This window comes from Triticum dicoccoides, chromosome 7A (assembly GCF_002162155.2).
Source record: "Triticum dicoccoides isolate Atlit2015 ecotype Zavitan chromosome 7A, WEW_v2.0, whole genome shotgun sequence".
NCBI lineage: Eukaryota > Viridiplantae > Streptophyta > Magnoliopsida > Poales > Poaceae > Triticum > Triticum dicoccoides.
The window spans coordinates 468,142,363-468,214,451 of NC_041392.1; the positions used below are offsets into that span (position 1 = coordinate 468,142,363).

Below are 72,089 nucleotides of genomic sequence, written 5' to 3' on the forward strand. Positions count from 1 at the left end.
ATATGACATGCATGATGATCTAATGTATAACATTCCAAATTGAAAATTTGGGATGTTACACAACTCAAGAATTACAACTCGATACTTAGAACAAAATATGACTCTATATGAATGGCTCCGGCGGTATACCGGGATGTGCAATGAATCAAGAGTGCCATGTATGAAAGAATTATGAAGGTGGCTTCGCCACAAATACGATGTCAACTACATGATCATGCAAAGCAATATGACAATGATGAAGCATGTCATAATAAATGGAACGGTGGAAAGTTGCATGGCAATATATCTTGGAATGACTATGGAAATGCCATAATAGGTAGGTATGGTGGCTTTGAGGAAGGTAAATGGTGGGTTTATGGTACCGGCGAAAGTTACGCGGTACTAGAGAGGCTAGCAATGGTGGAAGGATGAGAGTGTGTATAATCCATGAACTCAATATTAGTCATAAATAACTCACATACTTATTGCAAAAATCTATTAGTTATCGAAACGAAGTACTACGCGCATGCTCCTAGGGGGATAGATTGGTAGAAAAAGACCATCGCTCGTCCCCGACCGCCACTCATAAGGAAGACAATCAATAAATAAATCATGCTCTGACTTCATCACATAACGGTTCACCATACGTGCATGCTACGGGAATCACAAACTTTAACACAAGTATCTCTCAAATTCTCAACTACTCAACTAGCATGACTCTAATATCAGCATCTTCACATCTCAAAACAATCATAAGGAATCAAACTTCTCATAGTATTCAATGCACTTTATATGAAAGTTTTTATTATACCCATCTTGGATGCCCATCATACCAGGACTAATTTTATAGCCAAAGCAAATCAACATGTTGTTCTAAAAGACTCTCAAAATAGTATAAGTGAAGCATGAGAGATCAATAATTTCTATAAAATAAAACCACCACCATGCTCTAAAAAGATATAAGTGAAGCACTAGAGCAAAATTATCTAGCTCAAAAGATATAAGTGAAGCACATAGATTATTCTAATAAATTCCGATTCATGTGTGTCTCTCCCAAAAGGTGTATACAGCAAGGATGATTGTGGTAAACTAAAAATCAAAGACTCAAATCAAAGAAGACGCTCCAAGTAAAGTTACCGATAGACGAAGACGAAAAAGGGGATGCCTTCCGGGGCATCCCCAAGCTTAGGCTTTTGGCTATCCTTGAATTTTACCTTGGGGTGCCTTGGGCATCCCCAAGCTTAGTCTCTTGCCACTCCTTATTCCAAAATCCATCAAATCTTTACCCAAAAACTTGAAAATTTCACAACACAAAACTTCAACAGAAAATCTCATGAGCTCCATTAGTATAAGAAAATGAACCACCACTTTAGGCACTGTAATTAACTCATTCTTTATTTATATTGGTGTTAAACCTACTGTATTCCAACTTCTCTATGGTTCATACCCCCAATACTACTCATAGATTCATCAAAATAAGCAAACAACACACGAAAAACAGAATCTGTCAAAAACATAACAGTCTATAGAAATCTGGATGTTTCGAATACTTCGGTAACTTCGAAAATTCTAAAAAATTAGGACATCCAGGATAAAAAGTATATTGGGCTACTTCAGTTGGAATTTGTATTTTATCACTCTCTGGTAAAAAATGAAAATTAATTATGTGAGCGCATACTTTCTGTTTTTATCAGCAAGATCAAACAACAATCACCCAAGAAGATCCTAAAGGCTTTACTTGGCACAAACACTAATTAAAACATAAAAACACAATCATAATAGAGTATAGATGAATTATTTATTACTAAACAGGAGCAAAAAGCAAAGAACAAAAAAAAAATTGGGTTGCCTCCCAACAAGCGCTATCGTTTAACGCCCCTAGCTAGGCATTGACAATTTCGATGATGCTCACATGAAAGACAAGAATTGAAGCACAAAGAGAGCATCATATAGCATGTGAAAAACACATCTAAGTCTAAGATACTTCCTATGCATAGGCATCTTATAGGCAAATAAATTATCATAGCAATCAAAAACTAGCATATGCAAGGAAGAGGAAAGAAACAATAGCAATCTCAACATAACAAGAGGTAATTTAGCAACATGAAAATCTATACAACCATATTTACCTCTCTCATAATAATTACATGTGGGATCATAATCAAATTCAACAATATAGCTATCATATAAAATATTCTCAACATGATCCACATGCATGCAAAGTTGACACTCTTCCAAAATAGTGGGGTTGTCATCAACTAAAGTCATGACATCTCCGAACCCACTTTTATCAAAAACTTCATAAGATTGAACATTATACAAATACGTGGGATCTAAAGTTGACACTCTTCCAAACCCACTTTCAATAATATTGCAAACACTATTATCAATCTCATATTCATCATGGGGCTTAAATAAATTTTCAAGATCAAGAGAAGAATCTCCCCAATCATGATCATTGCAACAAATAGTAGTCTAGCAAAACTAGCATCCCCAAGCTTGAGGTTTTGCATATCATTACCACAATTGACATCAATAGAATTTATAATAACATCATTGCAATCATGCTTTTCATTCAAGGGGCTATCATTAATCACTTTATATTTTTCTTCTTTCAACTATTTATCAAAGTTTTCAGATTCACCAATTTCAAGCAAAACCTCATAAAGATAATCTAGTGCACTCAACTCACTAGCAATTGGTTCATCATAATTGGATCTTTTAAAAAGATTAGCAAGTGGATGAGGATCCATATCAATAGATTTTTAGGAAGCGAGGATGCAAGAAAATAGAAGGCACATGGTAATACGAGCAAACAGAAGGACGAACGGAACAAGGGCAAAGAAAAGGGAAATTTTTGTGAAGTGGGGGAGAGGAAAATGAGAGGCGAATGGCAAATAATATAATGCGAGGGAGGAGAGTTTATGATGGATACTTGGTATGTCTTGACTTGGCGTAGATCTCCCCAGCAACGACGCCAGAAATCCTTCTTGCTACCTCTTGAAATGCGTTGGTTTTTTCCTTGAAGAGGAAATGGTGATGCGGCAAAGTAGCGTAAGTATTTCCCTTAGTTTTTGAGAACCAAGGTATCAATCCAGTAGGAGACAACGCACAAGTCACCTAGTACCTGCACAAACAATCAAGAACCTTGCAACCAACGCGATAAAGGGGTTGTCAATCCCTTCACGGTAACTCGCAAAAGTGAGATCTAATAAAGATAGTAAAGTAATTTTTTTTGGTGTTTTTGTTGTATAGATTGGAAAGTAAAGATTGCAAAATAGTAAACGAGATGCGACGAAAATAAAAGAGATGCAATATAATAAGAAAGAGACCCGAGGGACGTAGGTTTCACTAGTGACTTCTCTCAAGATAGCATGTATTACGGTGGGTGAACAAACTACTGTCGAGCAATTGATAGAAAAGCACATAGTTATGAAGATATCTAAGGCAATGCTCATGAATATAGGCATCACGTCCGTGTCAAGTAGATCGAAACGATTCTGCATCTACTACTATTACTCCACACATCGACCGCTATCCAGCATGCATCTAGAATATTAAGTTCAAAATAACAGAGTAACCCATTAAGTAAGATGACATGATGTAGAGGGATAAACTCAAGCAATATGATATAAACCCCATCTTTTTATCCTCGATGGAAACAATACAATACGTGCCTTGCTGCCCCTACTGTCACTAGGAAAGGACACCGCAAGATTGAACCCAAAGCTAAGCACTTCTCCCATTGCAAGAAAGATCAATCTAGTAGGCCAAACTAAACCGATAACTCGAAGAGACTTGCAAAGATATCAAATCGTGCATATAAAAATTCAGAGAAGAACCAAGTAATATTCATAGATAATCTTGTTCATAAATCCACAATTCATCGGATCTCGGCAAACACACCGCAAAAGAGTATTACATCAAATAGATCTCTAAGAACATCGAGGAGAACTTTGTATTGAGAATCAAAGAGAGAGAATAAGCCATCTAGCTAATAACTATGGACCTGAAGGTCTATGGTAAACTACTCACGCTTCATCGGAGAGTCAATGGTGTTGATGTAGAAGCCCTCCGTGATCGATCCCCCCTCCGGCAGATCGCCGGAAAAGGTCCTAAGATGGGATCTCACGGGTATAGAAGGTTGCGGCGGCGGAAAAGTGGTTTCGTGGCTCCCCCTGATGTTTCTACACTATAAGAGTATATATAGGCTAAAGAAGTACGTCAGTGGAGCTACGAGGGGCCCACGAGGGTGGGGAGCACGCCTACCCCCCTGGGCGCGCCCTCCTACCTCGTGGTGTTCCAGACTTCGACTCCAAGTCTTCTGGGTCCAAGAAAGATCATCGCGAAGGTTTCGTTCCGTTTGGACTCAGTTTGGCATTCCTTTTCTACGAAACTCTAAAATAGGCAAAAAAGCAGAAACTGGCACTGGGCCTCCGGTTAATAGGTTAGTCCCAAAAATAATATAAAAGAGCATATTAAAGCCCATTAAACATCCAAAATAGATAATATAATAGCATGAAACAATCAAAAATTATAGATACGTTGGAGATGTATCACCGTCGTACTAAGCAAAATAAGATGCATAAAAAGATAAACATCACATACACAAATAAGTGATATGATATGGCCATCATCATCTTGTGCCTTTGATCTCCATCTCCAAAGCACCGTCATGATCACTATCGTCACCGGCTTGACACCTTGATCTCCATCGAAGCATCGTTGTTGTCTCGCCAACTATTGCTTCTATGACTATCGCTACTGCTTAGTGATAAAGTAAAGCAATTACATGGCGGTTGCATTTCATACAATAAATCGACAACCATATGACTCCTGCCAGTTGTCGATAACTGTTACAAAACATGATAATCTCATACAACAATTTATGTAACATCATGTCTTGACCATATCACATCACAACAAGCCCTGCAAAAATAAGTTAGTCATCCTCTACTTTGTTGTTGCAAGTTTTACGTGGCTACTACGAGCTTAGCAAGAACCGTTCTTACCTACGCATCATAAACCACAATGATTTTTCGTCAAGTGTGTTGTTTTAACCTTCAACAAGGACCGGGCGTAGTCACACTCGATTCAACTAAAGTTGGAGAAACAGACACCCACTAGCCACCTGTGCGCAAAGCACCGCGGTAGAACCAGACTCATGAACGTGGTCATGTAATGTCGGTCTGGGCTGCTTCATCCAACAATACCCCCGAATCAAAGTATGACATGCTGGTAAGCAGTATGACTATTATTGCCCACAACTCTTTGTGTTCTACTCGTGCATATAACATCTACGCATAGACCTGGCTCGGATGCCACTGTTGGGGAACGTAGTATTTCAAAAAAATTCCTACGATCACGCAAGATCTATCTAGGAGAAGCATAGCAACAGGCAGGGAGAGTGTGTCCATGTACTCTCATAGACCGAAAGCGAAAGCGTTTAGTAACGCGGTTGATTTATTTGAACGTCTTCGCGATCCAACCAATTAAGTACCGAACGCACGGCACCTCCGCGATCTGCACACGTTCAGCTCGGTGACGTCCCTCGAACTCTATATCCAACTGAGGCTGAGGGAGAGTTTCGTCAGCACGATGGCATGACGAAGGTGATGATGAAGTTACTGACACAGGTCTTTGCCTAAGCACTACGACAATATGACCGAGGTGGAAAACTGTGAAGGGGGGCATCGCACACGGCTAAAAAATCTACTTGTGTGTCTACGGGGTGCCCCTCCCCCGTATATAAAGGAGGGGAGGAGGGGGCCAGCCGACCTCAAGGGGCGCGCCCAAGTGGGGGAATCCTACTCCTACTAGGAGTAGGTCCCCCCCTTTCCTAGTCTAACAAGGAGGGGAAGGAAGGAGGAAGGGGAGAGAAAGAAGGAGGGGGCGCCGCGCCCACCCTTGTCCAATTCGGGCTGGGGGGGCACGCGCCACCTCCTGGCCGGCCCTCTCTCCTCTAAGGCCCATGGTGGCCCATTAACTTCCCGGAGGGGGGGTTCGGTAACCCTACGGCACTCCGGTTTTATCTGAAACTCTCCGGAACACTTTCGGTGTCTGAACAACATGGTCCAATATATCAATCTTTACGTCTCGACCATTTCGAGACTCCTCCTCATGTCCGTGATCTCATCTGGGACTCCGAACAACCTTCGGTATATCAAATCACATAAACTCATAATACCAATCGTCATCGAATGTTAAGCATGTGGACCCTATGGGTTCGAGAACTATGTAGACATGACCGACACACTTCTCCGGTCAATAGACAACAACGAAACCTGGATGCTCATATTGGTTCCTACATATTCTACGAAGATCTTTATCGGTCAAACCGCACAACAACATATGTTGTTCCCTTTGTTATCGGTATGTTACTTGCCCGAGATTCGATCATCGGTTTCATCATACCTAGTTCAATCTCGTTACCGGCAAGTCTCTTTACTCGTTCTGTAATGCATCATCCCGCAACTAACTCATTAGTCATATTGCTTGCAAGGCTTATAGTGATGTGCATCCGAGAGGGCCCAGAGATACCTCTCCGATACACGGAGTGACAAATCCTAATCTCGATCTATGCCAACTCAACAAGAACCATTGGAGACACCTGTAGAGCATATTTATAATCACCCAGTTACGTTGTGACGTTTGATAGCACACAAGGTGTTCCTCCGGTATTCGAGAGTTGCATAATCTCATAGTCATAGGAACATGTATAAGTCATGAAGAAAGCAATAGCAATAAACTAAACGATCATAGTGCTAAGCTAACAGATGAGTCTAGTCCATCACATCATTATCTAATGATGTGATCCCGTTCATCAAATGACAACACATGTCCATGGTTAGGAAACTTTAACCATCTTTGATTAACGAGCTAATCAAGTAGAGGCATACTAGGGACACTCTGTTTGTCTATGTATTCACACATGTACTAAGTTTCCGGTTATTAATACAATTCTAGCATGAATAATAAACATTTATCATGATATAAGGAAATATAAATAACAACTTTATTATTGCCTCTAAGGCATATTTCCTTCAAATATTTCATAACAATTTATTGTGAAAGAAAACCACCACACTTGTGTGCTCATTTGGGAGCTATCATCCAAAACAGTACCCCATTCAGCCTCATTTATTTCATTTTCAATTAAACAAAAAACAAATGAATCATTTTAACTCTCAAACTCTTTGCGGCAGTGCTAGTTATTGCAAAGTATTTAATCTGACAAGTTTCACATTTACAAAAGCTATTTGCTAGCTAAAGAAATGCAAAATAGTAAAGAAACTAGAAAACAAAAATAAGAAAAATAAAAAGGCAGAGCCTACCTATTGCACTGGGCTTTAGGTAGCCACAGTGCGGCCCAGCCCGTTAACCGCGACCTTCCCTCACCTCCTGCCGCGCCCTGGCAAAGGCTGCCGAGCACCATGGCCACTGTGCCCGAACCCCGCACCTCGCCAGTGCCCTGGAGGGGATAAGAGCCACCCCCAGTCGCTCTCCCAGAAACCCTAATCCCCTCGCCCCTGCTCCCTCACTCTCTCTGGATCAAACCCAACGCTGCACCGAGCTCGTGGTCGCCGTGCGGTCGTCACCACCGTGGCCACCGACCACCGTCCTCCGTCTGCTGCTGTTCGGGACGTCCATCATCGTCACCTTCATCAACTCCAAGAAAGTGGAGCGACCGGAGGAGCACCACAGCCTCGAGATCGACCTTGCTTACACAATCGGTCACTGATGCTACTCGCCGTCGATCCGCTACGACCAGCGCCTCCCCTAGCTCGCTGCCTTTCCCTACCGGATCGCTGTGAGCATACGCTCCTCCTCGGCCTTCCCCCTTTTCCCCGTGCCTTCTAGCTGCTTGTGCTGCCGTGGCCGAGAGCTCGCTGCCATCGGTCATGTCGCCACCGCGGCAGCAACAAGCAAAGCTTGCGTATGAGCACTGTTGCATGCTCAACAGATCCTTGGCAAGCCAATGGCACCCTTAGCCGCCCCTTTTACTCAATGTATCGCTCGACCCGTCGAGCTCGAGCTCCGGCCACCGCCCTAGCTCATCGCTGTTGCCGATGTAGTTCACCTTGTTAGAAATATATTGCCCACCTTCTTCATCAGTTTAGACTTTTGGCTTAATTGGCTGGTGCATGAATTTAATATGATATTCAAACAAAGAGGTCTTGAGTTTAAAACCCCGCCAACACAATATTAAATAAAATGATTCTGCGGCCTACATCGAGCCCATGTCTAAAAACTAAAATAAGACTTTTGAATGAGTTGACTGGTGCATGAATTTAATAGCCACAACCCGGACCGGCGGCTGCAGGGTGTGCCGCCCTGTTGTCGGTGCGGTATCTTTCCCTTGTCGCCGGCAGCTGCTCCATCCGTGGGGGTTGTGAGTGGTTGAGATGGAGGGATCGAGAGAGGGCAAGAGAGTGCTGGGGAGCAGTGGAGTGCCGAGGGAGATGTATGGATAAGCTTAGCACACTGGAATCGTTCGCGCGAGAGCTCATTCCCAGCGAACGGGTGTGTGCGCCTGACGTGGCAGCCTCCGGCGCTTCAAGATCTGTGTTCTTCATCCTATGTTCTAGAAGGCAGTTCGCTGGAACCTGGCTGATGGCTAACGGACGCCGGTTAAGATTTTCCCCGAAAAAATGAGATGTTTTTTTTTAGAATTAAAAGAAAGAAAGATGTGCTCCTTGTTGTCAAGGTGTCCAAAACAGTGCCTGCCAGCATCGAGCCCAAGCCCGAGACACCGAGAGACACAAACACATGGCGACGCCCATGGAAGAGGACCGGCTGGAGGCGGCGGCGGCGGCGCCCGCAGACGTCGCCGGAGGAGGCGCGGAAGACGGGGAGAAGCCCGACGCGCCGCCCATGGAATCGGACTCAGACTCTTCGGACTCCGACGACGAAGGGGACGCCGGCGACGAGCTCCGCATCCAGGCCCTGGAGCGCGCCCTCCTGGAGCAGCCGCTCAACTACGAATCCCACGTTCAGGTACTACCGTCCGCCGCATCCTCTCTCGAGTCTCCATGCGTGGTCTCCCGACGACTAACTAGGGGTTTGAGCGGGTTTTGTGACGCCCACGGGTTGATGCGAGCTCCACAGCGTCGTCTAGGTTTTCGACTCAGGGCACGCTCTCCACAGCGTCGACTAGGTTTTCGACCCAGGGCACGCTCTTACGCATTTGGACCTTTGTGGCGCTGATTTTGCCACTGGGCAACGATTTCAGTGTGGTTGAGCTCATTTTGTTAGAAATATTAAATACACTCTTGATTTCTATGTCCACCTGCGTCTTTCTTATGTCAGTAGCTGAACCTTGGCCGCGGTAGGTGGACATTGATATGATCTCACCACCTGACTAGCTTATGTTTGATGGATGTTTTGCTGTTTCGCCTTTGATTTGTCTGTACACATAATGCTCGAGGTCATCAGGGAATATCAAGAAGCACATTCATTTGCAGTGGTCGTGGATTAATTTGAGCCTTGTGGTGGTTTCTACGTGCCAAGTTATCTACTTAGGGCGTGCTCCTCTGCATTTTGCACCGCTCATGCACTAGATTTGGCCATTAAGATGACAATTTCAGCACCGCTGAGCTTTGTTAAGAGGATGGATCTTTCACTGGTTTAGTAATTGGGATGCTTTGGCTGCCTTTAAGTGTAAAGTGGATATTGTTGATTGATAAGTGCTATCGTTTACTAGCTTAATGTTGATGGTGTTTTACTGTTCCATATTGTTTTTTGGTAGCTCATACAATGCTTGAGAAAATCTGGGAATATCGAGAAGCTTCGTGCTGCAAGGGAGGAGATGAACAAGTACTTCCCTCTCACACCGAAGATGTGGCAGGATTGGGCAAAGGATGAGATTTCATTGAGCTCTGGGTTTGTGATTCTTTTCTCTTGAAATGATGTCCTGAAATATTTATGTTATTGGCAACTAAAACCTATATACTGTCTGTTACAGTCGTGGATCTTTTGATGATATTGAAAAACTCTATGAACGTGGAGTGCAAGAATATCTGGTATGTCGAACTGTTTTTGTGGTTTTGAGTTTAGACTACTGAGCGTGTGGAGTGCTAACTTATCTTGATGATCATGTTATTGCAGAATATTAAGTTGTGGCGGGATTACCTTGATTATGTTGAAGAGCATGATCAGTCAGTGTCTCAATGTTCGCAATCTGGTCTCTCAAAAATGAGGGATTTGTATGAGCGTGCAATCACTGCAGGGGGTCTACACGTGACCGAAGGCAGCAAACTATGGGAAGCCTACAGGGAATATGAGATGGCTATTTTGACCATAAATGATGGTAATGACGAGGAGAAGGCAAAGCAGGTTCAACGTGTCCGCGCGCTCTTCCACCGCCAGTTATCTGTGCCTTTGGCTGACATTGAGTCAACACTTGCTGCGTATAAGAGTTGGGAAGCTGAAGAAGGCAATACAAGGGACCCAGATTCCCAGGTTGATGATGTTCCCCCAAATGTTTTATCTGCTTACAAAAAGGCCAGCGAGATGTACAATGCACGGAAGCAGTATGAGGATGAACTAAGCGTCGCGGCTGAATCCGAGGCTAACAAACTACAAGTGTTCCTGGTATGGCGATGTTTTTCTTTATGAAATTGAAATCTTTGTTTTCAGTAACTCACTGTTGTTTGTTTGTTGGCGCTGAAACAGAAATACATCAAATTTGAGGAGTCTTTTGGTGACCCTGCTCGTGTCCAAGTTTTATACGAACGGGCCGTTTCTGAGCTTCCCGTTTCAAGTGATCTATGGATGGGATACACGAGTTACCTGGACAGAACCCTAAAGGTACTCTTTGAAGCTGTGATGTCCGATGTGACAATACATCTAGATCTGTAGATCTAATGAAATAATTATGATGATGTTTTCTTTTAAGTGGCAATAATTGCTTAATTTCTGATTTCTCTTGCAGGTACCTGCTATACTAAAAAGTGTTTACCACAGAGCGACGAGAAACTGTACATGGGTTAGTGACCTATGGGTCCACTACTTGCTGTCTTTGGAGCGCATTCGTGCATCTGAAGACGAACTGCGACATGTAAGTTCCTTGGGTCTCTCTGTTGGTATGTAGTCGGGGATTTTACAATTCAAAAACTTGAAATTGTATTTGTATGTAATGAAATGGCATAATTCAGTGTCAAAAATCTGGTGCCACTATTTGGTAGTTCAGTTTATTAAATTTATATGTTCCCTGAGTTTTGGTTTTATAATTTATAAACTCAAATTTTTACTTGTATGCAAAAGAAATGGCAGAATTCAGTGTCCAAAGTCTGGTTCCACTGTTCGGTACTTGTTATGTTATATATTCACTGAGTTTTCTTACTTGCAATAGCAGACAGGTTTTAAAATTGACCAAGGGGTGCTATATTTAAGCTTTCATTGCTGTTGACTTCAACTAGCATTTTCCGAAATTGGTTCACCTCTCTTGGCAGAAGTCCTGTCACTTAAGCCCATTCTGCCAATATGAAGCGATTACTATTAAAGTGATTGGGTATTTAGGTAGAGAACTAGAGCTCTGCTTCTGCTTTATACTGAGAACCCCATAATAAGTTGGGAGGAAAGTTCATTTTAATATAGTATTCGGTAGCTTGTTAGGATATTTAACTTGTGTAACTTTGTTACCCCTAATATATTATGTGCACTGTATTCACTGATATAGGTTTAGGTAATATTCTAACAAATATGGAATATTATTTATTAAAACAGGAGAGTTATATAGATAGGAAAGAAATAAGACTGGGCATGGAGATCGAATCCGTATCCTTTGGATTGTTGATTAGGGGTTAAGTCTGCCACTATAAGGAACAACGTCTCTATCAATTATCAACATCTTTGAATTGTTGATTAGGGGTTAAGTCCTACTTCCTCCGTCCGGGTTTATAAGTCCATCTCGTACTTTGGATCGAACTTTGACCATGAGTTTAACTAATTTATATGTAACAGAAATTATGCCACTGGATATTAAAATTCAACGATATAATTTTTTGTTACATAAATAGTATTTTGTATGAAGGGGAGCCTTGGCGCAGTGGTAAAGCTGCTGCCTTGTGACCATGAGAGCCTTGTGACCATGAGGTCACGGGTTCAAGTCCTGGAAACAGCCTCTTGCAGAAATGCAGGGAAAGGCTGCGTACTAAAGACCCAAAGTGGTCGGACCCTTCCCCGGACCCTGCGCAAGCGGGAGCTACATGCACCGGGCTGCCCTTTTTTAAATAATATTTTGTATTAGTTAAATGTATGGTCAAAGTTTGACCCAAAGTATGAGGTGAACTTTTAAACCTGACAGAGGAAGTGCTCCCCATCCTGCCATCTTCATGGCGGTAGGTACCTAGTTTGTTCCATAGTTGGTAGATAATATCCTAAAGCAACAAGCGCTTCATTAGAATACTGGTGCATGCCATGAAATGCTATTGTGTTCACTGTACTCTTTTGTTGCCTTCATTGGAGAAGATTATTGTTCGTCTTGCCTTTATTTTCTTTTGTATATGTATATTAGCAAATACCAACATATATGCACGTCTTGTTTGCAGGTCTTTGAGCTAGCCATTCAATGTTCTTTCCCAAGCATGAACGAGGTGATTTATCTGCACTTGCATCCTCCATCTCACCCCTCACCCCCACCACACACACACACATGTGCGTGGGCATGCAAAGATACCACATTTCGTTGCATCTTGGAAGTCACCGCCTGTCTTTCTTGTTGGGACAGTAATTGTAGTTTGCAGATCTGCTTGTTTTGATCAGCCCGGCAATAGCTGTAATTTCCTGGATAACTTAGCACGTTCTTTTTGAGGACTCTTGTCCTATGGCCTGTAATTTTCTGTCAACTGATCTAGTAAGGTCTGATACACCTTTCATTTGGATGATTGCATGCAGTACCTCAATATTTATCTTACTCGAGTTGATAGTTTAAGACGGAGAATGCCAACTGGCTTGGATTTCGAACTGATTAGGCAGACATTCGTGGTATGTTCTCTACGAGCTAGCTGTGTACATGCATTTTATTTTATTTGTACTAGAGTTAATTATTATTTTTGTTTCGAAGGAGAGTTAACTTTGAGTATATAATAACAGGATGCTGCTGAGTTCCTCTCACCACAACTAGGAATTGAGGAGCTATTACTCTTGCATGCATACTGGGCTAAATTAGAGTGTAATATTGGCAAAGATATAGCTGCAGCACGCGGAGTTTGGGAAAATGCTCTCAAGAAAAGGTTTATTATTATGTTTGTGCAAGTTCATACAATTTTCTCATTGCTGGCACTAAGTTGAATCTGTTTACTTCCAGTGGGTCTGTTTTGGAGGTTTGGCAGCACTATATTTCAATGGAGATAGAAATGGGGCATACTCATGAGGCAAGATCACTTTACAAGCGTTGTTATAGCAAAAAATTTGCTGGGTCTGGATCAGAGGTAAGCTCTTCTTGAGAAACTACAGGAATGCCGCGAGATGTTATATATCCAAAAGCATGTCAGGCCATAATAATGGGAGAATAAGTATTAGAGCTGAATGAGTAGCCCACTTATTTAATTTGGACTATATTCAAATAGATAACGTCAACAGTTCCAGACGCTGTATGACATGAGAACTCCTCTTGTTGTATGGTTCATATCCGGCCTACAACCCCATTCTGACAAATGGGCCATTCTGGTGGACTTGAACTAGAAAAAAGTCCATTTTACTACCCTGAATAAAGTTGGTGGTTCACAATACCCCCTCATCTATTTTTCTGTTCCTTTCACCCCCTAAACAAACCCATACCGGATGAAAGAACCCCCTGGGTGGTTTGTCTCCACTTGCTGGTGATGTGGCATTGGTCAACAGTGGTTTTGACCTGCGGGTGGGCCTCCCTTGGTAGGTGTGGCTGAGATTGACGGGTGGGGCCTAGAGGAGGCGGGGTCCGCTTGACAGGTCTGTCTCCTTCCTCTATCGCTCGCCCGCGGGACAGAGAGGAGCTCGGGCGCTCGTCTCGGCGGCAAAGGCTACCCCCGGCGGAGCTACGACCACCGGATTGACCCCCGCGATGCAGCGCGTACCCCGGCAGCAGCAGCAAGCAAGGCAACAACGGCACAAGCAGCAGCCACAAGCAAAGCAGCAGCGAGCGAGCGCACGGGGGTAGCTGCAGCTGCGGCGCACACGGGCACAGATCGAAGGGGGAATCGGCAGAGGAGCTCACCGCGGAGCTCGTGGACGAGGTTAGCGAGCGCGGGTGTCGACGGACACAACGAAATCGATGACAAGATGCGGCGGCCGTGGACGAAGACGATGGCGATGGCGAGCGTACGTGGCCTCCTAGCCTGAGCCCTTCGGCGAGGGTGAAGGAGACGATGATGGCGGAGCTACTGGACGTCTTGGCGTGACGAGGGGAGGCCGGCGGCCGCAGGATCGACGCGGCGACGGCGACCATGATCTTCAGGCGACGAACAAGGGATATGCGGGAGATTTGGGGTTAGAAAAGAGGGAAGGAAGAGGAAAGAGAAGGGAGGAAGGAGAAGCAGGGCGCTCGGCGCGGCGGCTTGGAACTCCGGCGGTCGCCGGCGTCGGCCGGAGGCGGTGGGGTCGGGCGCAAGGGGAGGCTGGAGCTCCTCTATCTCAGCCCAGCCTGATGAGGGGGGCCCACCTGTGGTCAAAACCACCGTTGACCACTGCCACATCAGCAGCCATTTGAGTCAAACCACCATAGGGACCGATTTTGTCCGGTATGGGATTGTTTAGGGGGTGAAGGGAACAGAAATAAAGATCAGGGGGTTATGTGAACCACCAACTTTTTTCAGGGTAGTAAAATGGACTTTTTTCCTTGAACTATACACCAAAGATGAGCACCATGGCATGATCCCCAAATTGATAGTTTTCCTTGCTTTTGAACCTTTTCTTACTGAATAGTATTGTATACTTGAAACTTTATTTCAGTTATAGTTTTCTTTGTATTTAGTGATCCTTGTATTGCCAAAAAGAACCTTGGCTCATAGTTACTGCAAATGAACTGCATGATTTGAAACAGATATCTTAATTATCACAGTTCCTTATATTTCCATTGCCATTTATGTTTTATCTTTGGCAAAGGCAATGAATAATGATGACTGCAACTTACTAGGCTGTATGTCATGCGTGGATAAGATTTGAAAGGGAGCATGGCACCTTGGATGATTATGACCTTGCTATAAAAAAGGTATGCTGCCGCACGATTTTTTGGGTGTATATCCTCATTTTTTTCACCTTTTATCTTCGTCTTAGGTTCATATCATTTTCCTTCGATTGAATTTAAGCCACATTAGCTACGGTAGTGGATAGGTGCCTTGCTAGTTCTTTTAACCGCTTAATTATTGTCTTCTGGATAGGTAGTTATCTGGTTGGGCATTTAGCTTGTGCCTCTTATCAGTTCGTCATGAATCTGGTTTCATTTTTAATAAGCATTTGAGACAGTGAGGTGACATTTTGTACTGTGGACGAATGTTTGACATATATACTTGATATCTAAACTGCATGCATCTTATACTGTGGGCGAATGTTTGACATATATGCTTGACATTTTGTACGCTAGAATTTATATACTAGATTCAATCATATTGTGTGTTGTGTTGAGTTGTTGACATAAGTGAAACCATTCTCCAGTGGCAAATATGTTATGCTTCTTTTCGGTCCCTTGAATGATGGCTGACATTGTTTTGTTCTTCCAATAAGAACCATCTTCTTTGTAGATAGAGAGCCAAGTCACCCAGTATACATGTTGAAAAATAATTACCACTTTGATATGTCGAGGTCTTAAAGTGCCCAATAATCCGAGAGACATTGCTGGATGTAGGTTCTACACTTCTATGTACTATTTCGTCCACAGTATAAGATACATGCAGTTTACATATCTATTCGAGAGACATTGTCTGATGCAGTTCCTAGATCCTTAGAACTATCTCTCCTTTGGGTTATTTGTACTGTGCCTCTTTTCTTTTTTGCATATTTTTGGATAACCCTGTTATATCTCCTCACAAATTGGTGGGTTTATCTTCCATCATTTTGTGTTCAAATATTTTATTGGGAGTTTGGGACAATTGTACTATAGTACTTATTTGAATGTAGCTCACATGCTACCTCTGTTCGGAATTAACTGATGCTGAAATGTGTGTATCTAGACGTGTTTCAGTGTGTAGATACACTCGTTTCAGCGTCAGTTAATTCTGAACAGAGGGAGTATATTTTAATGGGAGAACAATAATTTGACGAAATCATTAATTTTTGTAGATAAAATATGCAAGGAATATAGTTGTAAAAAATGTTAATTTACCACTAGCCACCATTATCCTGCATCTTTTTTTTTTGCATTATGTGAATCATCTCTTCTCAGTGGTTATTTTGAGTAGTGTCCTGCAGCATCGCGTGGGGTATCATCTAGTGTTTGACAAGTATAGCATTTTTCTTCTTTTTGCAATAAAGCATTTTTCTTCTTTGTTTCATTATAAAAACTGGGCCTTTCTGGTAAATAAATGTTTAATTTGTCTGTTGCACCTTTCATATCCCTCCGAACACTATGTGAGTGAATGCTTCTTGGATTGATTATAAATATGTATGAAACACCTGTTCAATGCACTCTGTCCTATAGAGCAACTCATAAGATCTGCTATCCTGCTTGATTATTCTCCATAATTCAGTATGATATTGCCCCAAGTTTCTGGATGTTTCTGGTCCATGTGCCTAAAGTTTGACTATTTGCTACAATTTTTGATACCATAAAGGCTTACATGCAAGACTAGTCCTCAGTGCAAAGATTAGTTATATCTGTTGCATTTGTAATTATTCTGAAAGGGGTTACCATATCCCACAAATCAAAGTGTTCTATAATTTAACTTTGTGACTTAGATTGATGTGTAGCAGGTTATTGTGTAAACTGTACGTAGTTGCTAAGCTTATCATCATGCTACTTGACCAGGTCACCCCTCGTTTGAAGGAGCTTATAATGTTCAAGGCTCAGCAGGAGGCTAAATCGGACCCATCCTCAGCTCCCAAAGAAACTTCTTATGCAAATGATTCCTCTCAGAAAAGAAAGCCAAGTAAAATGACCAGTAAAGTGCAGCCTCCTGCTAAAAAAAGGAAAGATAATCCACCTAAAAAGACCGTGTCATCAGATGACCACAGATCGAAGGAACAAAGCACAGACAGTCATCTTCAAGAAGGTGGAGAGGTCATCAAAGGGAACGCCGAGGTGCCTGTGGAAATGAAAGTTGAAGGTGACAGCAAAAGAGGAAATACAAGTTCAAATCAACCGAAGCCGTACTTCTACAGTGACAAATGCACTGCCTACATGTCAAATATAGACTTGAAAGTATGCCTCCTTTTGTTTCTGTATCTGCACTTATATCCTGAACTTCAATAAAGTAAGCATCTACTCTTTCTATAGGCAACTGAGCTGCACATCCGTGGTTTCTTTTCTGACATTGGTGGCGTGGTAGACATAAGGTTACTGAGGGACAGATCCACGAAAAAATCAAGGGTACGTGTTCAACATCCTTAATTATTTGCCTCTAGCATCCAATGATGTGCTCACTTATCAATTTTTGCACAATTGAAAAGTTTCCTGGGGCAACTGGTTACCCAACCTGGGTTTGAATTCTCAGGTCACCACCTCTTATAAATATGCCAAAAGGGCTTCTTCCCTTTTGGCCTTATCTTTTTTCTTTTTACCCTCAAAAAATTTCTGCACCAAAGCATTTCTCTGCTGTGAAACAAGGCAAATTTGCTGGCTTCCTGCTTGTTCCTATTCCTGAGGTAGACTTCACAATGTTATGCTGGAGATGCACATGTATTCTGAGTGGTACATATATAGACATTACAGCAGTCAAGATGTAAAAAATATCTCCCTTATAATCAGGGTAGATGTTCCAGTAGTTCATTGGTACAGCTGAGTTGATTAAATAGGTGTACATGTCTTCTGGAAAGTTACTTTTCTCAAGCTTTTTGTGCCAACTAAACTTCTCGAAGTGGTATCATCGTTGCCGCCAATTCTTGAGTTAACCACTATCTTCAGCCGGCTCTAGAAAGTTCCTATATTTTTCCATTCTGGTATCATCGTTACTAAGAATCCCAAACTGTTATTAAGGCATATTTCCCTTCAATAGATTTCCGTGCTTAGCATGTTTGCAAATTTTAAGAAAAAAGGATGGGCTCTATGATCTTGCTTCTTTTCTCATTACGCTCATCTCTTATAATGTGTTAAATGGGAAAAATTCTTGAGTCGTAAACTTTGTGGAGTGCATCCTCAGCACATTTAATCTCTCATGTTCATTTGTTTTTCCATGGATGTTTTGCAGGGGTTGGCGTATGTGGACTTTTCAGACAAGGATCATCTTGAGGCGGCCATTAGAAAAAACAAGCAAAAGTTGCTCAGTAAGAAAGTAAGTGTTGCTCCTTCAGATCCAAGCAAGAGTAAGAAGAACCGTGAAGCAGGCACTTCCTCCAAAGGTATGTTCTTTGGTTGACACTGCACATCTTCTCCTCTTAATAGTAGAATCGTGGTGTTTTCACATTGCAAAATTGCATATTATAAACTTAAAAGCCTATAACTGCTGTGGAAGGAATCTGAACTTCACAGCTGGCAAACATTGGACATCGTTGTAACAAGCAAACTAGTAGTGTATTTGCTATGCTATTTGATGGTCAAGCAGTGCAGTTTGGGAATGTATCTATGCCTGTCTCACTTGAAAGTGGGGAACTGGGTCATTCCAATTATGACTGGCTTCTGAAACCTGTTAGCATTAAGCATGCACTTTTACACTTATTGCTGCAGTAATACTGTATGTCCTTTTGCATGTTTACACTGATGCATAGGGAGGCTACTTTTATAATTGTATATCTTGAATTATGTTTCCCGTTTTTCCTCGAGGACATGTGATATGAACCATTTTCCCACAATAAATTGATACGTCTTACATGAGCATAAGGCTATTGGTGACCTCTAGTTGACCTTTGTAGGCAACCTTCATCCTCGCAATTATGCCATGGACTAAATCATCCTTTTAGCTGACAAATATGATTTATCTGACTTGGTTTCTACAGATAAATTGCCCTCTGGAGGTGATCATGGTGAAAAGGCGCCAGTCGACGGTACTTCAGAGAAGGAGATGCCCAAAGGTGAGACGAAAATCACAGGCAAGAACACATTATTCGCGCCACGGGCTTTGGTCAAACCACTTGGATGGAACAAGAAAGATGAGAAACCAGATGTTGCTGCGGAAGAGCTGAAGTCGAATGATGAGTTCAGAAATCTGTTGCTTAAGAAGTGATGTCCGTAGGCAGGTTAGTTCGTCGGTGTCTTCACGTCCCACCAAGGACCTCTACCTTGCACCTGACCTGTGGAATGAATGAATATAATGAAGTGTTAACTTGACCTTTAACCGGCTCCTACTGTGTTACTGTGTTCTCCTGTCGTCGCACGAAATTCCGACACTTTTACTGTGTTATCCTTTTGGCATGAGAAATCTCAGCTGTAGAAGTTGTAGTTCCTTGGCAGTCTAATGTCAGAGGTCGGTGAAGCCAGCCGTTTTACCAAGTTTGGCACATTATTCATGGTAGTACAATTTCATAGACGACTTGGTTGTGATAGAAATCCAAGGGAGGCAACGTAGCCGGAAGCCTGTAACCCACGTCGTGTCCTACAGCCCCAAGCGCTGGGAATCCATTGGGTTGTTCGAACACCTTTGCAGCGCGGCTTGCCATGGCGCTGTGCTGTCGATGTCGGTTTTCAGTGGGCAGTGGCGCACTCATACACGTAGGCACGGAGACGCATGGGTAATTGAAGAACAAGATACGATACCCCCAAGAAAAAGAAAAAGACACGCTAATAAATAGTGAAAACGGCACATAATAAGAGGAGTATTTCTATTTTCAACAGTGTATCTAAGCAATGTTTTTAAACTTTAAACTGTACACTTGCAAGACTTACTCGTACCAAAACTTGCACGAGTGCACGACTAGCTAGTTTTTCCGTCGGCCGTGGCTTCCCCGCCTTTTCCTTTCACAGACGCCTGATTCTCACTCTCCTTTCCCGGTAACAATACAAGTTTCTCCTTGACCGCCGTCTTCCCCACGACGGCCTTCCTCTTGAGCTCGTCAACCAAGCGCGCGAGGCATGCATCGGCATCGCCGCGGGCGGCGCGCTCGGAGCGCGACATCAGGCACTCGGCGACGTCCGCGGGCGTCATGTCCGCCACCCGCAGCAGCTCCTCCACGGCGTAGAAGAGAGGGTGCGCGTCCACGCCGAGGTAGTTCTTGGCGAGCGTCATGAACGCCCCAAACTCGCAGTAGCTCATCTCGATGTGCACGTCCATCCTCCCCCGCCGGGCCAGCGCCGGATCGTCGAGCGCGCGGGACCAGTTGGTGGTGACCACGATGATCCGCTCGCCGCCGTGCGCCGACCACAGCCCGTCCATGAAGCTGAGCAGGCCCGGCAGCGTCACTAGTGAAGGGCGAATAAGCCACGGCGTACGAGCCGGGCATGTCGAGTGCGGGTATGGGCGCGCACTGGACTTGCTGGGCGCGTCGGGTCCGAGGACTAGGGCGTGCGTGTGTGCGTGCGTTGGGTGCACGGGCGTGTCCGTGCACCAGGGTGTGTGGGTGTGCGTCTGTTGGCAAGCCGTAGGTGGCCTGGTCAGGCGCGAGCCGTTGGAGCTGGCCGTGTGACGCGGGCGTCGGGCGCAGCGCGGGCGAGGTCAGTGCGCGGAGAGTGCGGGGATGATCAGGGGCGAGTGAAGGCGTGGGTGCGTGCCCAGTGCGCTGGCTCAGGGTATAAAGCCACCTGACGGCGTTGTAACAGTAAGACACTGTCGAGTTCGTGCTCGAGGGAGTAAAGGGGGCGTTCGAGCGCCAGGAAAACCTATGTGTCCACCGTTTCTCTGAATTTCTCTGAACTTCTTCTTCTTCTCTCCGGTGAGCTAGCCACGACAACAGTGAGCGAGCAGAGTGGGAGGGAGAGGCGAGTTAGGGCCAGAGAGTGGAGGTTCCAACAACTAGCGTCTCCCTCTGCGGCTCCGTTGTGGCGTGGTCGAGGGAGCGATCGATGTCCTCGATGACGACGATGGACCTTCGCGTGGTCTCGGCGAAGAGCTTGCGGAGGTCGCCGTTGGTGTGCACGGAGGCGAGATCGACGTCGTAGACGTCGTAGTTGAGGTGGTTGGCCATGGCGGCGACCATGGAGAACTTGCCTGTGCCCGGCGGCCCGTAGAGGAGGTAGCCACGCTTCCACGCCTTGCCGATGCGGCTGTAGTAGTCCCGGCTGTCGCGAAAGTCGTCCAGGTCGTCCATGACCATCCGCTTCTTTGCTGGGTTCATGGCCAGGGTCTCGAACGTGGCCGGGTGGTCGAAGTCTACATAGCTCCATACCTCATCTGTTAGCGCCCCTGACCAGCATACCCCACCTGCCAATTCATCATCAAGGCCCAGGCGTCCCTCCAGTACCAACCCACGCTACATTGGCCCAGAATGGAGGAACCCGTGGCCCAAGAGCAAGGGAGTACTTAAGCTGGCGCCCGGGTCTGGTTAGGGTATCCAAAGGATCACGGCGGACGGCACCAGGCGGCTACCAACTCCCGATCCCCTTTCCTCTTCCTCCCCGCTAGAACCCTAACTACTTCTGATTCATGTAATCGCTACAAAATCCTGTACCTGTGAGTGAGATTGCCACCAATATTCGAGATACAACTGTGCCTCTTACACTTGGTATCAGTCGCCACCACCACCTTTCCCGCCGCGCACGTTCTGGCTCACTTCATCGAGACACGCCGACTCCGTCAAGCGCGCCTGCAACTGGAGCACATGGATCCGGCCATCAAATCCTACCTCGACAAGCTATCGGCCACGATGGAGGCCAACACGACGGCCCTGACAGTGGTCAGCTCCTGCCTCGACAATTTGGCGTCGTGGCGGCCCGATCTGGAGAAGCGCGTCGTCGATCTGGGCGAGGCGGTGTCTGCCCTTCAGCAAGAGCGTCCCGGCTCCACCAACGGCGAGGGTACACAGGCGCCGGCACCAATGGCGCCACCGCTAGTGACTCGCGTCACCACAACTCGTGTCACTGAAGGCGCGACGGACGCAATCCACGGGTCCATTGACCACGGCGAATTCCATCTGCAACGGGGGTCGACGAGGTGTCATTCCAGACACCGCCGCCACTCCCGACCAACGGTCAGCTCGAAATCCCGTCCCCAAGTTCTCTCCCATCACCTTTTGCACATGCTAGTCAGATGCTAGCAGGACTGGGACAGGCGCACCCATCCATCGCTTTCCCTCAGTTCTCAGGAGAAAATCCAAATCTCTGGAGAACCATGTGTGAACAGTACTTTAACATGTTTGGCATCCACGAATCCTTCTGGGTTCCGATGGCGGCGCTGAATTTTTCAGGCCCGGCTGCCATTTGGCTGCAGTCCATACAAAAGAAACTGGGATCATTTAATTGGGAGTCATTTGCTGCCTTGTTATGCACTAGATTTGGGAGGGATAGACACCAGAACCTGATCTGTCAGTTCTATACCATTAAGCAAACTTCCTCAGTAGCAGATTTTATTGAGAAATTTGAGCTATTACAAATCATTTGAGTTCTTATTCAGATTCAATTCACCCCTACTATTTCCTCACTCGTTTTGTGGAAGGGCTAAGGCCGGACATCCGTACGTTGGTCATGGTGCAGCGGCCATCGGACTTGGACACAACTTGTGCTCTGGCCCTGCTCCAGGAAGAGGTGGCTGACGGAGCAGGCGTGGAGTTGTCGCAGCCGTTCCACTACCAGCCACGACCTCCAGAGGTGAACGCGCGTCCGCCCGCGGCGTTGCCACTTCCCTCGCCACCAGGTCGCCCACCACCACAAGCTGGGGCGATCGATCAGTGTGGCACCGATGCTGCTCGAGCCGAAGCAGCAAAGGTCAAGACTCTGCGCGACTACAGAAGAGCACGGGGGCTATGTTTCAAATGTGGCGAGCGCTGGGGTCATGACCACACCTGCCCTACAGCAGTCCAACTCCATGTAGTTGAGGAATTCCTGGAGCTGTTTGGCATCGATACAGCCACTGATCAACAAAGTGTGCCAGCAGATGAACAACAACAGGAAACAGTCATGGCGATCTCACGATCGGCTGTGACGGGAGGGGTGTCATCTAAAGCATTTCAGCTCCGTGCTTGGATTCAAGGCCGTGAAGTGCTAATGCTCGTCGACTCTGGCAGTACAACTTCATTCATCAACAAAAGCTTTGCAGAGGGTATGGCAGGCATCCAGCCCTTGTCGAAGGCACACAAGGTGCGCTTGGCTGACGGAGGAGAGCTCATCTGCTCTGCCAGTGTGCCCAATTGCACGTGGTGCTCACAAGGGCATCAGTTCAACACCGATCTGAAGGTGCTGGACCTAGGCGTCTACGACATCATTCTAGGCATGGATTGGCTCAAGGAGCACAGTCCAATGACAGTCGACTGGCGTGCCAAGCTCATCGCTATTCCATCACCAAGTGGTGTCATCAACCTCCGCGGCCACGACAACTCGTCGTCCACTTGTGTCGTCATCAACGCATTGCAACTTCAGAGCTTGTGCAGCAAGGGTGCCATCACTCACATGGCCCTGATACATGAGATTGCGCCAGAAGGGGACACTAGTTCACCGCCTCCAGCCTGCACACAGCAAGTTCTGAATGAGTGCGATGACGTTTTCAAGGAGCCAGTGGGTCTACCCCCGCGGCGTGCGTGTGATCATCGCATTCCGCTAATCCCTGGAGCTCAGCCATTTAGCATCAGACCTTATCGTCACAAGCCGGACCACAAGGATGAGATCGAGAGGCAAGTGGCAGAACTACTCCGCACAGGCGTCATCCAACGCAGCAACAGTCCTTTTTCTTCCCCAGCTATTCTCGTCAAGAAGAAAGATGGAACGCGGCGACTTTGTATCGACTATCGATAGCTCAACGCCATCACATGTGTCAGCAAGTACCCAGTCTCGGTGATTGAAGAGCTCCTAGACGAACTGCACGGCGCGGCATGGTTCTCCAAACTGGATTTGTGCGCTGGTTATCATCAGATTCGTCTCGTCGAAGGGGAGGAGTTCAAGACGGCGTTTCAGACACACTCCGGGCATTATGAATTCAGAGTGGTATCCTTTGGGTTGACGGGAGGACCACCCACGTTTTTGGGAGCCATGAACACCACGTTCCACCCCCTCCTGCGTGTGTGCGTTCTCGTCTTCTTCGACGACATACTGGTCTTCAGCAAGACACTCAAGGACCACGTGCGGGATCTGAGACGAGTGCTCACGCTGTTACGCAGAGATCAGTGGAAGGCCAAGTTCTCCAAGTGTGCATTCGGTCAACAGAAGCTCTCATACCTGGGGCACGTCATCAGCGAACAGGGGGTCGCTACCGAGCCAACAAAAATCAGGGCGGTGGCACAATGGACAGCACCAACCTGTGTCAAGGAAGTTCGCAGTTTCCTGGGGATGGCTGGCTATTACCGTCGCTTCGTCAAGAACTTTGGAATCATAGCCCGACCGCTATTCAACCTTCTCAAGAAGGGGGTGCCATTTTTATGGACCTCAGCAACAGAGACAGCTTTCCAAGTGCTCAAGAAACAGTTGGTCGAAGCCCCTATACTTGCCCTTCCAGACTTCTCTAAGACCTTCGTCGTCGAGACAGATGCCAGCAACAAAGGGATCGGAGCGGTTCTTCAGCAAGGTGGTCATCCGATTGCTTACATGAGCAAAGCGCTGAGCCCGCGGTACCAAGGCCTATCCACATATGAAAAGGAGTACCTAGCAGTAATTGTGGCAGTAGACCAATGGCGACCGTACCTCCAACATGATGAATTCGTCATCTCAACTGATCAACGCAGCCTGGTTCATCTCAATGAGCAGCGCCTCACTACACCTTGGCAGCAAAAAGCATTCACAAAACTATTGGGGCTGCGGTTCTCGATCCGTTACAAGAAAGGAAGCGACAACACCGCAGCGGATGCTCTGTCGCGGGCCAACACCATGGAGATTCTGCACTCGGTCAGTTCCTGTCAACCTGCCTGGCTTGATGACATCATCAACAGCTACAACAGCAACCCTCAAGCTCAACATCTCCTCGAGCAGCTCGCCATCCGCGAGGATCCCAAGGGGCGATTCACCCTGAAGCAGGGGTTCCTGCGTTTCCATGCCATAATATGGCTGGGAGGATCGACAAAAATGCAACAACGCATCATATCAGCATTCCATGACAGTGCTATGGGGGGGGGGCACTCAGGTTTTTCGGTGACCTACCGACGCATCAGAAGGCATTTTGCCTGGCCAAAGATGAAAGCGCATATCTTGCAATATGTGCGCTGCTGTCAAGTGTGTCAACAGGCCAAACCCGACCGTAGTGCATCTCCGGGCCTGCTCATGCCGCTGCCTATTCCTCAAAAATCATGGGACTTGATCACCATGGACTTCGTGGATGGTTTGCCGCAGTCGGGACAATTCAATTGCCTTCTGGTAGTGGTGGACAAACGGACCAGGTTCGCTCATTTTCTGCCCCTAGCGCATCCTTACACTGCTTCCAAAGTGGCCTTGGTTTACATGCATCAGCTCTACAAACTGCACGGGTTCCTTGGTGCAATTGTATCTGATCGCGATCCAGTTTTCACTAGCCATTTTTGGCAAGAGCTGTTCAAGTATGCAGGCACGGAACTGCGCATGAGCACGGCAAATCATCCACAGACGGACGGCCAGACCGAGAGGGTGAATCAATGCATCGAGACGTACTTGCGGTGCTTCGTCCAAGCGTGTCCAAAACGCTGGAGCTTCTGGATACCACTGGCGCAGTTCTGGTACAATACCTCACACCACTCGGCGATCGGCATGACCCCGTTCAAGGCCATGTTTGGACGTGAACCAAGGCATTGGGGGATTACAGCTACTACATCATGCACAGTACTGACACTGCAAGCTTGGCTCGAGGAGCGAACCGTCATGCAAGGGGTTATCCAACAACAACTACACCGAGCACGTCAACTAATGAAGGACCAGGCTGACAAAAAGCGCTCGTTCAGGCAGTTCCAAGTGGGCGATCAAGTTTTCCTCAAGCTTTAGCCGTACATCCAGACGTCGGTGGCACCAAGGGCAAATCACAAACTGTCGTACAAGTTCTACGTGCCTTTTCCGATCATCGCCAAGATCAACGATGTCGCCTACGAACTCAAGCTTCCCCCTCAGGCTACAGTGCATCCAGTTTTCCACGTCTCCAGCTCCGACAAGCTCTTCTACCGGGCACAACGGCATCCACTACGCTTCCACTGATGAAGCTATGTACCTAGGGTAGGGGCATGGACCTGTCCTAAGTACCCTACCCAAGGACATCCCTAGAAGAAGTCACCTTCCAATCGACTTGGAGGTATCCTACTCGACGGATTCAAGACACTCGACCACAAAGCAATCACTCGACCAAGATCCAACCACTCGACTGCCAGGAGATCTAAAGTTGCCCTGCACGCAAATGGTCGGTCATTAAGTAGCTTTTATGGTCATCATAGCACTTTATTAGGGGCGTTACCAGTAACCCCCAATCTTAATGTACTTTAAACCCTGCATTACTGAGGGCTGGAGGGGCCTGGCGAACTCTATATAAGCCACCCCCCTCCTCAGTATCAAGGGTTCGCACCCCTGTTATTCATACACACATAATTCAGTCGACCGCCTCCGGGCACCGAGACGTAGGGCTGTTACTTCCTCCGAGAAGGGCCTGAACTCGTAATCCTCGTGTGCTTACAACTCCTCCATAGCTAAGATCTAGCTTCTCCATACATACCCCCCTACATCACTGTCAGAGTTAGAACCACGACAGTTGGCGCCGGTGTTTTAGCGTTTTGTTGGAGGAGTTGCGATCTTTTCCGACCCGAATCATCATGGTTTTCGACAGAGTTTTGGTGGAGGGCCGCGAGATCCGTCTCGGCGCGCTCACGTTCATCGCCGACGACTCCGCTTGGCTTCAGGAGGCTCCGCTCGACGTGGACACACTCCCTGTCCGCGGGGCAACGCACTTTCGCGCGTGCGTCCGCGGCGTTCTCCTGCAGCGACCGTCGACCCCTTACCAGTCGGCTCCTGTGCTGTCCTCCCTCCCCGTTTCCCGCCGGCGCAAGCGCTCCGGTCGGTCGAGACTTCAGCGGTGGGTGAGACACGCGATGGCCCGTTAGTCGGCCATCCCTCAAGTCGCAGCGATCGAGCCCGACGAATCCCTCTACGGCCTATTCGACCTGTCGACTGGCTCCGAAGAGACCGCATCCGAGTGCGACAACAACGATCCAGCGGCGGAGGTTCTGATGGTTGACGGACTGCCCAGTCCCCCCGGTTTTACCCGCACCGACGGAGGCGCAGGAGGAGGCGACCCATCGCGTCCCCATGAGGAGTATCTTCCCGAGCCTCTCACGTCGCTGCAGAGAGAAGAACTTTGCCGCCGAAACATGGATGCACTGCACACTCCTATCGCTGGAGAAACCCCCGAAGCTCGCGCCTTGGAGGACGCGCGCCTGGCAAACTTGGCTGAGCGCACTCGACTGGAGAACCTCCAGCGAGCACTCGACGAGCGGGCGCGACAACGGGTTCCCGAATCCAGTCGACGTCAGCTCTTCCCGCCCCCGCAGGTATATCGGACTCCGGTTCAGAATTTAGCAGCTGTGGCCCGTATAGCGGAGTCGATTCAGCCTTCCTAGTCGGAGGCTGGCAGAGGCTTGCTGCAGATCAGAGCATTACTCTGGGCAGCAGGAGATCAGAATTCCGCTGTTTCTCAGTCGCGGAACAAAATTCACAGCAGATCCGTTGCTGCAGACACGGTCCAGTCGGCTCACAGCCCGAGATCGCCCCCGAGGCGTGAGGGACGTGGAGACCGGCGTGACCAGTATGGGAACCATGAGCAGTATAATCACCGAGTCGATCGTGACGGTCGACGTCGAGTGCCCACACCTCCCCCAATGAGCGGGTCGTATGTGCCTCGCCAGCAGGATGATAGGCGCCCTCATAGTGGTGGGCGAAGAATTCCAGTCGACCCCAGAGGGCCAGGCTTTGATGCGAGATCCATCCTCGTCCAAGGTCTAGTCGACAGGAACAGGGCTCACCGAGAAGGCCATGACAGAGATGCGCCAGCCAGCAGCAGAGTACATGTTTCGGGGCCAGAGTGCTTTAGTAGAGCCATCAGGGCTGCCGTGATCCCTCCCAATTTCAGGTTGGCGACTGGAGTCAGTAAGTTCACTGGCGAGTTCAAGCCTGATATTTGGCTTGAGGACTACCGAGTGGCCGTCCAGATTGGCGGCGGCAATGATGAAGTGGCCATGAAGCACCTGCCTCTCATGTTGGAAGGCTCGACCAGAGCGTGGTTAAACCAGTTAGCACCTAGCAGCATTTATACTTGGGAAGATCTCTCCCGAGTGTTCGTCACCACATTTGAGGGCACATGCAAGCGACCAGTAGGACTGACGGAACAGCGGTCTTGTGTGCAGAAGCCGAATGAAACTTTGAGGGATTACATCCAGAGATGGATCACGTTACATCACTCAGTGGAAAATGTGCCAGACCACCAAGCAGTTTGTGCCTTCAAGGAAGGCGTCAAGTACAGAGAGCTAAATTTGAAATCCGGTCGAACCGGAGACATGTCCCTGAATCGGATGATGGAGATTGCCACCAAGTACGCTAATGGTGAAGACGAGGATCGACTCAGAAGTGGCAAGCTCAAGTCAGTCGCCCAAGAAACCGGAGGCAATTCCAATTGGAAGCAGAAGCGGAAGGCCGAGCCAGCGGCTCCCGGGGAAGCTTTAGCTTTGGCCCAAGGAAAGTCTAAAGGGAAACCTAAGGGGCCTTGGAACCCCCAAAAGGTTAAAGACCAGGAGGGAATGATGTGTTGGACTTACCGTGTCTCGTCCACACGAAGAAAGATGAAGAGGGTAATTTTATTTACGTGAAACATACCACTCGGCAGTGTCGACTCTTGATCCAGCAGTTCCAGGGCAAGCAGCCCAAGGGAAAGGAAAAGGAGTCAGACAAGTCAAGGACAAAGAGGACAGTGATGACGGATACCCTCAAGTCAATTCCACCCTGATGATTTTTGCTGATGTTGAGAGCAAAAGTCGACTGAAAGTTATTAATCGAGAGGTGAATATGCTCGCTCCGGCGACACCTAGTTACCTGAAATGGTCTCAGACTGCCATAACATTCGACCAGTCTGACCACCCAACACACATTGCAACCCCTGGGAGGCAAGCTTTGGTGGTCGACCCAGTTGTTGAAGGCACCCGACTGACCAAAGTCCTGATGGATGGTGGCAGTGGTTTGAACATATTATACGCTGAGACATCGAAGGGGATGGGCATCCCGATGTCCAGACTCAGTGCCAGCCACATGAGTTTCCATGGAGTCATTCCTGGGAAGAAAGTCGAGTCACTCGGCCAAATTGCTCTTGACGTGGTTTTCGGTGATTCCAAGAATTACCGCAAGGAAAAGTTGACATTCGAAGTTGTGGGTTTCCAAAGTGCTTATCACGCTATTTTGGGCAGGCCAGCTTATGCACGCTTCATGGCTCGACCATGTTATGTGTATCTCAAATTGAAGATGCCTGGTCCCAAAGGTGTGATCACTGTTACAGGAAATCGGAAGAAAGCAGAAGAATGTTTTCAGAAAGGCTCAAAGATTGCTGACGCTCAGATGGCAGTGGTCGAGCTGCAAGAGTATCAGAAGACTGCAGATCCGAGTGAGTTGCTATGAGCTAAGAAGCCTGCTTCAGAATCAGCTTTTCAGTCGTCCGGTGAAACGAAGGCAGTTCACATTCACCCGACGATCCAAATGCTGCTCCGACTCACATTTCAACGACGGTCGACTCCAAATAGGAAGAAGCACTCATCCAGTTCCTCCGTGAGAACTGGGACATCTTCGCATGGAAGCCTGCTGACATGCCTGGAGTTCCCAGGGGGCTGGCTGAGCACCGTCTACGAGTCGACCCAAAATTTAAACCTGTGAAAGAACATCTTCGACGGTCCGCCGTCCAGAAGAGGAAGGCCATTGGCGAGGAGGTGGCTCGGCTCTTAGCAGCGGAGTTCATCCGAGAAATTTACCACTCCGAGTGGCTCGCCAATGTTGTCATGGTCCCCAAGAAGGACAAGTCACTTCGCATGTGCATTGATTTCAAGCATATCAATCGGGCCTGCCCGAAAGATCATTTTCCTCTCCCCCGCATCGACCAGATAGTCGACTCGACTGCAGGATGTGAGCGTTTGTCTTTTCTAGACGCCTATTCCGGGTACCATCAGATCCGTCTGTACGGGCCCGACGAGATCAAAACAGCTTTCATCACTCCATTCGGGTGCTTCTGTTATGTCACCATGTCGTTCGGCCTCAAGAATGCCGGAGCCATGTTCATGAGGATGATTCAGAAGTGTTTGCTCACTCAAATCAGTCGGAATGTGGAGGCATACATGGACGATATTGTGGTCAAGTCACGGAAGGGTTCTGACCTGCTGACTGACCTTGCTGAAACCTTTGCCAACCTCAAGAGGTATGATATCAAGCTCAATCTGTCAAAGTGCACATTCGGAGTTCCAGGTGGGAAGTTACTCGGTTTTCTCGTTTCCGAACGGGGAATCGACGCCAATCCTGAAAAAATTGGTACTATACTCCGGATGAAACGTCCTGTGCGTGTGCATGACGTCCAGAAGCTTACAGGATGCTTGGCCCCTTTAAGTCGATTCATGTCTCGCCTCGGTGAAAAGGCATTGCCTCTTTACCGACTGATGAAGAAGTCCGACAAGTTCGAGTGGACTCCAGAAGCTGATGCAGCGTTTACAGAGCTCAAAGCTCTACTCTCCACCCAGCCGGTGCTTGCTGCCCCAATCAGCAAGGAGCCTTTGCTGATTTACATTGCAGCCACAGGACAAGTTGTCAGTACAGTACTTACGGTCGAGCGGGAAGAAGAAGGAAAGGCCTTCAAAGTTCAGCGCCCAGTATATTATGTTTCTGAAGTTTTGACCCCTTCAAAGTAAAGATATCCTCATTACCAGAAGCTTGTATATGGGATTTATATGACCACGAAGAAGGTTGCACATTACTTCTCTGATCATTCCATTACAGTCGTCAGCGACGCTCCACTATCAGAGATTTTGCACAACAGAGATGCAACTGGTCGAGTGGCCAAATGTGCGATTGAACTTCTTCCCCTAGATATCAAGTTTGAGGCAAAAAAAGCTATCAAGTCCCAAGCAATTGCAGATTTCGTCGCCGAGTGGATCGAACAGCAACTTCCGACTCAAGTTCACTCGGAGCACTGGACCATGTTCTTCGATGGATCTAAGATGCTGAATGGTTCCGGTGCTGGGGTAGTATTGGTTTCCCCCCGAGGAGATAAGCTCAGATATGTTCTCTAGATTCACTTCGATTCCTCCAATAACGAAGCAGAATATGAAGCACTTTTGTATGGGTTGCGCATGGCCATATCACTCGGTGTCCGTCGCCTCATGGTCTATGGCGACTCAGATTTGGTGGTTAATCAGGTGATGAAGGAGTGGGACGTCAGAAGTCCAGCTATGACTGGTTATTGCAATGCAGTGAGAAAGTTAGAGAAGAAATTCGAGGGGTTAGAGCTTCATCACATCCCCCAACTGAAAAATCAAGCGGCTGATGATTTGGCAAAGATAGGCTCCAAGAGAGAAGCCATCCCCAGCAATGTGTTTTTGGAACACATCCACTCACCATCAGTCCAAGAAGATCCTTTTACAGATGAAGCCCCGCAGCCAAAGAGTGCCACAGATCTGACTGAAGTTGAAATTCCAGCTATGGTCGATCTGATCATGGAAGTGTTGGTTATCACTCCCGTTTGGACAGAACCGTACATCGCGTACATCCTAAGGAAAGAACTCCCGGAGGACGAAGAAGAGGCTCGACAGATCGTCCGTCGATCCAAGGCCTTTACAGTCATAAAGGGACAGTTGTATAGAGAAAGCGCGACTGGAGTCGGTCAGAAGTGTATAACACCAGAAGAAGGTCAGATAATCCTTGATGATATCCACTCGGGGACCTGTGGTCATCATGCGTCCTCTCGGACCATTGTGGCTAAAGCATACCGAGCGGGATTTTACTGGCCAAGAGCGAATGAAATGGCAAAGGAGATAGTCGACAAGTGTAAAGGGTGCCAGTTCTACTCCAACATGTCGCACAAGCCTGCATCAGCCCTGAAGACCATTCCGCTCGTCTGGCCCTTCGCTGTTTGGGGACTGGACATGGTTGGCCCATTGAGAACAGGCAGGAGCGGTTTCACACATGTGCTTGTAGCAGTCGACAAGTTTACCAAATGGATTGAAGCTAAGCCTATCAAGAATCTTGATGCTTGCACTGCTATCAGTTTCGTCAGGGAGTTAACATTCAGATATGGAGTCCCCTATAGCATCATCACCGACAATGGGACAAACTTTGATTCAGACAAGTTCAGAGCTTTTTGCGCCTCTCAAGGCACACGAGTCGACTACGCATCGGTCGCCCACCCCCAGTCGAATGGACAAGCAGAAAGGGCAAATGGTCTGATTCTCAAAGGACTAAAGCCTCGGTTGATGCGTGATCTCAAGCATGCAGCAGGCGCTTGGGTCGACGAGCTTCCGTCAGTTCTGTGGGGATTGAGGACCACCCGAATCGGTCGACTGGAAGAACTCCGTTCTTTCTGGTTTACGGAGCGGAAGCAGTCCTGCCGAGTGATCTACTTCACAATGCACCCCGAGTCGAGCTTTATACTGAAGATGAAGCAGAACAAGCCCGGCAAGACACAGTCGACCTCCTGGAAGAAGAAAGAGAAATGGCTATGATTCGATCGACCATTTATCAGCAAGACTTGCGTCGATTCCATGCCAGAAATGTGAAGAGTCGAGCCTTCCAAGAAGGAGATTTGGTCCTCCGGGTGGATCAACAGAAACCACACAAGCTCGCTCCTACTTGGGAAGGTCCCTTCGTCGTCACCAGAGTCCTCCACAATGGAGCGTATCACCTTTACAATGTCGATCGCCAGATCGATGAGCCACGAGCTTGGAATGCAGAACTGCTCCGCCCCTTTTACACTTGAATTCTCACTCGGATGAGATGTAATAAGAAAAACTTCTATAGTCTATTTATCAAAGACAAGAGTGTTACAATTTTTCCTATAATTGTTGTCACTTTTGTTTGCGTGTGAAATCCCCCAGTGGGTGGCTTAGCTGCGAATCCGTTTCGCCTAAGTTTGTAAAAAAAATCCTATCGAGTGGTGAGCCAGACTCCCACTCGGAGGCTTAGCTGCAGCCCAGTGCTCGCCTAAGTGTTTCCCACTCAGGGGCTTAGCTGCAGTCCAGTACTCGCCTAAGTTTGAAAAAATCCTACCGAGTGGAGAGCAGACCTCCCACTCGGGGGCTTAGCTGCAGTCCAGTACTCGCCTAAGTTTGAAAAAATCCTACCGAGTGGAGAGCAGACCTCCCACTCGGGGGCTTAGCTACAGCCCAGTGCTCGCCTAAGTTTGAAAAATCCTACCGAGTGGAGAGCAGACCTCCCACTCGGGGGCTTAGCTGCAGTCCAGTACTCGCCTAAGTTTGAAAAAATCCTACCGAGTGGAGAGCAGACCTCCCACTCGGGGGCTTAGCTGCAGTCCAGTACTCGCCTAAGTTTGAAAAAATCCTACCGAGTGGAGAGCAGACCTCCCACTCGGGGCTTAGCTGCAGTCCAGTACTCGCCTAAGTTTGAAAAAATCCTACCGAGTGGAGAGCAGACCTCCCACTCGGGGGCTTAGCTGCAGTCCAGTACTCGCCTAAGTTTTTAAAATCCTACCGAGTGGAGAGCAGACCTTCCACTCGGGGCCTTAGCTACAGCCCAGTGCTCGCCTAAGTACAGAACACATCCCAATCCGCAAGGACGACGAGGTGCAAATCGACTGCTACCTTCTCCTTCGGAGCTGCACCACAAATACAAAGTTATTTCGAGTGAAGAACAAGTTCCCCTCGACAGATAATTCATGAAGATATTCAACGATAAATCAAGTTCAGATAAGATCCAAAGGTCCTAGACTGTAGATCAAAGTACTCGAGCCTCCATCTCGACAGAGTTTAACGGTTACAAAATCCACTCGGCATTCCGAGGCAAATTTAAAGTGAAGCATAAAAGTTTTTATTCCTCAGGTGGAGGACTGGAAGGGGCGACGAACTCGTCCAAGTCGATCCCGTCTGCAATGGGAGTGGCAGCAGCAAAGAAAGTCTCCATGAAGTCTTGAAAGTTGTGCTTCCTGGTATTGGCAACTTGGATGGCGGCCAACTTTTCTTCTCGCGCCTCCTTGCAGTGGACGCGGACCAGAGATAGAGCGACGTCAGCACCACATCTAGCAGAAGATTTCTTCCATTCCGCCACTCGACCTGGGACTTCATTTTGTCGAGCCATCAGGGACTCGAGGTCATTCTGAAGCGTCGTCCTAGGCCAGAGCGACGTGTCGATCCGCGACATCGCAACCTTCAACCGAGCAAGATAGTCAACAACGCCGGCAACACGAGATTCCAGTCGGAGCACGTTCATAGCAGCCTCGTCCTTCACTGGAGAATTGATGGGGTCCAAGTCTGTCTCCACTCGACTGGTCTCCTCTTCGAAGTTCTGGCAGAATTCTGTAAACACAATTCAAGGATAAGTCAGTGGCTCTACGCAGGTTTGGTAACTGCAAGTCAGTCGGGCCGGAGTAATTACCCTCGAGCATGACGAACAACTTCTTGGCGAGTCCACCGAGATAAGCCTCCAGATCGTTCCTCTTCCCCGCCAGTTCACTCGCCTTGTCATTGAGAGCTATATTGCCATTCTTTAGACGGCTGACCTCTTGATTAGCCACGTCGAGAGCAGTTTTCATCCTGGAGTTTTCCTTTTCAAGAGTACCGACTGAAGCCAGTTTTTCTTCAGCAAGCTTCATTTTGTTCAGGGCCTCCTTCTGCGCTTCGTCAAGGTCTTGATCCTTCTTCTTCAGAGCCTCCTCCATTTTGTCCGTGAAACAGCAAATGAGATCAACATCGAGGACGGCCAGAAAGAAAGGACAGTCGACAAAAGCTCACCAGCCATACCTTTTGCTTCATCCCTCGCCTTCTGCAAGTTCTCCTAAGCAAGCTTCAAGTCAAGGTTCAGCTGGATCTGTTTGTTCTCCAACTCAGTGTAGCGAGCCACAAGTTCGCAGGATTTCTGCAAAAAAATCAGTCGACAGACATCCAAGATAAGTTGCTTCCGAGTAACCAAGAGACAATGATGGCGTTTCTAAGACTACAGCCAAATCAAAAACATTCGACAGTAGTCTCGGGGACTACACCCAGTGGATGCACTCAGCGTGCCCCCACTGGTTCGACCAAAAAAAAATTGACTGCCCGCAGTCGACCGTGTACAGTTCCATCCGACATGGCCTGACCAGACCGAGTGAAGAAGTTCAACTAAAGCAACACAATATAAAGACTACAGTCGACTGCCAGCAGTCCACTGTAGTCTCGGGGACTACACCCAGTGGGTGCACTTAGCGTGCCCCCACTCGTCAAAAAGATTAATAGACACACCCAGTGGGTGTACATATATAAAGATCTTCAAAAAAGAGATCCTTCAGATAGCATATCCTAACAGAACAAGCGGTGAATCGACTGACCTGGACGTTGCTCTGAAGAGCCGAATTCGCGTCATAAGCTGCTTGGCTGGCTTCCCGAACCACCTTCACTTGCTCCATCATGATCCCCGCCTGGCGTATAGCCTCTTTAGCGGCACCCACTTGGTCCTCAGGGACGTGGTGTGTGGCAAAAAGCAAAGGCGGATTTGCAGTCGACGTCGAAGGCCGGACACTCGTCAGAGGTTCAGCGAAGGTCACAGAAGCCCGAGTGGTATCACCACCCTCCCGGACTATGGCCTCAGGCGCCGGAGTGCTTTGTGGGGTCTTGCCAGCCGGCGCCCTCCTGTTCCTTCGCGCCCTCAGCGGCACTTCGTCGTCATCATCAGGGAGGTCAATGACATGAGAAGGAGCTACAAGAAAAATCCAATCGACCGGAATTATAAGAAATCGTCAGTCGACTAAAAGCAGAGCATCGGTAATCGTACCGGGGTTGGAGGTAACAGTGTCTTCCATCTCCTGATCATCGTCCTTGGCGGAGATCTCCGAGGTAGCAGCACTGCAAGTTTCGAAAGTCAGTCAGCTTATTCAACGAGTCGACCAAGAGTCCGTCACGTTCAACAAAGGAAAACAAATTCTACTATTATCCAGAAATGGTGGGGACAGTCATCTTCATCTTGGGCAGAGCCTTGGGCGGCTTGGACGGCGTCGCGCGTGGGTGCTTGGGAGCTTTTTCTGTCGGCGCTGGAGATGAGGTCCGAGAGCGCTTCGACGACTACCCAACAGGGACAGTCGCCTTACCACGTTCCCGCGCAGGGTCGTGTGTAAGCTTGGATCGCCGTTCCGAGCGAGGAGGTTCGACTTCTTCCTCCTCCTCTTCACTGGAGTCGTCGTCGTCATTCCCCTCTCCTTCGCCGTCAGATTCCCACTCTTCTCTCTCGTCTTCACTTTCGCCTCCGCTCGCCTCTCCTTCCTCGGCCTGCTCCTGTGCTCCATTGGGTGTCGAGTACATCTCAGTAGTGGCCTAGAGGACAGCAAACAAGACAAAAGTCAATCGACTGATCCAAAGAGAACAAATAAAGAAAGCAAGATCACAGTCGGAAACGCAAGGTCGGACCTTGTCCACTTCGTATGTTTGGTCGAGTGGAGGAATCCTCCTGGCTCCTCGGGGGTTGCCCTTGTTCCCTGTGATACTCGACAGCCACCCTTCCAACATCTCGTCAGTGACCTCTGGGTGAATCCAAGTGGTGTCTTCGAGACCCGAGTACAGCCACATCGGGTGGTCACGAGCCTGAAGCGGTTGGATGCGCCTCCGAATGAAGACTTCCAACAAGTCCATGCCAGTCACACCCTCGCGGACAAGCTGAACCACTCGACCGACCAGCACCTTGACTTGCGCCTTTTCCTCCGGCGTCACTTTCAGAGAGGCAGGTTTTTGTGCTTGATTTAAAGAAAAAGGGGGAAGCCCAGTCGACTGTCCTGGGGTCACCTGGTCTTTATAGTAAAACCAAGTCTCCTGCCACCCACGGACTGACTCAGGAAAAGTGATAGACGGAAAGGAACTTTTTCCCCTCATCTGGATCGCCAGGCCCCCGCACAGCTGGATCACCTGCGTCCGTTCGTCACTCGACTTGGCCTTCTTGACCGACTGAGAGCGGCAAGTGAAGATGTGCTTGAAGAGTCCCCAATGGGGGCGGCAACCCAAGAAGTTTTCACACAAGAAAACGAAAGCAGCAAGATACACAATAGAATTGGGAGTGAAGTGATGGAGCTGTGCTCCGAAGAAGTTCAAGAAGCTCCGGAAAAAAGGATGAGGAGGCAGAGAGAATCCACGGTCGATATGGGTGGCGAGGAGTACGCACTCACCATCAAGAGGCTGGGGTTCGACTTCTTTCCCCGGGAGACGCGCAGATTCGTGGGGAATGAATCCCCCCTCGACCAGATCATCGAGATCATCCTGCCGAATCACCGATGGCATCCAGTCGCCCTGGATCCAATCCTTGGGCAGAGCAGTCCTCGAGGAAGATCCGCCCCGAGCGGACTTCTTCCCCTTCCCCTGCACCGCTGCCTTCTTCGCGCGCTCCAGAGCCGACGTTTTCTCCTTCACCATCGTCGCCGGCGAAGCTCGAACAGACCTACGGCACCAAGGTGAGAGTGGAGGTGGCGGAGGATCTTGTGAAGGAAGGGGGAAAAGTGAAGGCGCACTGTTCGGGGGTCCCGAGCCGGCAGCTTATAAGAGGTCGCTTCCGAGTGGCTTACTGGTAGGCCCAGGCAATCCCGTCAAATCCCGCAACAGGCGCGCGCGCGGTACATGGCGAAAAAGGTGGCACGGGGATCGAGGAGCTTCCGTCCTATCCCATCCAATTACTGCGGCCGCCCCCGTCCCGCGCGCTTCTCGAAATTCAAATCCCGCAAAATCCGCGGGCTGCAGAACAACTCGTCAAACAGAAGATCCCTTTCACACCGTCACTCAGAACTTCACAAGTAAATAAATTCACTCGACAAGAGGCCAAGAATGGATCAAGGCGATTGAAAGAAGTTGACGACGTCATCCGTGACAACTGATCCAAAACAAGACGTCCATATAACATGAAGAACCAGTCGGAAAGATCCCCAACTCCTTCCCCACTTGAACCTCGATCCATTCGGGGGCTAATGATGAAGCTATGTGCCTAGGGTAGGGGCATGGACCTCTCCTAAGTACCCTACCCAAGGACATCCCTAGAAGAAGTCACCTTTCAATCGACTTGGAGGTATCCCACTCGACGGATTCAAGACACTCGACCACGAAGCAATCACTCGACCAAGATCCAACCACTCGACTGCCAGGAGATCTAAAGTCGCCCTGCACGCAAACGGTCGGTCATTAAGTAGCTTTTATGGTCATCATAGCACTTTATTAGGGGCGTTACCAGTAACCCTCAATCTTAATGTACTTTAAACCCTGCATTACTGAGGGCTGGAGGGGCCTGGCGAACTCTATATAAGCCACCCCCTCCTCAGTATCAAGGGTTCGCACCCCTGTTATTCATACACACATAATTCAGTCGACCGCCTCCGGGCACCGAGACATAGGGCTGCTACTTCCTCCGAGAAGGGTCTGAACTCGTAATCCTCGTGTGCTTACAACTCCTCCATAGCTAAGATCTAGCCTCTCCATACATACCCCCCTACATCACTGTCAGAGTTAGAACCACGACATCCACCGCAAGAAGAAGACCTCGCGGTGCCTGTTGCGGTGCTGCAATCAAGATGGCGTGAGAAGAACGGTGCTATGAAGGAGCAAGTGCAAGTCCAATGGTCTACTCCTGCGGTTGGTATCACCTGGGAAGATAAAGAAGCATTCCAAGCTCGGTTTTCGCACGCAAAGGCTTGGGGACAAGCCTCTTCTGAAGAAGGAGGGGGTGTTAGCGCCCCTGACCAGCATACCCCACTTGCCAACTCATCATTAAGGCCCAAACGTCCCTCCAGACCCAACCCACGCTACGTTGGCCCAGAATGGAGGAACCCGTGGCCCAAGAGCAAGGGAGTACTTAAGCTGGCGCCCGGGTCTGGTTAGGGTATCCAGAGGATCACGGCGGACGACACCAGGCGGCTACCAACTCCCGATCCCCTTTCCTCTTCCTCCCCGCCAGAACCCTAACTACTTCTGATTCGTGTAATCGCTACCAAATTCTGTATCTGTGAGTGAGATTGCCACCAATATTTGAGATACAACTGTGCCTCTTACATCATCCCTCCCAGAATTGAACGACGATATCGATATGCCATGAAAAGCAACTCATTAATCAGTGGAGTGCTGCCAAACTCAAAACAAGACACCATGATTGAAGGAGAAGTTTGTAATGTACTATACTGGTAGTTGAGCTCCTTGATGGAGTAGAGCCTGCGTGGCCGGTTGCCGGAGAGGAGCTCCTGTCCGGTGCGGCGGACGTGGGGCAGGTACTCGTCGACGACGAGCCTCCGGTGGGACTCGTGGAACGTGAGGCGGCAGCGCCTCCTGGCGTCGGCCGGGGACGGCGGCACCGCGCACCACCACACGGTGACGCCCTTGAACTCGTCGGCCACCTCCTGGCCGTCGCGGAGGCCGAGCACCAAGCCGTGGCCCTCGGCGCGGAGCTTGCGCGCCTCCCGCGAGCACGCGGCGCTCAGGTACGCCAGCACCTCAGCGTAGGCGTCGCTCGACTTGGCCTCCTCGTCGTGGTAGGAGTGGTAGGGGTGCGGGTCCCCCAGCCTGGCGACGACGTCGACGGTGACGAAGGGGTCGACGGACGGGACGTGCCGGCCCAGCCGCCGCCGGAGGTGCTGGTTGTAGAGGCTCCTCGCCACCCCGAACGCCACCGGCGCCAGGTACATCCACGCCGAGTTGGTGAGGTTCTGCACCAGCGCGTTGGCTGCCGCAGAGCGCTTCGTCGTTCCTCTGCTTCCCGCTGACCCCATTGACGACGATGATGATGGTGATACCCGACTAAGTTTTTTTACCGGAGCCGGGAGCTACCGGTGGAGAATCTGCCGTTCAATTGCTTTCTCTGAGATTCGTGCCAGCTTTTTGTGTATAAAGTAAAAATAATTTACTATGCAATACAAGCAGTAGATAAAGGAATACATCTGTGCATGTCAGATGTGTGGCAGCTTTAGATGTGACTTGGTGGATGACTGATTAAAAGGACGGCGCATGGGTTCTCTCCCCCCAAACAAAGTAGTTGCATTTTATTTGCTGATCATATTTTGAATGGTTAACAGCTTATGAACCAAATTTTCATTAATGAATTTTTTTGTACATTTGAATTCAGGGTGATAAGACCTTTAAAACAAGACCGGTCTTGGATACAATTTGGCTAGATTGAATTTTTACTGTTTCAATTAATTTCACATTACAAAAAATACGATTTGACTCATTTCAATAAACAGAGTTTACTCATTCCGAAAAAATTATTTCACTAATTTGAAATACGAATTTCACTCATTTACAAATTGATTTTATTATTTCAAACTAATATTTCATTTATTTCAAACAACTGATTTCACTCAGTTGAAAAAACTTACTTCACTCATTTCAGAGAACACATTAGATTCACTCATTTGAAGTACTATATTCCACTCGTTTAAAAAACTTATTTCACACATCACAAAAAATATATTTTCAAACTTTGTTTCACTTGTTTCAAGAAGCTAATTTCACTTATTTCAGAAAACACATTACATTCAGTCAATTGAAATACTATATTTCACTTGTTTCAAAAAGTGATTTTACTCGTTACAAAAGATAGATTCCGCTCATTTCACTAGTTTCAGAAAACACATTACACTCACAATATACAGAAATAAATAAGGATTTTTCACAAAAATAATATTTCAATTAAAAAACTATTTCACTCATATGAAAAATATCATTCAAACACATATTTCTCTGCAGTAATTAAAATCTATGAAATTAGTGAAATTAGATTTTTGAACTAAGTGAGATCTATGAAAATAGCTACTTTTTGAAATGTGTGAAACATGTTATTTTTAAATCTGATTGCCATAAGCAGTTTCACACAGAGTGAAATAACATGTTTCATATGTTCCATATATAGAGTGAAATAAATTTCGAACACTGAAATAAGCAGTTTCACACAGAATATATAGAGTGAAATAAGTTAACTGAAATGTTGAAAATTAAATGTATTTGAAATCTATCCAAAATTGATCTTGTTCTAAAGGTCTTGACACCCGGAGATCAAATATATAAAATATTTCACATATGTAATTTTGGTTTAAAAGATATTAACGGTTGAAATGTCAAATGAAATTTAAATGGGTACCTTTGTTATGGGGCCAGAGGATGAGAGTATGTCTGAGCCATGCATGCATCATACTGACAAAAAGTGCCGACAAGAGTTGACAAGACGTTTCATACATGATGATGTTCAACAAAATACAAAAGAATACTCATATGCATGTAGACAGCATGCACCAATCTCCAAAAATTTAAGGGTGGATTTAGCATCGGTACATCCCTGCACCGGTAAAAAGAGGTTTGCGTGCTGATACCTGGTTCTAGTGATGACACTGCGGGCTCCGGCCGGTTATTATAAAGAAAGAGAGGATTGATTTCATGGAAAGTTTGAGACGCATGGATGCAATGGAAATGTAAAAGGAGATCTCCTACTGATTGATGTGACAAACTGTGCAAGATCATTTCTTTTGTGCCAAGGCGCGCCCACGATTTGGGCGGATCCTGTAGAAAGATCAGTTAGGATCAAAACAGAGGATCCAGGTCAGGATGGTTCGAGCTACGTACGTGACCTGCTGGTACTACCTCTGCTCTTTCTATACGCATAGGCCTTAGAGGCATCGATGCAAAAGAGGCAAGGTTGAGTAGGTTTCAACAGAATTATGTAGATTAAACTTTGGGCTCAACAGAAAACATTGTCAGATAAGAAAACATTGATTCAGAAAAAACGTAGAATGAAAGCCAAGCCACATGTTACTAGCCTGCTTAAAGCTCCGAGCAAAATAAAGTCAAATCATAACTTAGGCTGATGCTGACTGCCAAGCGGAATAGGCTCTTGTTAATTACGAAAACATCACTGATGGTGCAAAAATTTATGACCGCGTCAGAAAGAAACTGAAGCTAGCAGAACAAGATTTTGATGAACTTGTCCATTCATTAAAGACTCTGATAAAGTTTGGGTGAAGGCTACAACAATCAGTAGCCTCCTTACACAAAGACCGCAACCAAAAATCACCACACATGCTTGCTTTTTATTAAGCGCCCACGAGGTCACACACACTTGACTCACGAACTAAACTCAATTCATCCCTAATAATAATAATAAAAGTGCAGCTAAAACTCCTAAGATTCAACCCCGATGGCGCGACACAATGAGTATCTAGTTGCTGCCCTTGCTGATGAGCTCCAGGGTGGTGGCGGTGGTGGGCAGCGCCGGGATGGCTCCCTTCTTGGTGGTGCAGATGGCGCCGCAAGCGTTCGAGAACTGCAGCACCTCCCTCAGCTTGGCCTCATTCTGTCCAATCAGAAAGAAAACACCATCATTAGCAACATATATTCATCATAATGGAGTTGAGTCAGCTGATTGATAATTCTTCTTGTATCGGTGATTGACTTAGTTTCTTACGTAGAAGATGGAGTCGTCCTTGGAGACGCTGACGAGGAGGGAGCCGACGAAGGCGTCGCCGGCGCCGGTGGTGTCCACGGTGTTGACAGAGTAGCCGGGCACCGAGCCCTTGAAGTCCTTGGTGAAGTACCTGCACCCCTTCTCACCGTCGGTGACGATGAGCAGCTTGAGGCCCTCGAACCAGAGGGAGAGCACGTTCTTCTCGTCAGTGGCGTCGCCCTGGGTGAGGAAGGCCACCTCCTCGTCGCTCACCTTGATGAAGTCAGCCTCCTTCCAGATGCTCATGATGCCGTCGCGGGCGGCCTGCGCAGAGGGCCAGAGCGGCAGGCGCACGTTGGGGTCGTACGAGCAAAGGATGCCGGCCGACTTGGCAGCACGCATGGCGGCGACGTGGGCCGAGCGGCAGGGCTCGGTGATGAGCGAGATGGAGCCGTAGTGGAAGATGCGGGCGCGGCGGATCAGGTCCAGGTTGAGCTCGGCCTCGGTGAGCAGCATGTCGGCCGACGGGTTGCGGTAGAACATGAACTCGCGCTCGCCGTTGGACTTGAGCGTGACGAAGGCCAGCGCGGTGCGCGCGTGCTGGTCGAACAGGCAGCCCTCGGCGTTCACGCCGTTCTGCTTTAGGATCTCCACCAGCATGTGGCCGAACTCGTCGTCGCCAAACTACAAAACACAAAACCGTTCGATATAGTAAGAATTTAAAGATAAATCAATATACTGTTGCGCCGACCGAATGAAAATAACCAAATGTTAATAAAAAATAATGCATTAATCTTTGAAAAATAATGTACTAAGAAGGATGCTTCTTGTGTCAGAGTGGATTAATGTTAGATTTGGACGGATCAATGACCTGAGATGCTGGTAACAACAGTAGCCAGATCCGAGTCAGCAGGGACCCACCATGGCTCATGGGGTATAAACAGTGGAAGCGTGCAAGTGGGATTATGTTAAACTACACGTGATCCGAAAGACCAACAAAGGCATGGGCATCATCGAGCGGCTACCCAACACAGACGGGGCCAAAGCATCTATTTTTATTCTATCCAATTCAACAATTCTAATGCCAAAAATTATCGATGGAGCCTAAGAGCGCGACTGATTCAATATCAAAGTTGTCAACAATTAATTAATTTATTTGTCGAGAAAAAAATTGACGATGCAAACGAGATTATAATATTGGGAAAAGCGAGGTGAGGTCACGTGAGGACAAAGCGCTCGTTTGTCTCGCGCCACCCACTTCCACTCCCACGGCTGGCCGGCGATAATAATTGCTGCTGCTACCACTTTTGCCTCCAGTCCTATGCAACAACTAAGATTTCCTACCCCCAAATAGTAGATCATATTCAAGACCGAAAAAAAGTTAAAGTTGCAGAGCAGCATTGCGGTGCCACCAACAATCCTAAGCAAGTCAACGCCCGATCCGCGCCGTGCACCGATGATCGGACGGACAGAGACGGCCCACCTACGGCGCCACCAGCCTCCGATCCGGACGGGAGCTCACCAGATCCGAGCCCACCAACCGCCGGAAGAGAAAAAGACAGCGAGAAGTGACACGGCGATCGGCGGGTGCGTACCTTTCCGATGAAGGCGGAGGAGCCGCCGAGCTTGGAGATGGCGCAGGCGACGTTGGCGGGGGCGCCGCCGGGGGCCTTGACGAAACCGCCGGACTCGGCGAGGGAAACGCCGGCAACGTCAGGCACGAAGTCGATCAGCATCTCGCCGAAAGAGACGACGAGGCCAGGGGCGGCGGCGGCCGCCGCGGGGGCAACAGCGTCACCGAGAGGAGCCATTGGAAGCTTGGTCTAAACGCACGAAACGGAAACGCGAACGCGACGGAAGGATTCGATCGATCGGTCGAGCTCGTGAGGAAAGCTGCTAGTGGTGGGTGGGTTTGGAGGCGCGAGGCGGGCGGGCTTATAAAGGGGCGAGGGCGAGGGCGAGGCTCTTTGGCTTGGCCGAGGGGGCCGGTGATTAGGAGTTATACTCGTAGTAATTATCTGACTTATCCGTCTCCCGTTACAGCTCTGATCCCCGCCCGTGTTCGGGTTGTGGATAATCGTCGGGCTCCGCTAATCTAGCCGCTGCGTGCTTCGGCCACCGACGTGTGGGCCCGATGGCAGGCCGGACCCATCTTTGAACGGGTTTTGGGGTCCTGGGGCCCGCCGATAACGGGTTGGATCAGGTTGCTGGTGGCGACGGGCCCAGCTGTCCGTGGGCGTGGCAGTGCTTATCGGGCGAGTAAACCGGGTCGTGATCTGATCCCTCTACGAGAAGTAATTATCCACCAACTGTGATTATGAGTTATCTCGTCTCCAAACAATTAGGAGTACTCGACTCCGGATTACTGGCCTTGGTGCGAGTCAGCTCGATCGTAACGGACTCCCCTTGGATTACGGAGCCACCTGAAACGTATTTGGATCCAACTAAATTAGGTGGGACTGGCTGGTCTCACCAACAGAAACGGACGCAAGATCAAAGCTATGGATCATGGATCTTGTGCATGCAGCTTGCACAGACGCTGCTGAGTGGGGCCTCGAGGTAGATCGTCCACGTGATGGATGGTTGCATGCGGACATTAGGGAAGCGGACACACTATTTTTATCCGCAAACTCGGTCCATGCTAGTCCGCGACTAAGGGCATGTCCAGTTGCATTCCAAACGTAACTTAACAAAATTGATTAAATCTGATGAAAACTCAAACAAACCAGACAATATTCATTTAAACCGGGATAACTTTTATATATTTTTGGATTCGTCCGGTGAACTAAAACCTAACCCTATACTACCTTATACTTAACGGTGACCTGATAAGCCATGCCAGCCTGCCCAGCAGCTCCTCGGTCATCTCGTCGTCGTCGTCGTCGTCGGGCTTCCGGCGATGGAAAGGTGTGGCGTCACAACAAGGCTTTCCGGCAGCCAACTGACGCCCGCAGATTATTCTGCCCACTTCCTCCTATGTAGTGCACAGTGCAACCACGACACTGAAGACGTGGGCGGAGGGAGAGGGCGGCGGGCCTCGGAGGAGGCAACGTTGGTGGCGGACTCGCGGAGAACCCACTCCTAGTTGTACTTGTCCATATCCTCATCGAGGCGGCAGACATAGTGCCGCTGGACTCCATCGTTGTCTTGGAGTGGTCCATGGCCCAGGCCATGGCTTGCTCCGAGACCACCGCGATGTGTGGCGGTGGGATGTCGGAGTCTGCGAAATCTGAAAGGTGCGTCGTGTTGCACCTATCCCGTCGAGGCCGCTCCCTACGGCGTACTCCTCCTGTTGGGAAACGTAGCATGCAATTTTTTTAAAAAAAAAATCATACGCTCACGCAAGATCTATCTAGGAGATGCATAGCAACGAGGGGGGAAGAGTGTGTCTACATACTCACGTAGACCGAAAGCGGAAGCGTTTGACAACGCAGTTGATGTAGTCGAACTTCTTCTAGCTCCGACCAATCAAGCACCGAACGTACGACACCTGCGTGTGAAGGAAATATGCCCTAGAGGCAATAATAAAGTTGTTATTTATATTTCCTTATATCATAATAAATGTTTATTATTCATGCTAGAATTGTATTAACCGGAAACTTAGTACATGTGTGAATACATAGAGAAACAGAGTGTCCCTAGTATGCCTCTACTTGACTAGCTCGTTAATCAAAGATGGTTAAGTTTCCTGACCATAGACATGTGTTGTCATTTGATGAACGGGATCACATCATTAGAAAATGATGTTATGGACAAGACCCATTCTTTAGCTTAGCATTATGATCGTTTAGTTTTGTTGCTATTGCTTTCTTCATGACTTATACATGTTCCTCTGACTATGAGATTATGCAACTCCCGAATACCAGAGGAACACTTTGTGTGCTATCAAACGTCACAACGCAACTGGGTGATTATAAAGATGCTATACAGGTGTCTCCGATGGTGTTTGTTGAGTTGACATAGATCGAGATTAGGATTTGTCACTCCGAGTATCAAGAGGTATCTTTGGGCCCTCTCGGTAATGCACATCACTATAAGCCTTGCAAGCAATATGACTAATGAGTTAGTTGCGGGCTGATGCATTACCGAACGAGTAAAGAGACTTGCCGGTAACGAGATTGAACTAGGTATGATGATACCGACGATCGAATCTTGGGCAAGTAACATACCGATGACAAAGGGAATAACGTATGTTGTTATGCGGTTTGACCGATAAAGATCTTCGTAGAATATGTATGAGCCAATATGAGCATCCAGGTTCCGCTATTGGTTATTGACCGAAGATGTGTCTCAATCATGTCTACATTGTTCTCGAACCCGTAGGGTCCGCACGCTTAACGTTCGATGATGATTTGTATTATGAGCTATTGGTTTTGATGACCGAAGTTTGTTCGGAGTCTCGGGTGAGATCACGGACATGATGAGGAGTCTCGAAATGGTCGAGAGGTAAAGATTGATATATTGGATGAAGGTATTCGGACACCGGAAAGGTTTCATGACGTTTCGGATATTTATCGGGAAATCGAGGGGTTACTAGAACCCTCTGGGGAAGTTATGGGCCTTAATGGGCCATAAGGGAGTAGGAGAGGGCAGCCCGCAGGGTGGAGCCCCACCCCCCCAAGGGAGTCCGAATTGGACCAGGGGGAGGGGGTGCGGCCCCCTCTTTCCTCTCCCTCTCCTCCCCTCTTTCCTCCTCTTGGAATAGGAAAGGGAGTCCAACTAGGATAGGGAATCCTAGTTGGACTCTCCCTTGGCGCGCCCCCTCATGGCCGCCAGCCTCCTCCCTCTCCTCCTTTATATACGGGGGCGGGGGTCACCCCAAAGGCACATCAATTGTTCCTTAGCCGTGTGCGGTGCTCCCTCCACATTTTACCACTTCGATCATATTGTCGTAGTGCTTAGGCAAAGCCCTGTGCGGATCACATCATCAACACCGTCAGCACGCCGTCGTGCTGAAGAAACTCTCCCTCGACCCTCTAGTGGATTAAGAGCTCGAGGGACGTCATTGTGCTGAACGTGTGCTGAACACGGAGGTACCGTACGTTCAGTACTTGGATCGGTTGGATCGTGAAGACGTTCGACTACATCAACCGCATTAACATAACGCTTCCGCTTTCGGTCTACGAGGGTACTTGGACACACTCTCTCCTCTCGTTTCTATGCATCACCTAGATAGATCTTGCGTGATCGTAGGATTTTTTTTGAATTAGTACGTTCCCCAACAGTGGCATCCGAGCCAGGTCTATGCGTAGAACACAAAGAGTTATGCGTGATAATAGTCATATTGCTTACCACCAACGTCTTACTTTGATTCGGCGGTATTGTTGGATGAAGCGGCCCGGACCGACATTACATGACCGCGTTCATGAGACTAGTTCTACCGACGTGCTTTGCACATAGGTGGCTAGGGGGTGTCTGTTTCCCCAACTTTAGTTGAATCGAGTTTGACTACGGCCGGTCCTTGTTGAAGGTTAAAACAGCACACTTGACGAAAAATCATTGTGGTCTTGATGCGTAGGTAAGAACGGTTCTTGCCAGAAGCCCGTAGCAGCCACGTAAAACTTGCAACAACAAAGTAGAGGACGTCTAACTTGTTTTGCAGGGCATGTTGTGATGTGATATGGTCAAGACATGATGAGATATAAATTGTTGTATGAGATGATCATGTTTTGTAAAAGTTATCGACAACTAGCAGGAGCCTTATGGTTGTCGCTTTATTGTATGAAATGCAATCGCCATGTAATTGCTTTACTTTATCACTAAGCGGCAGCGATAGTCGTAGAAGTAATAGTTGACGAGACGACAACGACGCTACGATGGAGATCAAGGTGTCAAGCCGGTGATGATGAAGATCATGATGGTGCTTTGGAGATGGTGATCAAAGTCACAAGATGATGATGGCCATATCATGTCACATATTTTGATTGCATGTGATGTTTATCTTTTATGCATCTTATTTTGCTTAGTACGACGGTAGCATTATAAGATGATCCCTCACTAAATTTTAAGGTATAAGTGTTCTCCCTAGTATGCACCATTGCTACAGTTCGTCGTGCCGAGACACCACGTGATGATAGGGTGTGATAAGCTCTACGTTCACATACAACGGGTGCAAGCCAGTTTTGCACGTGCAGAATACTCGGGTTAAACTTGACGAGCCTAGCATATGCAGATATGGCCTCAGAACACTGAGACCGAAAGGTCGAATGTGAATCATATAGTAGATATGATCAACATAGTGATGTTCACCATTGAAAACTACTCCATCTCATGTGATGATAGGACATGGTTTAGTTGATATGGATCACGTGATCATTTAGATGACTAGAGAGATGTCTATCGAAGTGGGAGTTCTTAAGTAATATGATTAATTGAACTCTAATTTATCATGAACTTAGTACCTGATAGGTTTTTTGCATATCTATATTGTTGTAGATCAATGGCCCGTGCTACCGTTCCCTTAGATTTTAATGTGTTCCTAGAGAAAGCTAAGATGAAAGATGATGGTAGAAACTACACGGACTGGGCCCGTAACTTGCGGATTATCCTCATTGTTGCACAGAAGAATTACGTCCTGGAAGCACCACTAGGTGCAAGACCCGCTGCAGGAGCAACTCCGGACGTTATGAACGTCTGGCAGAGCAAAGCTGATGACTACTCGATAGTTCAGTGTGCCATGCTTTACGGCTTAGAATCAGGACTTCAAAGACGTTTTGAATGTCATGGAGCATAGGAGATGTTCCATGAGTTGAAGTTAATATTTCAAGCAAATGCTCGAGTTGAGAGATATGGAGTCTCCAATAAGTTCTATAGCTGCAAAATGGATGAGAATAGTTTTGTCAGTGAACACATACTCAGAATGTCTGGGTACCACAACCACTTGACTCAGCTGGGAGTTAATCTTCCTGATGATAGTGTCACTGAAAGAGTTCTTCAATCACTGCTACCAAGCTATAAAGGCTTCGTGATGAACTATAATATGCAAGGGATGGAAAAGACAATTCCCGAGTTCTTCGCGATGCTAAAGGCTGCGGAGGTAGAAATCAAGAAGGAGCATCAAGTGTTGATGGTTAACAAGACCACTAGTTTCAATAAAAAGGCAAAGGGAAGAAGGGGAACTTCAAGAAGAACAACAATCAAGTTGCTGCTCAAGGGAAGAAACCCAAGTCTGGACCTAAGCCTGAGACTGAGTGCTTCTACTGCAAGGGGACTGGTCACTGGAAGCGGAACTGCCCCCAAGTATTTGGCGAATAAGAAGGATGGCAAAGTGAAAGGTATATTTGATATACATGTTATTGATGTGTACCTTACTAATGCTCGTAGTAGCGCCTGGGTATTTGATACTGGTTCTGTTGCTCACATTTGCAACTCAAAACAGAGGCTACGGATTAAACGAAGGTTGGCTAAGGACGAGGTGACGATGCACATGGGAAATGGTTCCAAAGTCGATGTGATCGCCGTTGGCACGCTACCTCTACATCTACCGTCGGGATTAGTTTTAGACCCGAATAATTGTTATTTAGTGCCAACGTTGAGCATGAACATTATATCTGGATCTTGTTTGATGCGAGACGGTTATTCATTTAAATCAGAGAATAATTGTTGTTCTATTTATATGAGTAATATATTTTATGGTCATGCACCCTTGATGAGCGGTCTATTTTGTTGAATCTCGATTGTAGTGATACACATATTCATAATATTGAAGCCAAAAGATGCAAAGTTAATAATGATAGTGCAACTTATTTTTGGCACTGCCGTTTAGGTCATATTGGTGTAAAGCGCATGAAGAAACTCCATGCTGATGGGATTTTGGAATCACTTGATGCTTGTGAACCATGCCTCATGGGTAAGATGACTAAAACTCCGTTCTCCGGAACAATGGAGTGAGCAACTGACTTATTGGAAATAATACATACTGATGTATGCGGTCCGATGAGTGTTGAGGCTCGCGGCGGGTATCGTTATTTTCTGACCTTCATAGATGATTTGAGCAGATATGGGTATATCTACTTAATGAAACATAAGTCTAAAGCATTTGAAAAGTTCAAAGAATCTCAGAGTGAAGTGGAAAATCATCGTAACAAGAAAATAAAGTTTCTACAATCTGATCGTGGAGGTGAATATTTGAGTTATGAGTTTGGTCTTCATTTGAAACAATGTGGAATAGTTTCGCAACTCACGCCACCTGGAACACCACAGCGTAATGTTGTGTCCGAACGTCGTAACCGTACTTTATTAGATATGGTGCAATCTATGATGTCTCTTACCAATTTACCGCTATCATTTTGGGGTTATGCTTTATAGCCGGCTGCATTCACATTAAATAGGGCACAATCTAAATCCGTCGAGACGACACCATATGAACTATGGTTTAGCAAGAAGCGTAAGCTGTCGTTTCTTAAAGTTTGGGGCTGCGATGCTTATGTGAAAAAGCTTCAATCTGATAAGCTCGAACCCAAATCGGAGAAATTTATCTTCACAGGATACCCAAAGGAGACTGTTGGGTACACCTTCTATCACAGATCCAAAGACATGATATTCATTGCTAAGAATGGATCCTTTCTAGAGGAGTTTCTCTCGAAAGAAGTGAGTGGGAGGAAAGTAGAACTTGATGAGTTAACTATACCTTCTCCCGAATTGGAAAGTAGTTCATCACAAAAATCAGTTCCAGTGATTCCTACACCGATTAGTGAGGAAGTTAATGATGATAATCATGAAACTTCAGATCAAGTTACTGAACCACGTAGGTCAACCAGAGTAGATCCGCACCAGAGTGGTACGATAATCCTGTTCTGGAAGTCATGTTACTAGACCATGACGAACCTACGAACTATGAGGAAGCGATGATGAGCCCAGATTCCACGAAATGGCTTGAGGCCATGAAATCTGAGATGGGATCCATGTATGAGAACAAAGTGTGGACTTTGGTTGACTTGCCCGATGATCGGCAAGCCATAGAGAATAAATGGATCTTCAAGAATAAGACTATCGCTGACAGTAATGTTACTGTCTACAAAGCTCGACTTGTTGCGAAAGGTTTTCGACAAGTTCAGGTTGTGACTACGATGAGATTTTCTCACCCGTAGCGATGCTTAAGTCTGTCAGAATCATGTTAGCAATTGTCGTATTTTATGATTATGAAATTTGGCAAATGGATGTCAAAACTGCATTCCTTAATGGATATCTTAAACAAGAGTTGTATATGATGCAACCAAAAGGTTTTGTCGATCCTAAAGGTGCTAACAAAGTGTGCAAACTCCAGCGATCCATTTATGGACTCGTGCAAGCCTCTCGGAGTTGGAATATACACTTTGATAGTGTGATCAAAGGATATGGTTTGATACAGACTTTTGGAGAAGCTTGTATTTACAAGAAAGTGAGTGAGAGCTCTGTAGTATTTCTAATATTATATGTGGATGACATATTGTTGATTGGAAATAATACAAAATTTCTGTATAGCATAAAAGGATACTTGAATAAGAATTTTTCAATGAAAGACCTCGGGGAAGCTGCTTATATATTGGGCATCAAGATCTATAGAGATAGATCAAGACGCTTAATTGTACTTTGACAAAGCACATACCTTGATAAAGTTTTGAAGAAGTTCAAAATGTATCAGTTAAAGAAAGGTTCTTGCATGTGTTACAAGGTGTGAAGTTGAGTCAGACTCAATGCCCGACCACTGCAGAAGATAGAGAGAAAATGAAGGCCATTCCCTATGCCTCAGCCATAGGTTCTATCATGTATGCAATGTTGTGTACCAGACCTGATGTGTGCCTTGTTATAAGTTTAGCAGGGAGGTACCAAGGAGTGGATGAAACACCCACGATGCGGCTATATCTCCCATGTGTCGGAGCACGACTTAGAGGCATAACCGCATAGTAGGCATGTCGCAAGAGGGGTAATCTTTACACATACCCCTCTTGCGACATGCCTACTATGCGGTTATGCCTCTAAGTTGTGCTCCGACACGTGGGAGATATAGCCGCATCGTGGGTGTTTCAAGTTGGTAATCAGAGCCTTCCCCGACTTAGGAGCCCCCTGCTTGATCGAATCACTGGCGTTGTTGAGTCTAGAAAAATGTTTTGAGTCTTATAGGATTATATATATCGGAGAGTAGGATTCTTTCTCAGTCCCTTCGTCGCTTTGGTGAGGCATCCTCACGTAGAGTTTTGACTCTTCTCTTCTCAAATTTCACGAATTATTTTTAGGATCACGCGGGTATCTTGGAATCGTTCTGATGGTTTTGTGACGAGAACATTGTTCATGGTGCCTCCTGATATTTAGGGGTTGTGGCAGTGTCCCGGGGAGTTGAGCTCCGAGGTGTTGTCGTCACAATTTTATCGTTGCAGTTCTGGAATACCCGAGTTCGCCGACATCGAAAATCTCCTTTATGCAGTTGTTGGTGAGATAACCTTGACGCCACCCAGTACTGGGGCGGGAGTTCGGGAGTATTTCCATAACTCGTATAACGGATGCTTTTCGAAGGTTGAGGTAAACGATTTTTGAAGATTTCTTGGTTATGTGTTGAAGGATGGATACAACTGGATGTAGGATTTGCTAGTTTTGGGTGAGATATTATGCTTCCCCTCTATCCCCAACACCTGATTGCATAACCAGAAAGTTTAGGGAGTTTATAAGTGGGAATTCAAGTAGCTCCTAGAATATCTTTCCAACAGACACATGATACGATATGGGGTCTATCATATGTTTGTTTCCGACTTATCCTGTAAGCCAATCCTTTGTTTTGTTTTGCGTTGTGGTATTCGAGTTGCTTCGAAGTCAAGTGTTGATTCCATACCTTTCCTAAGCGGTGTTCTTCCTATATGAATACAAATCCTTCGTCATCATTGAGAATGTCATGTCAATTCTTTCCAACCGGTGTGCTTCTCTCCAAGTGGATCCGATCATTTCAACATCAACAATATCAATTATCAGTTCTTCTCAACGGTGTTTGTTTCATCCGTCCCAAGTTGTCTTTTGTTTTTGTTGGGTTTCGTAGTAATTTCAAAAAAATTCCTACACACACGCAAGATCATGGTGATGCATAGCAACGAGAGGGGGAGAGTGTGATCTACGTACCCTTGTAGATCGACAACGGAAGTGTTAACTTGGTTGTGTAGTCGTACGTCTCCACGGCCCAACCGATCAAGCACCGAAACTACGGCACCTCCGAGTTCTAGCACACGTTCAAAGTGTCGGGGAAGAGTTCCGTCAGCTCGACAGCGTGGTGACGATCTTGATGTTCTACCGTCGCAGGGCCTCGCCTAAGCACCGCTACAATATTATCGAGGACTATGGTGGAAGGGGGCACCGCACACGGCTAAGAATATGATCACGTGGATCAACTTGTGTCTCTAGGGGTGCCCTTGCCTCCGTATATAAAGGCTCAAAGGGGGGGGCTGGCCGGCCAAGAGGAGGCGCGCCAGGAGGAGTCCTACTCCCTCCGGGAGTAGGACTCCCCCCTTTCCTAGTTGGAATAGGATTCGCGGAGGGGGGAAAAGAGGAGAGAGAGGAGGAAGGGGGCCGACCCCCTCTCCTTATCCTATTCGGACCAAGGGGGGGGGGAGGGGCGCACAGCCCATCTATGGCCACCTCTCCTCTCTTCCACTAAGGCCCACTAAGGCCCATATACCTCCCGGGGGGTTCCGGTAACCTCCCGGTACTCCGGTAAAATCCCGATTTCACCCGGAACACTTCCGATATCCAAACATAGGCTTCCAATATATCAATCTTTATGTCTCGACCATTTCGAGACTCCTCGTCATGTCAGTGATCACATCCGGGACTCCGAACAAACTTCGGTACATCAAAAATGCATAAACTCATAATATAACTGTCATCGTAACCTTAAGCGTGCGGACCCTATGGGTTCGAGAACAATGTAGACATGACCGAGACACGTCTCTGGTCAATAACCAATAGCGGAACCTGGATGCTCATATTGGCTCCTACATATTCTACGAAGATCTTTTATCGGTCAGACCGCATAACAACATACGTTGTTCCCTTTGTCATCGGTATGTTACTTGCCCGAGATTCGATCATCGGTATCCCATACCTAGTTCAATCTCGTTACCGGCAAGTCTCTTTACTCGTTCCGTAATACATCATCCCGCAACTAACTCATTAGTTGCAATGCTTGCAAGGCTTCAGTGATGTGCATTACCGAGAGGGCCCAGGGATACCTCTCCGACAATCGGAGTGACAAATCCTAATCTCGAAATACGCCAACCCAACATGTACCTTTGGAGACACCTGTAGAGCACCTTTATAATCACCCAGTTACGTTGTGACGTTTGGTAGCACACAAAGTGTTCCTCCGGCAAACGGGAGTTGCATAATCTCATAGTCATAGGAACATGTATAAGTCATGAAGAAAGCAATAGCAACATACTAAACGATCGAGTGCTAAGCTAATGGAATGGGTCATCTCAATCAGATCATTCAACTAATGATGTTATCCCATTAATCAAATGACAACTCTTTGTCCATGGTTAGGAAACATAACCATCTTTGATTAACGAGCTAGTCAAGTAGAGGCATACTAGTGACACTCTGTTTGTCTATGTATTCACACATGTATTATGTTTCCAGTTAATACAATTCTAGCATGAATAATAAACTTTTATCATGATATAAGGAAATAAATAATAACTTTATTATTGCCTCTAGGGCATATTTCCTTCAGTCTCCCACTTGCACTAGAGTCAATAATCTAGTTCACATCGCCATGTGATTTAATAGCAATAGTTCACATCACTATGTGATTAACACCCATAGTCCACATCGATATGTGACCAACACCCAAAGGGTTTACTAGAGTCAGTAATCTAGTTCACATCGCTATGTGATTAACACCCAAAGAGTACTAAGGTGTGATCATGTTTTGCTTGTGAGATAATTTTAGTCACCGGGTCTGTTATGTTCAGATCCATAAGTATTTTGCAAATATTTATGTCAACAATGCTCTGCACGGAGCTACTCTAGCTAATTGCTCCCACTTTCAATATGTATCTAGATTGAGACTTAGATTCATCTAGATTAGTGTTAAAACTTGCATCGGCGTAACCCTTTACGACGAACCTTTTTTCACTTCCATAATCGAGAAACATATCCTTATTCCACTAAGGATAATTTTGACTGCTGTCCAGTGATCTACTCCTAGATCACTATTGTACTCCCTTGCCAAACTCAGTGGTAGGGTATACAATAGATCTGGTACACAGCATGGCATACTTTATAGAACCTATGACCAAGGCATAGGGAATGACATTCATTCTCTTTCTATCTTCTGCCGTGGTCGGGCTTTGAGTCTTACTCAATTTCACACCTTGTAATATAGGCAAGAAACTCTTTCTTTGACTGTTCCATTTTGAACTATTTCAAAATCTTGTCAAGGTATGTATTTATTGAAAAACCTTATCAAGCGTCTTGATCTATCTCTATAGATCTTGATGCTCAATATGTAAGCAACTTCACCGAGGTCTTTCTTTGAAAAATTCCTTTCAAACACTCCTTTATGCTTTGCAGAATAATTCTACATTATTTTCGATCAACAATATGTCATTCACATATACTTATCAGAAATGCTGTAGTGCTCCCACTCACTTTCTTGTAAATACAGGCTTCACCGAAAGTCTGTATAAAACTATATGCTTTGATCAACTTATCAAAGCATATATTCCAACTCCGAGATGCTTACACCAGTCCATAGATGGATAGCTGGAGTTTGCATATTTTGTTAACACCTTTAGGATTGACAAAAACTTCTGGTTGCATCATATACAACTCTTCTTTAAGAAATCCATTAAGGATTGTAGTTTTGTTATCCATTTGCCAGATTTCATAAAATGCGGCAATTGCTAACATGATTCGGACAGATTTAAGCATAGATACGAGTGAGAAACTCTCATCGTAGTCAACACCTTGAACTTGTCGAAAACCTTTTGCGACAATTCTAGCTTTGTAGATAGTAACACTACTATCAGCGTTCGTCTTCCTCTTGAAGATCCATTTATTTTTTTATGTCTTGCCGATCATCGGGCAAGTCAACCAAAGTCCATACTTTGTTCTCATACATGGATCCCATCTCAGATTTCATGGCCTCAAGCCATTTTGCAGAATCTGGGCTCATCATCGCTTCCTCATAGTTCGCAAGTTCGTCATGGTCTAGTAACATGACTTCCAGAACAGGATTACCGTACCACTCTGGTGCGGATCTCACTCTGGTTTACCTACGAGATTCGGTAGTAACTTGATCTGAAGTTACATGATCATCATCATTAGCTTCCTCACTAATTGGTGTAGTAGTCACAAGAACAGATTTCTGTGATGAACTATTTTCCAATAAGGGAGAAGGTACAATTACCTTATCAAGTTTTCTACTTTCCTCCCACTCACTTCTTTCGAGAAAAACTCCTTCTCTAGAAAGGATCTATTCTTAGCAACGAATGTCTTGCCTTCGGATCTATGATAGAAGGTGTACCCAATAGTCTCCTTTGGGTATCCTATGAAGACATATTTCTCCAATTTGGGTTTGAGCTTATCAGGATGAAACTTTTTCATATAAGCATCACAATCCCAAACTTTAAGAAACGACAACTTTGGTTTCTTGCCAAACCACAGTTCAGATTATGTCGTCTCAATGGACTTAGATGGTTCCCTTTTAAACGTGAATGCAGCTGTCTTTAATGCATAACCCCAAAACGATAGTGGTAGATCGATAAGAGATATCATAGATCGCACCATATCTAATAAAGTACGGTTATGATGTTTGGACACACCATTACACTGTGGTGTTCCAGGTGGCGTGAGTAGTGAACCTATTTCACATTGTTTTTAACTGAAGGCCAAACTCGTAACTTAAATATTTTACTTCTGCGATCATATCGTAGAAACTTTTATTTTTGTTACGATGATTCTCCACTTCACTCTGAAATTCTTTGAACTTTTCAAATGTTTCAGACTTGTGTTTCATCAAGTAGATATGCTCATATATGCTCAAATCATCTGTGAAGATCAGAAAATAATGATACCTGTCGCGAGCCTCAATATTCATCGGACCACATACATCAGTATGTATGATTTCCAACAAATCTGTTGCTCGCTCCATTGTTCCGAAGAACAGAGTCTTAGTCATCTTGCCCATGAGGCATGGTTCGCAAGCATCAACTGATTCATAATCAAGTGATCCCAAAAGCCTATCAGCATGGAGTTTCTTCACGCGCTTTACACCAATATGACCCAAACGGCAGTGCCACAAATAAGTTGCACTATCATTATTAACTTTGCATCTTTTGGTTTCAATATTATGATTATGTGTATCACTACGATCGAGATCCAATGAACCATTTTCATTGGGTGTGTAACCATATAAGGTTTTATTCATGTAAACGGAACAACAATTATTCTCTAACTTAAATGAATAACCGTATTGCAATAAACATGATCAAATCATATTCATGCTCAACGCAAACACCAAATAACACTTATTTAGGTTCAACACTAATCCCGAAAGTATAGGGAGTGTGTGTGATGATGATCATATCAATCTTGTAACCACTTCCAACACACGTCGTCACTTCACCCTCAACTAGTCTCTATTCATTTTGCAACTCCCGTTTCGAGTTACTACTCTTAGCAACTGAACTAGTATCAAATACTGAGGGGTTGCTATAAACACTAGTAAAGTACACATCAATAACATGTATATCAAATATACTTATGTTCACTTTGCCATCCTTCTTATCCGCCAATCACTTGGGGTAGTTCTGCTTCTAGTGACCAGTCCCTTTGCAGTAGAAGCACTTAGTCTCAGGCTTAGGACCAGACTTGGGCTTCTTCACTTGAGCAGCAACTTGCTTGCCGTTCTTCTTGAAGTTCCCCTTCTTCCCTTTGCCCTTTTTCTTGAAACTAGTGGTCTCGTCAACCATCAACACTTGATGCTCTTTCTTGATTTCTACCTTCATTGGTTTCATCATCATGAAAAGCTTGGGAGTCGTTTTCGTCATCCCTTGCATAATATAGTTCATCATGAAGTTCTACTAACTTGGTGATGGTGACTAGAGAATTCTGTCAATCACTATTTTATCTGGAAGATTAACTCCCACTTGATTCAAGCGATTGTAGTACCCAGACAATCTGAGCACATGCTCACTAGTTGAGCGATTCCCCTCCATCTTTTAGCTATAGAACTTGTTGAAGACTTCATATCTCTCAACTCGGGTATTTGCTTGAAATATTAACTTCAACTCCTGGAACATCTCATATGGTCCATGACGTTCAAAAATGTCTTTGAAGTCCCGATTCTAAGCCGTTAAGCATGGTGCACTAAACTATCAAGTAGTCATCATATTGAGCTAGCCAAACGTTCATAACGTCTGCATCTGCTCCTGCAATAGGTCTGTCACCTAGCGGTGCATTAAGGACATAATTCTTCTGTGCAGCAATGAGGATAAACCTCAGATCACGGACCCAATCCGCATTTTTGCTACTAACATTTTTCAACACAATTTTCTCTAGGATCATATCAAAATAAACACAGGGAAGCAACAACGCGAGCTATTGATCTACAACATGATTTGCAAAATACTACCAGGACTAAGTTCATGATAAATTTAAGTTCAATTTAATCATATTACTGAAGAACTCCCACTTAGATAGACATCCCTCTAATCCTCTAAGTGATCACGTGAACCAAATCAACTAAACCATGTCCGATCATCACGTGAGATGGAGTAGTTTCATTGGTGAACATCACTATGTTGATCATATCTACTATATGATTCACGCTCGACCTTTCGGTCTCCGTGTTCCGAGGCCATATCTGTATATGCTTGGCTCGTCAAGTATAACCTGAGTATTCTGCGTGTGCAACTGTTTTGCACGCGTTGTATTTGAACGTAGAGCCTATCACACCCGATCATCACGTGGTGTCTCAGCACGAAGAACTTTCGCAACGGTGCATACTCAGGGAGAACACTTCTTGATAATTAGTGAGAGATCATCTTATAATGCTACCATCAATCAAAGCAAGATAAGATGCATAAAAGATAAACATCACATGCAATCAATATAAGTGATATGATATGGCCATCATCATCTTGTGCTTGTGATCTCCATCCTCGAAGCACCGTCGTGATCACCATCGTCACCGGCGCGACACCTTGATCTCCATGGTAGCATCGTTGTCGTCTCGCCAATCTCATGCTTCCATGACTATCGCTATCGCTTAGTGATAAAGTAAAGCATTACAGCGCGATTGCATTGCATACAATAAAGCGACAACCATATGGCTCCTGCCAGTTGCCGATAACTCAGTTACAAAACATGATCATCTCATACAATAAAATTTAGCATCATGTCTTGACCATATCACATCACAACATGCCCTGCAAAAACAAGTTAGACGTCCTCTACTTTGTTGTTGCAAGTTTTACGTGGCCGCTACGGGCTTAAGAAAGAACCAATCTTACCTACGCATCAAAACCACAACGATAGTTTGTCAAGTTGGTGCTGTTTTAACCTTCGCAAGGACCGGGCGTAGCCACACTCGGTTCAACTAAAGTTGGAGAAACTGTCACCCGCTAGCCACCTTTGTGCAAAGCACGTCGGGAGAACCGGTCTCGCGTAAGCGTACGTGTAATGTCGGTCCGGGCCGCTTCGTCCAACAATACCGCCGAACCAAAGTATGACATGCTGGTAAGCAGTATGACTTATATCGCCCACAACTCACTTGTGTTCTACTCGTGCATATAACATCAACACATAAAACCTAGGCTCGGATGCCACTGTTGGGTTTCGTAGTAATTTCAAAAAAAATCCTACGCACACGCAAGATCATGGTGATGCATAGCAACGAGAGGGCGAGAGTGTGATCTACATACCCTTGTAGATCGACAACGGAAGCATTAACTTGGTTGATGTAGTCGTACGTCTCCACGGCCCGACCGATCAAGCACCGAAACTACGGCACCTCCGAGTTCTAGCACACGTTCAGCTCGATGACGATCCCCGGACTCCGATCCAGCAAAGTGTCGGGGAAGAGTTCCGTCAGCACGACGGCATGGTGACGATCTTGATGTTCTACCGTCGCAGGGCTTCGCCTAAGCATCGCTACAATATTATCGAGGACTATGGTGGAAGGGGGCACCGCACACGGCTAAGAATATGATCACGTCGATCAACTTGTGTCTCTAGGGGTGCCCCTTGCCTCTGTATATAAAGGCCCAAAGGGGGGGGGGCTGGCCGGCCAAGAGGAGGCGTGCCTGGAGGAGTCCTAGTCCCTCCGGGAGTAGGACTCCCCCCTTTCCTAGTTGGAATAGGATTCGCGCAGGGGGGAAAAGAGGAGAGAGAGGAGGAAGGGGGCCGACCCCCTCTCCTTGCCCTATTCGGACCAAGGGGGGGGGGAGGTGCGCGCGGCCCATCTATGGCCACCTCTCCTCTCTTCCACTAAGGCCCATATACCTCCCGGGGGTTCCAGTAACCTCCCGGTACTCCGGTAAAATCCTGATTTCACCCGGAACACTTCTGATATCCAAACATAGGCTTCCAATATATCAATCTTTATGTCTCGACCATTTCGAGACTCCTCGTCATGTCCGTGATCACATCCGGGACTCCGAACAAACTTCGGTACATCAAAAATGCATAAACTCATAATATAACTTCTTGGAAATATGCCCTAGAGACAATAATAAATTGATTATTATTATATTTCCTTGTTCATGATAATCGTTTATTATCCATGCTAGAATTGTATTGATAGGAAACTCATATACATGTGTGGATACATAGACAACACCATGTCCCTAGTAAGCCTCTGGTTGACTAGCTCGTTGATCAATAGATGGTTACAGCTTCCTGACCATGGACATTAGATGTCATTGATAACGGGATCACATCATTGGGAGAATGATGTGATGGACAAGACCCAATCCTAAGCCTAGCACAAAGATCGTGTAGTTCGTTCGCTAAAGCTTTTCTAATGTCAAGTATCATTTCCTTAGACCATGAGATTGTGCAACTCCCGGATACCGTAGGAATACTTTGGGTGTGCCAAACGTCACAACGTAACTGGGTGGCTATAAAGGTACACTGCAGGTATCTCCTAAAGTGTCTGTTGGGTTGGCACGAATCGAGACTGGGATTTGTCACTCCGTGTAAACGGAGAGGTATCTCTGGGCCCACTCAGTAGGACATCATCATAATGTGCACAATGTGATCAAGGAGTTGATCACGGGATGATGTGTTACGGAACGAGTAAAGAGACTTGCCGGTAACGAGATTGAACAAGGTATCGGGATACTGACGATCGAATCTCGGGCAAGTATCGTACCGATAGACAAAGGGAATTGTATGCGGGATTGATTGAATCCTCGACATCGTGGTTCATCCGATGAGATCATCGAGGAGCATGTGGGAGCCAACATGGGTATCCAGATCCCGCTGTTGGTTATTGGCCGGAGAGTCGTCTCGGTCATGTCTACGTGTCTCCCGAACCCGTAGGGTCTACACACTTAAGGTTCGGTGACGCTAGGGTTATAGAGATATTAGTATGCGGTAACCCGAAAGTTGTTCGGAGTCCCGGATGAGATCCCGGACGTCACGAGGAGTTCCGAAATGGTCCGGAGGTAAAGAATTATATATAGGAAGTGCTACTTCGGCTATCGGGACAAGTTTCGGGGTCACCGGTATTGTACTGGGACCATCGGAAGGGTCCCGGGGGTCCACCGGGTGGGGCCACCTGCCCCGAGGGACCACATGGGCTGTAGGGGGTGCGCCTTGTCCTGTATGGGCCAAGGGCACCAGCCCCAAGAGGCCCATGCACCAAGAGATAAGGGAAAGGAAGAGTCCTAAAGGGGGAAGGCACCTCCGAGGTGCCTTGGGGAGGATGGACTCCTCCCTGGCCGCACCCTTCCTTGGAGGAAGGGCCAAGGCTGTGCCCCCCTCTCCCTTGGCCCTATATATAGTGAGGGGAAGGGAGGGCAGCAAAACCTAAGCCCTGGCGCCTCCCTCTCCCTCCCATGACACATCTCTCTCCTCCTGCAGCGCTTGGCGAAGCCCTGTTGGAATCCCGCTACTTCCATCACCACGCCGTCGTGCTGCTGGATATCCATCAACCTCTCCTCCCCCCTTGATGGATCAAGAAGGAAGAGACGTCGCTGCTCCGTACGTGTGTTGAACGCGGAGGTGCCGTCTGTTCGCCTCTAGGATCATCGGTGATTTGGATCACGACGAGTACGACTCCATCAACCCCGTTCTCTTGAAAGCTTCCGCGCGCGATCTACAAGGGTATGTAGATCCACTCCTCCCTCGTTGCTAGATGACTCCATAGATTGATCTTGGTGACACGTAGGAAAATTTTAAATTATTGCTACGTGTCCCAACAGTGGCATCATGAGCTAGGTCTATGCGTAGCTTCTATGCACGAGTAGAACACAAAGTAGTTGTGGGCGTTGATTTTGTTCAATATGCTTACCGTTACTAGTCCAATCTTGATTCGGCAGCATTGTGGGATGAAGTGGCCCGGACCGACCTTACACGTACTCTTACGTGAGACTGGTTCCATCGACTGACATGCACTAGTTGCATAAGGTGGCTAGCGGGTGTCTGTCTCTCCCACTTTAGTCAGATCGGGTTCGATGAAAAGGGTCCTTATGAAGGGTAAATAGCAATTGGCATATCACGTTGTGGTTTTTGCGTAGGTAAGAAACGTTCTTGCTAGAAACCCATAGCAGCCACGTAAAACATGCAAACAACAATTAGAGGACATCTAACTTGTTTTTGCAGGGTATGTTATGTGATGTGATATGGCCAAAATGATGTGATGATTGATATATGTGATGTATGAGATTGATCATGTTCTTGTAATAGGAATCACGACTTGCATGTCGATGAGTATGACAACCGGCAGGAGCCATAGGAGTTGTCTTAATTTATTTATGACCTGCGTGTCAACATAAACGTCATGTAATTACTTTACTTTATTGCTAACCGTTAGCTATAGTAGTAGAAGTAATAGTTGATGAGACAACTTCATGAAGACACGATGATAGAGATCATGATGATGGAGATCATGGTGTCATGCCGGTGACGATGATGATCATGGAGCCCCGAAGATGGAGATCAAGAGGAGCAAAGTGATGATGGCCATATCATGTCACTATTTGATTGCATGTGATGTTTATCATGTTTATGCATCTTGTTTACTTAGAACAACGGTAGTAAATAAGATGATCCCTCATAATAATTTCAAAAAAGTGTTCCCCCTAACTGTGCACCATTGCGACAGTTCGTTGTTTCGAAGCACCACGTGATGATCGGGTCTTATATTCTAACGTTCACATACAACGGGTGTAAGACAGATTTACACACGCGAAACACTTAGGTTGACTTGACGAGCCTAGCATGTACAGACATGGCCTCGGAACACAAGAGACCGAAAGGTCGAGCATGAGTCGTATGGTAGATGCGATCAACATGAAGATGTTCACCGATGATGACTAGTCTGTCTCACGTGATGATCGGACACGGCCTAGTTGACTCGGATCATGTAATCACTTAGATGACTAGAGGGATGTCTATCTGAGTGGGAGTTCACAAGATGAACTTAATTATCCTGAACATAGTCAAAAGGTCTTCGCAAATTATGTCGTAGCTCGCGCTTCAGTTCTACTGTTTAGATATGTTCCTAGAGAAAATTTAGTTGAAAGTTGATAGTAGTAATTTTGCGGACTAGGTCCGTAAACTGAGGTTTGTCCTCATTGCTTCATAGAAGGCTTATGTCCTTAATGCACCGCTCAGTGTGCTGAACCTCGAACGTCGTCTATGGATGTTGCGAACATCTGACATACACATTTTGATAACTACGTGATAGTTCAGTTAAACGGCTTAGAGTTGAGGCACCGAAGACATTTTGAAACGTCGCGAAACATACGAGATGTTTCGGGGGCTGAAATTGGGATTTCAGGCTCGTGCCCACGTCAAGAGGTATAAGACCTCCGACGATTTTCTTAGCCTGCAAACTAAGGGAGAAAAGCTCAATTGTTGAGCTTGTGCTCAGATTGTCTGAGTACAACAATCATTTGAATCAAGTGGGAGTTGATCTTCCAAATGAGATAGTGATGTTTCTCCGAAGTCATTACCACCAAGCTGCTAGAGCTTCGTGATGAACTATAATATATCAGGGACATATATGATGATCCTTGAGATATTTGCGATGTTTGACACCACAAAAGTAGAAATCAAGAAGGAGCATCAATTGTTGATGGTTGGTGAAACCACTAGTTTCAAGAAGGGCAAGGGCAAGAAGGGAAACTTCATGAAATGGCAAATCAGCTGCTGCTCTAATGAAGAAACCCAAAGTTGAACCCAAACCCGAGACTAAGTGCTTCTGTAATAAGGGGAACAACCACTGGAGCAGAATTACCCTAGATACTTGGTAGATGAGAAGGTTGGCAAGGTCGGTAGAAGTATATTGGATATACATTGTGTTAATGTGTACTTTACTAGTACTCCTAGTAGCACCAGGGTATTAGATACCGGTTCGGTTACTAAGTGTTAGTAACTCGAAATAAAAGCTACGGAATAAACGGAGACTAGCTAAAAGGTGAGATGACGATATGTGTTGGAAGTATTTCCAAGGTTGATCAAATATCATACGCTCCCTCTACCATCGAGATTGGTATTAAAACCTAAATAATTGTTATTTGGTGTTTGCGTTGAGCATGGACATGATTGGATTATGTCTATCGCGACACGGTTATTCATTTAAGGAGAATAATGGTTACTCTATTTATTTGAATAATACCATCCGATCGTAGTGATACACATTTTCATGCCAAAGGTATAAGATAGTAATGATAGTACCACACAAATGTGGCACTGCAATTTGAGTCATATTGGTGTATATGCATGAAGAAACTCCATGCAAATGGACCGTTTGGACTCACTTGATTTTGAATCACTTGAGACATGCAAATCATACCACATGGGCAAGATGACTGAAAGCCTCGTTTTCAGTAAAATGGAACTAGAAAGCAACTTGTTGGAAGTAATACATTTTGATGTGTGCAGTCCAATGAGTGCTGAGGCGTGTAGTGGATATCGTTATGTTCTTACTTCAAAGATGATTTGAGTAGATATTGAGTATATTTACTTGATGAATCATGAGTCTGAATTATTGAAAGGTTCAAGTAATTTCAGGGTGAAGTTGAAAGATTGTCGTGACAAGAGGATAAAATATCTATGATATGATCATAGAGATGAATGTCTGAATTACGAGTTTGGCACAGAATTAAGACATTGTGGAAATTGTTTCACAACTAATACAGCCTGGAACACCATAGTGTGATGGTGTGTCCGAACATCATAACTGCACCCTATTGGATATGATGCATACCATGATGTCTCTTATCGAATTACCACGATAATTTATGGGTTAGGCATTAGAGACAACCACATTCACTTTAAATAGGGCACCACGTAATTCCGATGAGATGACACCATATGAACTATGGTTTAGAGAAACCTAAGCTGTCATTTCTTAAAAGTTTGGGGCTGCGACGCTTATGTGGAAAAGTTTCAGGCTGATAAGCTCGAACCCAAAGCGGATAAATGCATCTTCATAGGACACCCAAAACAGTTGGGTATACCTCCTGTCTCAGAACCGAAAACAATAAGGGATTGTTTCTAGAATCGGGTCCTTTCTCGAGGAAAAGTTTCTCTCGAAAGAATTGAGTGGGAGGATGGTGGAGACTTGATGAGGTTATTGAACTGTCTCTTCAACTAGTGTGTGGCAGGGCACAGGAAGTTGTTCCTGTGGCACCTACACCAATTGAAGTGGAAGCTTATGATAGTGATCATGAAACTTCAGATCAAGTCACTACCAAACCTCGTGGGATGACAAGGATGCGTACTACTTCAGAGTGGTACGTGATCCTGTCTTGGAAGTCATGTTGCTAGACAACAATGAACCTGCGAGCCATGGAGAAGCGATGGTGGGCCCGGATTCCGATAAATGGCTCGAGGCCATATGATCCAAGAGAGGATCCATGTATGAAAACAAAGTGTAGACTTTGGCAGAACGGCTCGATGGTCGTAAGGCTATTGAGTACAGATGGATTTTTAAAAGGAAGACGGACAATGATGGTAAGTATCACCATTAAGAAAGCTCGACTTGTCGTTAAGTTTTTTTTTCCGACAAGTTCAAGGAGTTGACTATGATGAGACTTTCTCACTCGTAGCGATGCTAAGAGTCTGTTGGAATTATATTAGTGATTACTGCATTATTTATGAAATCTTGCAGATAGGATGTCAAAACATTGTTTCCCCGATGATTTTCTTGAGGAAAGGTTGTATGTGATACAACCGGAAGGTTTTGTCAATCCTGAAAGATGCTAATAAGTATGCAAAGCTCCAGCAATCCTTCTAAGGACTGGAGTAAGCATCTCGGAGTTGGAATGTATGCTTTGATGAGATGATCAAAGATTTTGGGTGTATACAAAGTTTATGAGAAACTTGTATTTCCAAAGAAGTGAGTGGGAGCACTATAGAATTTTCGATGAGTATGTGTTAACATGTTGTTGATCGGAAATGATGTAGAATTTCTAGAAAGCATGCAGAGTTATTTGAAAAGTGTTTTTCAATGGAAAGCTTGGATTAAGCTACTTGAACGTTGAGCATCAAGATCTATAAGGATAGATCAAAACGCTTAATGGTACTTTCAAATGAGCACATACCTTGACATGATCTTGAAGGTGTTCAAGATGGATCAGTCAAAGAAGGAGTTCTTGCCTGAGTTGTAAGGTATGAAGTTAAGACTTAAAGCTCGACCACGGCAGAAAAAAGAGAAAGGACAAATGTCGTCCCCTATGCTTTTGTCATAGGCTCTATACGGTATGCCATGCTGAGTACCGCACCTGATGTGTGCCTTGCCACATGTCTGGCAAGAGGGTACAAAGGTGATCCAGGAGTGGATCACTAGATAGCGGTCAAAATTGTCCTTGGAGTAATAAGGACATGTTTCTCGATTATGGAGGTGATAAAGAGTTCGGCGTAAAGGGTTACATCGATGTAAGCTTTAACACCTATCCGAATGACTCTGAGTAGCAAACTGGATACGTATAGTGGAGCAACCATTTGGAATAGCTCCAAGTGGAACGTGGAAGCAGCATTTATAATATGACCTAGAGATTTGCAAAGTACATACGGATCTGATTGTTGCAGACCCATTGACTAAAACCTCTCTCACAAGCAAAACATGATCAAACCCAGAACTCATTGAGTCTTAATCACATGATGATGTGAACTAGTTTAGTGACACTAGTAAACTCTTGGATGTTGGTCACATGGCGATGTGGCCCGTGAGTGTTAATCACATGGCGATGTGAACTAGATTATTGACTCTAGTGCAAGTGGGAGACTGTTGGAAATATGCCCTAGAGACAATAATAAATTGATTATTATTATATTTCCTTGTTCATGATAATCGTTTATTATCCATGCTAGAATTGTATTGATAGGAAACTTAGATACATGTGTGGATACATAGACAACACCATGTCCCTAGTAAGCCTCTGGTTGACTAGCTCGTTGATCAATAGATGGTTACAGCTTCCTAACCATGGACATTAGATGTCATTGATAACGGGATCACATCATTGGGAGAATGATGTGATGGACAAGACCCAATCCTAAGCCTAGCACAAAGATCGTGTAGTTCGTTCGCTAAAGCTTTTCTAATGTCAAGTATCATTTCCTCAGACCATGAGATTGTGCAACTCCCGGATACTGTAGGAATACTTTGGGTGTGCCAAACGTCACAATGTAACTGGGTGGCTATAAAGTTACACTACAAGTATCTCCGAAAGTGTCTGTTGGGTTGGCACGAATCGAGACTGGGATTTGTCACTCCGTGTAAACGGAGAGGTATCTCTGGGCCCACTCGGTAGGACATCATCATAATGTGCACAATGTGATCAAGGAGTTGATCACGGGATGATGTGTTACGGAACGAGTAAAGAGACTTGCCGGTAACGAGATTGAACAAGGTATCGGGATACTGACGATCGAATCTCGGGCAAGTATCGTACCGATAGACAAAGGGAACTGTATGCGGGATTGATTGAATCCTCGACATCGTGGTTCATCCGATGAGATCATCGAGGAGCATGTGGGAGCCAACATGGGTATCCAGATCCCGCTGTTGGTTATTGGCCGGAGAGTCGTCTCGGTCATGTCTACGTGTCTCCCGAACCCGTAGGGTCTACACACTTAAGGTTCGGTGACGCTAGGGTTATAGAGATATTAGTATGCGGTAACCCGAAAGTTGTTCGGAGTCCCGGATGAGATCTCGGACGTCACGAGGAGTTCCGGAATGGTCCGTAGGTAAAGAATTATATATAGGAAGTGCTATTTCGGCTATCGGGACAAGTTTCGGGGTCACCGGTATTGTACCGGGACCACCGGAAGGGTCCCGGGGGTCCACCGGGTGGGGCCACCTGCCCCGGGGGACCACATGGACTGTAGGGGGTGCGCCTTGGCCTGTATGGGCCAAGGGCACCAGCCCCAAGAGGCCCATGCACCAAGAGATAAGGGAAAGGAAGAGTCCTAAAGGGGGAAGGCACCTCCGAGGTGCCTTGGGGAGGATGGACTCCTCCCTGGCCGCACCCTTCCTTGGAGGAAGGGACAAGGCTGCGCCCCCCTCTCCCTTGACCCTATATATAGTGAGGGGAAGGGAGGGCAGCAAAACCTAAGCCCTGGCGCCTCCCTCTCCCTCCCATGACACATCTCTCTCCTCCTGCAGCGCTTGGCGAAGCCCTGTTGGAATCCCGCTACTTCCATCACCACGCCGTCGTGCTGCTGGATCTCCATCAACCTCTCCTCCCCCCTTGCTGGATCAAGAAGGAAGAGACGTCGCTGTTCCGTACGTGTGTTGAACACGGAGGTGCCATCCATTCGGCTCTAGGATCATCGGTGATTTGGATCACGACGAGTACGACTCCATCAACCCCGTTCTCTTGAACGCTTCCGCGCGCGATCTACAAGGGTATGTAGATCCACTCCTCCCTCGTTGCTAGATGACTCCATAGATTGATCTTGGTGACACGTAGGAAAATTTTGAATTATTGCTACGTTCCCCAACATAACTGTCATCGTAACCTTGAGCGTGCGGACCCTACGGGTTCGAGAACAATGTAGACATGACCGAGACACGTCTCTGGTCAATAACCAATAGCGGAACCTGGATGCTCATATTGGCTCCTACATATTCTACGAAGATCTTTTATCAGTCAGACCGCATAACAACATACGTTGTTCCCTTTGTCATCGGTATGTTACTTGCCCGAGATTCAATCGTTGGTATCCCATACCTAGTTCAATCTCGTTACCGGCAAGCCTCTTTACTCGTTTCGTAATACATCATCCCGCAACTAACTCATTAGTTGCAATGCTTGCAAGGCTTCAGTGATGTGCATTACCGAGAGGGCCCAGAGATACCTCTCCGACAATCGGAGTGACAAATCCTAATCTCGAAATACGCCAACCCAACATGTACCTTTGGAGAGACCTGTAGAGCACCTTTATAATCACCCAGTTATGTTGTGACGTTTGGTAGCACACAAAGTGTTCCTCCGGCAAACGGGAGTTGCATAATCTCATAGTCATAGGAACATGTATAAGTCATGAAGAAAGCAATAGCAACATACTAAACGATCGGGTGCTAAGCTAATGGAATGGGTCATGTCAATCAGATCATTCAACTAATGATGTGATCCCGTTAATCAAATGACAACTCTTTGTCCATGGTTAGGAAACATAACCATCTTTGATTAACGAGCTAGTCAAGTAGAGGCATACTAGTGACACTCTGTTTGTCTATGTATTCACACATGTATTATGTTTCCGGTTAATACAATTCTAGCATGAATAATAAACTTTTATCATGATATAAGGAAATAAATAATAACTTTATTATTGCCTCTAGGGCATATTTCCTTCAGTTTTACCCACTCTCCCACCCTTTTTCTTCAAGGACTTAGATCACTTAATTGAGTATCATTTTATTGATGGGAAGTCTCTCCATTCTTTTCGGTCAATGTTCTTACCCGGTGGTTCTCGTGAAGATGCTCTTCAAGTTCATCATTCTTCGTTTCTTTTATCGTCTTCGGTGGATTCAAATCAAGTTTTTGGTGTTGATCATATCCCTTTTCCTCGTTTCAAATGCTCTCTCATGTCGGTGCACCTCCTAATCATCCACTTCTCGCTATGCAATTATTCCAGAGTGCTAAAGATATCTCAAAGATTCGTGTTTCCACTCTGCATTTGTTCAAGCTATTTTTTTCGAGGTTGTTTTCTCATTCAAGCCATTTAAATCAACCGGTGCAATCTCCCTTTCAAGTAATCATTTCAACAGTGTTTCTTTTGAGTGGCCCCTAACCCACATGCCTTTTCCCAGGATCTTACATGACTCTTCTAATTTTACCGGAGCTATTCTCAAATCTTCTAAAGTTTGACATAAGAATGGGTTATCATCAGTCAAATGTTTTTCTCCAAGATCTTTCAAATTCCATCATTATTGGTTCAACCTTTCTAATTTTCACCCCAGAGTATCTCAATAATTCATGGTGGTGTTTCTCGTCGTCATTCTCAGATTTTGAAGACCGAAGAAGAGCTCCTCTTAAATTCTTAACCGTTTCTCTCGGAGATTCATGGTTCTAGCTTGATGCCATCCTCTCATAATTGTTTTCGATTGTGAGAATTCTTTTCACCCATCCGGAGCATTTCATGAGATGTTTCTATTTCTTTCCCCCCGAAGGCCATCTTTTCAAATATTACTCATCCCCGGCTTTCAGCTCTCGTTCTCCAAATCTTACCGGTGCATCGATCAAATATCCTCTAATCAGTTCATGGTCTCTTTGTTCTCTTGTATCTAAACTCTCTCATGTATTTTCGTTCATTTGCTAATTCTTACCGGTGATTCATCCCTTTACTTCGTTCATTTTTTCCAATTCTTGCGGTGGTCCGTTCAAGATCTCTTTTCCTTCGCTATCATATCAATTCATTCGTTCTTACCAATCCTATTGGTGGTTCCATCAAGACCTTCTCAAGTTTGCGCTATATCTATCTTAATTCTTTCTACGAGTATAAGTAGTATGTCAAATCCATTGCTTGTCATCAATTTAATTGGTGAAGGATAAGAATAATGTAATTCTTATTCTTGTTTCATCGAGTGAATCCAATTTCTTATTTCGGAGGTTCATCAAAATTCTTGATCTCATTTGTTCATCTTTCTTTTCCAGAGTTCCAAGTTTTTCTGCATTAATTGTGTTTTCAACTTCTCTTTCCTTTCGTTTGATCATTCTTTTATTACCGGAGTTCTTCATGGAGGCTCTACATGATTGTC

General features: G+C 46.3%; 3 protein-coding genes across 3 annotated transcripts; 1 reads left to right on the top strand and 2 right to left on the bottom strand.

Moving 5' to 3' along the window:
• The first annotated feature begins 8,748 nt into the window (after positions 1-8,748).
• LOC119327495 (squamous cell carcinoma antigen recognized by T-cells 3-like) lies at positions 8,749-19,448 on the top strand. Its single transcript, XM_037600596.1, has 15 exons — positions 8,749-8,976; positions 9,728-9,861; positions 9,944-10,001; positions 10,087-10,572; positions 10,654-10,788; positions 10,913-11,038; positions 12,531-12,575; positions 12,877-12,966; positions 13,075-13,214; positions 13,289-13,412; positions 15,095-15,169; positions 16,922-17,314; positions 17,390-17,482; positions 18,300-18,450; positions 19,045-19,448. The coding sequence occupies exons 1-15, from the start codon at positions 8,749-8,751 to the stop codon at positions 19,269-19,271; spliced, it is 2,505 nt and encodes an 834-aa protein (XP_037456493.1). The 3' UTR covers positions 19,272-19,448.
• A 510-nt stretch (positions 19,449-19,958) lies between these two features.
• On the bottom strand, positions 19,959-40,014 carry LOC119333551 (AAA-ATPase At3g28610-like). The gene is made up of 4 exons (XM_037606410.1): positions 39,450-40,014; positions 33,128-33,161; positions 20,995-21,371; positions 19,959-20,609 (listed from the first exon to the last, which is right to left on the bottom strand). Exons 1-4 carry the CDS (start codon positions 40,011-40,013, stop codon positions 19,959-19,961), a joined length of 1,626 nt encoding a protein of 541 aa, XP_037462307.1. The 5' UTR covers position 40,014.
• Positions 40,015-42,187: 2,173 nt separating this feature from the next.
• On the bottom strand, positions 42,188-44,600 carry LOC119328114 (fructokinase-2). The gene is made up of 3 exons (XM_037601146.1): positions 44,272-44,600; positions 42,698-43,360; positions 42,188-42,586 (listed from the first exon to the last, which is right to left on the bottom strand). The coding sequence occupies exons 1-3, from the start codon at positions 44,485-44,487 to the stop codon at positions 42,452-42,454; spliced, it is 1,014 nt and encodes a 337-aa protein (XP_037457043.1). The 5' UTR covers positions 44,488-44,600; the 3' UTR covers positions 42,188-42,451.
• Positions 44,601-72,089: the final 27,489 nt, after the last annotated feature.

Coding starts and splice junctions, on each gene's coding strand:
- LOC119328114 (XM_037601146.1), bottom strand. CDS start 44,487: ATGGCTCCTCTCGGTGACGCTGTTGCCCCCGCGGCGGCCGCCGCCGCC. Junction 43,361..44,271: donor CCTCCGCCTTCATCGGAAAG/GTACGCACCCGC, acceptor TGTGTTTTGTAG/TTTGGCGACGACGAGTTCGG. Junction 42,587..42,697: donor AGGACGACTCCATCTTCTAC/GTAAGAAACTAA, acceptor CTGATTGGACAG/AATGAGGCCAAGCTGAGGGA.
- LOC119327495 (XM_037600596.1), top strand. CDS start 8,749: ATGGCGACGCCCATGGAAGAGGACCGGCTGGAGGCGGCGGCGGCGGCG. Junction 12,576..12,876: donor CTTTCCCAAGCATGAACGAG/GTGATTTATCTG, acceptor GATTGCATGCAG/TACCTCAATATTTATCTTAC. Junction 13,215..13,288: donor GAAAATGCTCTCAAGAAAAG/GTTTATTATTAT, acceptor GTTTACTTCCAG/TGGGTCTGTTTTGGAGGTTT.
- LOC119333551 (XM_037606410.1), bottom strand. CDS start 40,013: ATGGGGTCAGCGGGAAGCAGAGGAACGACGAAGCGCTCTGCGGCAGCC. Junction 33,162..39,449: donor GGCCACGCAGGCTCTACTCC/ATCAAGGAGCTC, acceptor GGGATTTCACAC/GCAAACAAAAGTGACAACAA. Junction 21,372..33,127: donor CAACAATTATAGGAAAAATT/GTAACACTCTTG, acceptor GGGCGCTAACAG/ATGAGGTATGGAGCTATGTA.